We start from the raw sequence: 66,279 nt of genomic DNA, 5'->3' as shown, positions 1-66,279 counted from the left end.
AAAACAGCACAACAAATCATACCAAGGCCATCAAGGAACACGCTGTCGGAGCTTATGCTTTCTTTTTGCCTTGCGTGGTGCTCTCTGCGGCAACGAATGCCTTCTTCAGCTCCTTGGCAGCCTCCCACAGCACCCATAACGGGACGTACACCCACAGCGTGTTGAAGAAGACCAGATAAAGCCACAAGTACACGGGGTGACCCGTCTCGAGCTGCGTGCTGCCCGTCAGCCATTCGGGCGCAAAAGTCATCCATCCGCCATACAATTCCGCCGTCGCAAGAGCGGGCGCAACCAGCCACAGCTTGGACTTGGCGGCACCGCGAGCCTGCGCGCTTGCCTTGGAATTCGACGCCTGGTACAGGAGATAGCAGATATAAACCGCCGTCGGCCCACCCAAAAAGACGGTCAGCAGCTCGAGGGAAATGACGGTGGCATCGGCAACAGCCCAGCGGTGATCGGCCTTTGCGTATTCCTGCCAGAGGCGCGCACTGGGCCCGGTGCCGTACGCGGCTCCGTAGAGCCGGTCTTTGTAGCCCAGAAAGTAAGGCTCCCGGAGGACGCCGCTGGGGACGGTGGTGTAGCTAAAGAAACATTGGTAGAGGTAGGAGCCTTCGATGAACAGGTGGGTGAGAGCATCGTACGCGTGCCAGAAGAACAGCACGCGGTTGCGCTTCTGGTTGGCGGGTATCAGGAAGACGGCGAGCCCAAAGGCGATGGGCATAAAAGACAAGGCAAAGCCAATGGACAGGACGGTAGGTGCGTCCAGTGTAAAGGGTGCGATTTCCGCCATCCTTGCGGCGGTCAGCTCAACGCGATGGCGGGTGTGTTTTGAGACGTTACGGGTATCGCGATTCGATTTGGTGTTGCCAAGGCAATAGAACAATCCACAGGGGTGGTAGTCTTCGTTAAGATACCTCTTGTGAGAATTTGGAAATGATGTCAATTGGAGGGGAACAACAGGCGGCTGTTGTGATGAATGCAGCCTTGCTTGATCATCAGGAGTCAGGAGTTGATCTCCTACGGGGTAGCCGTGATCGCGGTGGCTCCAGTTAGCGCGTTCCATCATGTCGCGCATGGAGAATCGTGAGTGGCCAATAGAATATGGAGTACTGTTTCGACCAATGAGACTGTTCCTATTTGATGCCAAGGCGCGGATCGATAACTTTCCATTGTTCCAGCTTAGTCATCTATGCACGGCCTTGCAATTATGCTCAAGCACCCGTGGATAGGAAGACCGCTATAAGATTGAGTTTATTGAGAAGGGCCTACATATGGCCAAATCCGATATTATTGCTATTAGATGTAGCAGACATGATGATAAAATCAACCTTCGATAGAGTATATCCTTTCTCTGAAGTACAGCTGGGCGTTTCAGGCAAAAAGAAAAAAACGTCCTAAGTCTCAACACAAAGCCCAACTTGTGCCTGTCTAGTCTGAAAATTCAGGTCGAGTCGATGATGACGACGAGGACACCGAGCCAAATTTGAAACAAATCCATACTAAAAAAAACAAGCACCTCTTATGATTCTCATGCAAGCAGTCCAGTTGGAAATATATCAAGGATCGGGAGTCCGATTATGATCTACTTACATCTCGCAGTTGACATGACGATGCCCGCCGCGTAATTTGTCACACAGACAGACTGACAGATAGACTATATTTACAAATAATCAAAACTCCAGGCGCAAGTTCCTGCAAGATCTAGCATATCAATTAGGTAGGGTTTTCGTTGTATGTCCATATAGGGGCCTTTCGAACAGGCTCCCGGGTGCCGGGCCTCTTACTGTGAAAAAAGGGATTGGATAAGAAATGTATCGAGTGCTGCAATCTTTCGCACACATTCTTGCCTTATCTTCCGAGATGCAGCAGGATCGCGACGTGTCCGTGTCTCCTCAGATTATGACAAAGTCGGGTTTGCTTCACCAGATCTTACAAGGATGCAGTGGACAGGTTTTGACTGCTGCCTGCTGGAATGTGTAAACAAGCGGCCCACACTGTCCGTTGCTTCTACATAGATATGCTGCATTGTATGCCGTATGATAGTAAACTGGGATAACCATAAATCTCAGGTATTAAGGGAAATCAAATTTAAAATTATTAAAAATATGTCCTAGCAAGTTGCTGCTGATAATTGATTGATCCTCTTATCAGAAGAACATCGAGGGGTAGATTATGTACAGTATGACAGTACAGCACATGGTATCTCATTCGCATCAAATGTAATTAGTCGTATCTCATGTCGTCGTAAAGATCATGCATGGGATATTAAATCCCATGATAGGATGGAGAAACTTTTGGTGTATGTGTCGATCACAAATCGCAGGGTAGAAATCGGTTGAAGGATATGCGCAACTCCCCCAGACAGAAATCAGTTAGCCGGCCAGTTAAGCGGCTACTTGCGAGACGAAGATGGGAGCACTGAGTTGTTGACTCGGGGTAGAGGATCCTAGAAGCGAATAGACTCGTTGACGCGGGGCGTGCGTTTGAAGTGACAGTCTCGGCGGTGTCGCAGAACGACCGCAGGCAGCTGTGTAGTCCCGCAATTCTTCAACCACCATGCGTATGCATGGCCTCTGGGGTGGAAGGAGTGGACAGCAGATGTAAGTCGACGCGAATGATCATCCATTTTTCACCCCTCCTTGCCGTCATGATGCAGGAGCCTGTCGATTCCCTCCCGGACAGTATTCCGGACACTAAAGCCGCCAAACAGCCAGTCATTGGAGTGCCGGCCATAGTGGTTCAGCGTCCCGCTGTATCGCTTGTAGTCACTGCTGCTTTTGCGAGACGAGCCCGAGAATCGTTTCCCGGCCGACGACCGCGATGCGCTGGCAGGTGAGCTTGAGTCGTGGCGAGACATTGCTGTAGGCGAAGCACACCGTGGAGGGGTTGCAATATGTGACGGCGGACTGGCAGAGCGTTCCAGAGGGTCGCTGAATGTGCGCGTGTTGGATGTGTTTGAGGATCCTGGGGCAGGCGACTTGGATCGCGAACGGAAGAATTTGTGTTTCAAGCTCGAGGCGGCGAGGGTGTGATCGTCGAGAGATCCCAAGGAGAAGAAGCGCGTATGGCGCGACGTGGCGGAGGATTTGGACGAAGCGATGGAGAGCGGCGCCTCTGAGGAGTTGGACTCTGCACGGTTGATCCTTGCTTGGACGGGCTGGTCTGACATGTCCAATCGCAGTCGACCAGCAAATGTCTGATTCAGATAGTTGTAGCTATAGCAGCAAGAATGGAGTCTGAGAGAGAAGGCAGTCGTGAAGGTGGACGACGAAGCCGATGTCAACTTGAGATGCTGGTCGATGCCAGGGTCGCATCGCTGGAGGGGTGTCAGGTTAATTTATCTCTCGCATAGGCGGCACCTCCATCGGCCAGAATAGTGACGGAAACCTGTCTCGACATGATTGCCCTTTGCCTAACTTGGCACTGTCCCTACTGACGTATCACTGGCCAGGATAGTCGCGACGTGGGTATGGCGACTGGCCAGCGTCAAGTGCGTCTGGACAGTGACGCATAAACAGCGAAATGGCCAGGACGGGTGGGGAACAGCCAGTCCGGGCAACCGCGGGGCCTGTCTGGGGAACTGACGCTGCTGAGTCGGTGAGAAATGCCCACCCGAGGCATGTCGGGTTAACAAGAAGCAGCCATGGGGGGCCCTACTCCGTACTCGGTACAAGGTGCTGACAAGGCCCGACGACTGCCAGAATTCACCGCTTGCCGGGATGATCGGCCCTGCAGCGCCAAGAACCGATCACTGTCGGACTACGCCCAGGCAGCAGGAATACTCATTTTTCGAATAGAACGTCTTGGATATTATGGGACCATTGCTGCTTCCAAATACGGTACTGGTAACTGTTCTCTGATCGATTGCCAGCAATTGCCCTGTATACGGAGTACGCTGTGGGTCATTCCAATGTCTCACTATTATTCTCTTCAGAACAGTTCGATGTTTCGATGTATCGCCGCTCTCCCTCGACCGCCGGTGAAGCTGCAAACCAGCAGATAATAAAATGCCAACAATCCGATGAGTAATTCGTAGAGCACTCCGCAATGTGTCATTGATGAGTTGTTTCAAGGGAGACCACGACGTATCCCTCAGCTGAAAACTACCTAAACTGTAATCAACGTCGCAGGGCAACTGTGACTGGTCCTTCGCCCCGTGAAGCCATATGATTCGACGCCCAGGCCGAGCTTCTTTCGAGCGTGATTCTAGAAGCTGCCTAGTGTGACTCGATAGGGTCGGCGCGCTCCTCCAATCACGAGCGCCCGTTTGCAGCCCTATCGCACCGTCACAGGGTGCGGGTTCCTGTGCCGTCTGTTCCGTACAAGCACTCCGTGTGGATCGTACCTATTTTAAAGAACTTAGAGCAGCGAAGATGACCTCATAAGCATGGACTCTAATGCTTAGTCGCTGAGTCATGGATCCATTTTCTTCGATTTTGTACTTTGTGCAGCGTACAATACAAGTGTTGGCATATCCGTGCGCCGTACGGATTCATTTCCGATGAATCATCGCCAAGACGCAACGACGGGGATGCGTCATCGTGTGGGTGCTTGAGGCTCTGCGAGCGGGATCGTGGAGGATCCTGTGACCTCACACCTGCCCAGCACATGATTTTGCCACATTTGCAGTCCTTATCGTCGCCGCCAAGGAGCACCTGTTACGCGTTTCATCTGGTTGATTCGATCTGAGTGTCTTGTCCCAAGTCTATATTATGCTTGTGAAGAATTCAATGCTATGGAATATTGAGGCTGGTACGGGATACATGTAATTAAACATTATTGTCCACTATTATTACTGCTGAACTATGAGTTCTATCCAAATGTGATGCCATAGCCAAACTCCAATCCCATGCACTCCCTGCGATTCCAATCACACCTCGTTTTCCCCTTTCCCCATTTTGGTATGAACCTCCAATGCAAAGAACGGAGCAATAAGCAAACATATGCCCACACCCATTAAAAAAATGAAAAGAGATAAGAAGAACAGAAAAATAACGCCGTGTATGCCGGGGAAAAAGCCAATACAAATAATAAAACAAATAGAGAAGAAGACAGAAATTGAAATTGAAAGAAAAAAAAAGAAGAAGAAAGGTAATCCAAAAAAATCCCCTAGTTCCCAAGTTCTGACGATACGTCTCCCCTATTCCTCCGCCAGGGTCCAAAGACCTGGACTCGGCTCCTTCCATACTCGGGGCTGCTCGGAATGACATCGTCGATGGCGTCTTTCCGCCAGAGGCCTCAGGTGTCCTTCGTCGAGCTCTGCATCTCTGCCACACCGCTCTGACATCGTCTCTGCTTCTTTTTCTGATAGATTCGGTGAGCTAAAACACGAAGGGACGATATTATTGCCGTGGACAGACGATGTCCTCGCCTTGTTATGCAGGGGAAGGAGCTGCCGGACTTTTTCCAGCCGCGGCCAGACGATCCGTCGCAACACTGCTTTGGGCAGCTCATCCGCTTCCGTGACGGACGAAATAATCACATCTTTCTCATTATATCCTCTCCGCTTGCGGGCCTCGGAGACTGGCCATAGCCGGGAATGTCGCGTGCGCTTGGAAGGAGCCGAAGGGATGATGCCTGCAGAGACGGCGTCGTCTTCTTCGTAAACATCTTCCGGATAAAAAGGTCCCTCCACCGCACTTTCAAAGGCAAGAGAGCGGTTTCTCGCCCGCGATGCCAATTGAGAAGCTCTTCTGTCGATAGAGGTGTTCCGGTCGAGAGCCTTCGTACTTGGACCGCTGAACGGCCATGAGTAGTGTCGACGGCGTGGAACGAGCGGCATGATGAACCAAAGAGGGAAAGAAACGTCCTCTAATTTAACTCTGATACCAACAGAAGAGAAACGCCTAAGAGATGCAAATTATAAAAATTAAGAGCAAGAAAAAGAAAGAAAAGGAAGTTTCACTCCCTGTTTTCCCCCACAAGATGGACGAAGCCGGAGCATCACCGACATCCATCGGTCCCTGCCAAGCGAGGAGTCCCAGTAACGAGCGTGGGAGTGGACGGATCTAGCATTCAGGGCCCCAGAAGGCGGGTCGAGACTTCTTATTATATGCAGCCCTGTCCTCCATTATCGATCGACTGGGACCGGCCACGTGCTGGGAACACGCGTGAGTGGGAGCGGGGTATTTGCCCTGCACTGCCCGGGTGACCACCTCGTTCAAGGTCACGTTCAGGAATGTAAGACCCATCGATATACCATATCGGGTTCTCCAGGGTAAAAACGTAAATTAGTGACAGGGGGGTGAGAATGGAATTCCCAGAACATATCGGTTGTTAGAACATTCCGTACGTCCGATCTATGCGGATAAGACGCAGCCACAGGGTGGCAAGGGAAAGGTATGCAAAAGGGCGCCTTATATGTCTTCTAGTAATTTCTTTGATAGCATCGTCTTGAATCAAGAAAGGGCATGTGAGTGTGACGCCGATCATAAGACACACCAAACCGGAGCGCTGATGTGAGGCGGCTGTGTTAAAAGAGGAAATAAGGCCGGCTTGGTCGAGTCAGCCCTTGCAGGTTAAACTCAACTTAAAGCTCAGCCGGTAAGACAATATTTCTTCAGGCTTCTAGTGCGTAAAACATTAGAAGGCATTTGTGATCAATCAGCCAGGCAGTTGCCATCTTACTCATTTTCGACCTCGGATGACGAAAGACGAACGATTAGCAGTACGCAGCCTGAGGACGCCGGTTTTATCGATTCTGTGGCGCTCATCGCAGAAACATGACCACAGAATTTTGAAAACTGGCCAGTCTTCCGTTAAAAAAATACCTTTGAATTTGCAAGGAAAATGATCCCATTACTATTAGACGAAAGCACACCTCCCCAGATCATAGGGAGACATTTCCAGAAATAAGAAAACTAGCCAATCAGATTCGCATCTGCAGTCGCGTGGTCTAATGGTTATGATATCTCGTTCACACCCAAGTGAGCCTGATCCGAGATGGTTCCCGGTTCGATCCCGGGCGCGACTATTTTTTGGTTGAAAACTTATTTTAAAATGCTCATAGTTTTTTTTTTCTCAGGGTCGTCACATCTTCAATTCATGTAGATGCTTCCAAGCTTATCTAAACGTGTTAGAACATGCTGCACTATATTGCCTTTCGGAATTCGGGGACTACAGTAGGTTGGGTACAGGACATGTGTATACGTTCTCTAGACTAGATATATGCAATACCATTCTGTTAGCGAAAGATATTAATAAATATATGAATCTGACACTTTTAGTCAAATTCACGGTTGCACATGTAACCTCAATAGAAGCACTGGTAATGTGGTATGCGTTCTCAAAAACCGGGGTATACTCATACACACAGGGCTCAACACTCAGTTCCGAGCATCATATCGTTCTCTCAAGGCTCGCCATCTCCGAATATCCTCCGGACGAATTCCTGGCTGGCTATAATCCAACAACCTTTGGAACAGGGCAATGTCCTCGTTGCCTAGAATCATGTCAGCAATAATCTGGAGATCTATTTCGTCGTGTCTATGCATATGAAAAGGCTCTTCTGTCTCTGTAGAATCTTACTTGGCACCTGATTCTCCGGGGCTGTCTCATTAACGTCAATAACCACATCCTCCGTAATCTGTTGCGCCTCGGTGACGCCATTCTCCAGATCCGAAATGTTAAGAACCACACAGAATCGATACCGTCCAGCTTGGCTGATTCTCAAATCACTGAACGCAACACGTCCCCTCAGTGTATCACCATCTTCGCTGTAGATGCTGTCGACGCGTTGCCCGGACAGGATTCCCCCGGCAGCATCACTCCCATCCTCGTTTTTCAGCAATACATTGAGGCTGAGTCCCAGATTTGGGTTAGGCTCCTGAGGTCCTGTCGGCTCGACCTTGACGACTACTGGCATCGTAAATTTCGCCCCGGGCCGGACCTGACCCGGCGGCTGTTTTTCGAATACAATCGTGAACTGTCCTTGGCTGGACCCGGGGGTAGCCGGTCTCGGTGGTTGTGAGACCATGTCGGAGTCCTCGGATGTACTGAAGTATGCAGTCGACAGTACAGCCTGTAGCAGGATTCGCCAGTTCGTCACGATAAAGCCCTGTATCGTCTTCAAGTCAGTGTATAGTCCACATTCGACAAACTGATGATGTAGCGAGTTCTATGACTGACCTCTTCCAGTTTCTTATTGGAGATTTTTTTTCTTCAGTATCTGTTGTAGGCAAGTAATTTTGATAAGCCAGAACCAGATATGAGAGAGGTAGCCTCTTTCAACAAGAAAGCATGCGAAGTCGCCTGTATTTATAAAATGATTCAAACTACTCCGAGCCAAAAGATTGAATCAATTATGCTATGCCCTTTAATCACTCAACAGTGGCAAGATTGGATAAGAGTAGATATTGGCGGCATGTTCCGTCCAAGGAGGGTGACATCGACCATGTAATCAGAAACACAGGCTCAACCGACTATCAGCAGGTTACAAAATCTCGGCAGCGAGGTAGGTGTAGTATGGTAGTTTAGAAGTAGCCGGAGACGTGGTGATGCACAAGTACCCAACCGGCTTTGCTCCATGTCGTCTATTTTGCCTCCGCTAGGTACAGAGCAGAGGCATGTAGGCACATTACAAAGGGGTGCCAAGTTCACGTTTTCTGTACAGAGACACTGCGTCCACCATGTTTCGGCAAGCTGTCTCCATCGGCAAAAACGATAAAAAAAATCAGAGAGTCTTGTGATAGGAAGATCATCAATCCAGCCTACCAAAAAGGAATGATGTCGAAGAGAGCCAAAATTGGATCCTTCAGATCTTGATCTGGATATCCGATTGCTTGATGTCGATCGTCCCATAGATCTGAGCTAGATTGGGTTTGGGCCAATCGCAGTCGCGGAAATCTGGCATGGCACAGGCCGGCCCCAAACAATGCAGGAACCGAACGAACCCCAACGTGCGGTGTGGCTGGGTTGGCGGGTCCCCGTGCCACAGCTGATGGCAAAGTCGACTTTACCGCCAGTTCGGTACTGTTGATATGCTCCCCCTTGCGTTCCGGAAAGACCTGGCTTTAAGTTCTAAAATCTCACAATGGCACATTACGGCAGAATTGAAGTGCTTGGGTATGTGATATATGTACTGTACATTACGTGATCGTGGCCATTAGTGCTCGATCCAAATATGCAGTACTATCTGGGTCCTAGTTATGTGGCCCACATGATTCTCAAGACAGGCTGTTCTCAATCTATAGGCCAGCCTGCGAATCGGAGCAATTCCGAACACTTCCTTTGTTGTATATATGTGCCGACAGTCAACGGTCTTGCACGGCGCGATTCACAGCCCCAGAGGGATGTCTAATCAGGAATCCTCCATCCCCCTTTCGCAACAGCTCCTTGACCCAGTCAATGCCATCGTCCCACCAGCCATGCCGTTCGGGTTGGATCCGAGTGATGCTGTCGCGGTCCAGACTCCCCGCAGTGATGTCGACGATTGGGAGAACTCCATGAGGTGGAGGGCGGTCGAAGAAGAATGTCAGGTTGGTCCCGCAACGTGCGCAGAAGGTTCGAGTGACGTCTGGGGAAGAATTGAAATGTGCCAGATAGGTGTCACCTCGTGCCACAGGAGCACCGTCACCGCGGACTCCTCCCTTCAGCCGAGGTTGAGAACTGACCGCCGCAAGGGTTGATAGGTGGATGCGGTCTCCTTCTCCTCCACCGGCGGTTTTACCCGGACTTGAATTCTCCCCGTCATCGTCTTTGTGCCCGAGCCCTACCTCACTCGATTCTTCTGATCCTGATCCTGATCCGGTGCGAGGGGTCAGACTCCATTCGACCCAGTCCGCCGGGCAGATCAGCCAGCACTGGATGATCGCCCCACTGATCCGGCGACACGAGTCACAGTGATCCAGATCGACAAGCGGAAACCGTGTAGGCACCGTATTGCCACCGTCGTCGCTGGGCCCGATGGGTGTAGGAAGCGCTTCGGGGACGAGAGGGCGGTCTTCTAGTGCAGGTATCTTGACAACGTGGCGGCTCGCCTTGCAGGAACAACCCCCAGTGAGGGTCACTGGCTCTTGAGGGAGGAACGCCACGGCTATAGGCTAGTCACGTCTCAGAATGTTGGCACAAGATGAAAGAAAGTTCTCTTCTCTGTGAAAAATATATGAGTCTTTAGGAGATGAGCACAGTCCTGGATTGAGACTGCTCCCACATCTATATTCTGGCCAGGCAGCAGTCGGTGTCGTACAACGGAGGACGAGGAGGGGTTTCGCTAGCAAGGTCGAGACGGGGTCTTGGCCTTGAGGTCGCCATATTACCCCACATGTTCACTCAACAAGATGGCCCATCTCATGTCCTTATTCTGAGATGACACATTTCGGAGTCCGTCTGCACGAACAGTTGAAATAGGACGAGCCTTGAAGACGTGATAGCTTCCCCTCTAATTCCACAAATGTATGGATTAATACGATATTTTCCTCTTCCATCGCGATTGATCTGAATGTCGAGAAACCAATCTTCATTATTTACGCATATGCGTAATTATTTCCCTGGGAAGCCACGTACATACGCCTTCGCGTGGCCAAAATTGGCTGAATTCATATTTTGTGACTAACCATGTTTCTTGCTTGATTACTTGGAAGTTCACCCTGCGATGGTTCGTTGATTCTTGTTGTCTCACCAGATGGTTACCTCCCGCGGTAGCGCCTTCCAAAAAGAAGCCATGTTCCTTCCCTTTATACTGTACCATCGTCGAGACTTGCCCACACTAGCCAAAACTAAGATGCAATGCCATCTCAGAGCTATTCTTCTCTATCGCTCGGACATCATCATTATGACAGCTAGTTGATTGGCGTTATATCAACACTTTACGCGTCTCGCGTATGGCGCCGCTCTCTCGCCGACAAGGGAACCCTCCTTTTCCTCCTCCACGACCTCCCAAAGGACCGCCGGGCATTCCTATCGAGGTTACAAAATTGATAAGCCTCAAGGTCTTCCTTCTCTTATTATTAGGAACAGCTGGTATCTTTTGTTTTGCAATCCTCATCTGGAAGACTGGGTCCTTCCTTCGTCGCTTTACGCGAGGCCGGATTTTCCGTGAAGACAAGCTCAGCACCACCCGCTATGTCAAGACCTGGTACGGCTGGATACCGCAGGAGGAACATGAAGCAAGAAAGGAAAGGTTGAGGGCACGCTTGAAGAATCTGCGCCAGTGGACGTCATGGAAATCCTCGCACGATGACTACCGCTGGGTTTGGTGGGACCCATCTCTCGAGTACACTCAGAAGCATGTCAACGACCGAAGATTACTTCGATGGCTTCCACGGTGTCTGAGAAGCTATGAACATCGGACGGCGAACTCGATCTGGAATCCAGGTCCTCCGACTGACCGCGCAGAGATGGAGAGTTGTATAAAACAGAAAAACGATCCTCTTTCTGATGGGAATCAAGAGGATCCCGACACTCTACCACCGGCAGCATGCAAACGAGAAGCAGATCCTTCGGTCACAGGTGGTCTCATTTACGATGGAATATGCGACACTCCTTCGAAATATCTCACTTTTCCATTGCAGCACCCACGGTTGAAAAGAGCACCCCGAGCTGCCTTAGGCCACAGTGAACCAGTCCAACGTCCATGTTTTCCAGCTCCTTTAATAACGTGTCTCGGTTCTGGACGAATGCGTGGAAGGAAATATCAAAGAATTAACGACCTCGAAAGCCGTGACCCGCCTTTGAAAACTGAGTTAGGGTGTGCCTTGAGCAATGACGCTCGAATTATCAGGAAATATAGAGCATGGGCTGCGCGCATGCAGATGGAAGGGTTTAAGAAGACAGCGCCCCGACAAATTGGGTTTATGGGTCGGCCTGGCAGCCCGCTTTCTGAATTCCTCAGCAGTGTATCAGAGCAAGGCGGTTTTCCAGAGCAAATGCGTGGGAGCACAGCCATGTTGGGTTCAACCGAGGAATCGCCTACCCCAAATCATGTTTTCGCTCGCCCGATAAGCAATGACATTCTTCCTCTGGTGTCACCGCCTCAAGCTATCACAGCAACTTCTGCTCCTTCGGTGCCTCGAGAAGCGATGTCATCAGGCCCCTGTGATGGCCCCGAACGGGCTAGACCACAGCAGCAGCAGCAGAGGTCATTCAAGATTTCCAAGCAAAAAAGAGCAGCCAGGCGAGCACTACCTTTATGGCGCAGGCTGACTGACTCGGAGGTTCGGCTACTTTATAGTTTGGATAGGAAGCTGGAATGGCTGCTGAGCGAGTGCGATCCAGGTCGAAAACCATTTCACTTCGCCATCCTTCCAAACCATTGGCTGAATCCACACACGTGGATTGTTTATGACCCGCCTTCCCGCGTCACAATTGATGTCAGACGTCGATATGGTGATCCTCGATATAATGTACCGTTCCCAGATCCGTATGCTGAACCAAGAAGGGGGAAATATGCTGTGACTTCCCACAAAAGAGCTTATACGCCGCGTATCGACTCTTGGAGGATTGCCGTCAACCGACAACGCAGATCCGCTGGTCTACGAGATTTCCTTAAGACGGTGGAGTTGTTCGACAGTTCGGCTGATGAGCCGCCGGACGGGGCTGTCGATCCAGCCTGTTGGATTCTACGTAAGCCACCGCAAGGGTTTGGCATGTCGACGCGTCAGAGGAACGCTTACTATGAAGGAGGTGCGGGTTGGCAGGAGAAATTAGATGACTGGCAAAAGGTTGGCCGACTGTACCGGATCCGGATGGGTATCCACGAAGGAAAAGTCAATCGAAGAAGAGCCAAAGAGATTGTATGCGGCATCGGGAGGGTGTACCAGGAATCCATCAAGAAGAGAGGTGGCAGCTTAGCCTCGAGTCCGGGAAGGCAGGCTCACAACGTTGAGAAGCAACGGAAACAGGCACGATCTGGAAATGGGGCGTTGCAATAGGCAAAACGAGATAAGCAAGGAATGGGAAGAGCGCCATCGGAGGTTGCGGAGATGGGAAAGGGGGCCCTGTATAGGAGTCTATTTGCTTTCCGAGGACAAAGCATCTCAAGAGGTTGGATATGTTTTAGATCAAGTTCTGATCATTATCCCGACGTGAGGTGTTATTTTTACAACAGGAACTATTGCACGCTCCTTTTCTTTTTTAGATAGTGCTTGGAACAGAATTGGGAATTGACGGAGAAGCAGATAGCGCAACACTCGTGAAACTCGATGCCTCTTTGTGAACATAATAAGAGTCTAGGTTTTCACACGTGCCAATGTAAGAACAAACGCCAAAAAATGTTCATAAAAGCAGCTGCCGAATAACTCCGTTTTGTTCTCCCAAACAAAATCCACTGCCCATCGAGCGTCTGACATCTCTGCCTTGGGCAATATGCCATCGACGAAATGAGATTCTGATGTACAATATGGTACAGCAAGAGGAAAAGATGTCTTCGAAAAAAAGACTTTTAGAAACCAGGTGGGTTCAACCGCTGGCTGACTCGGGTCCATTTCGGGAGCTCTATTCACAGAGGACATTGCGTCAGCTTTCAATGCAACTAACTAGACTCACATCGGGGCGAGCCGTTGGAGGGGCACTCACTATGGATTCCCTTGCGATAGTTCCGTTCCTTCCGGTCGTAGATGGTGTACTTGTCTCGGGGCAGCATCTCCTGCTCCCGGGGCATCTCCGCGTACCACCGCTCGATGGTCTTGATCTGTGGCATGCCATTGTTCCTGAGGGCCGCGCTCACTGTGTCAATGACCTGGTCGACGTGGCGGAGGCGCTTCCGTTGCCGTGCCTTCTGAGTGCGCGACAGACGCCAGGGGATTTTCCTGTTAAATGCATATGATTAGCTTCAGCAGATCAGAAGGGTAGGATGGAATTGGATGAGAGTCCCCAAGAAAAATGGAATTTTTCTGACGTGAACGGGAAGGAGAAATAGAATCGGTACGGGACCATACCAGAGGAGACCCCCGAGAAGGGGTGACGTAGGCTTGAACATGATGTCAGGACAAACTTGAAAAGGAAGCACAGAATTGGAGCTCTGCTGTTATGCACGTCCTTTCGCTGACAAGCTATCCCGGAGTCGAATCTGGCCGGAGTTGCGGAATAATCTCTTTGCCAGGGCGGAAAGGACACGTGATGGTCCGTGCGCAGGCCTCCGCGGTGTTTCTCGTGGAGGCACAGGTCGCAGCCTCTGGCAGTGAGTGGGCCGAGAAGCATTAAAGCTCAGCTCCAATAATGCAGTTCCTGACACTTTTCTGGATCCCCGGGCTGATCGCTCTGTTCCCGTCCGTCATTCCCTTTGACGGTTACGACCTGTCTCTTTGCTCCAATTGTGTTATGCTCCCTTTGCCTATGGACTTGCGCTGACGCGCCGCGGTTAACCGCAACCAAATGCCTCTCGGCGCGACAGCGGACCGGCCCTCTGCCTGGTGGAGGGCCGGCTCCTCGGCGACCATGTTCGAAGTCGGGGCCTTGTGCCGTGCTTTTCTGTTTGCTGCCTGTACCGTGGAGGTCAATGGCTTGGAGGGGTTTATAAAACTACTCGATTCCAGGCAAGATCCTTCCAAGAGGACACGGGGGTTGGTCACAGGTATCTTGTTTGTTGTTTCGTGTGGGATGTAGTATTTCGATCAATTCAAGTGCTAACGGTCTTGTTGTTTGTTGTAGTGGCAAACCACATTAGCGTGTACGTCTGTACCGTACGATAATGGATTGTGATAGCGCAACACAGCCTCGGGTTGCGCGATGACATCTACACCATAAGAGCAAAATGGCTGACCCGGGCTTCTTCTTCCTTCCTTGGGTATAACAGGCTGGATGATCCGCTCATGTGGGGAGTGCTGCCTCTCCGATACCACTTTAACCTTCCTTCGTACAATCATCGATGGGCGTTCGGGAGCCATGACATTTGCTTCAAGAATAGGTAGGACACGGGTCCTTTTGTCCGTCGTTTGCCACGACTCAGGATTGACGACCGTGCAGGTTGCTCTCCGCCTTCTTCACGCTGGGCCAGGTCCTTCCCACGCACCGCCTTGCATACTCTCCTCATGGCGGACTCTTCCAGCCCACCATGACTCAGGCAATACGATTGTTATCCAAAGGGCCGTTTCCTGCGGATCCTCATGCGGCAGCCGCTGAGCGGCAACGCTGGAGCTTACAGAACGTCTGCGTTGATCCGTTTTCGGATCTCCCTACTGCATATACCACTACCTGCGATGACTCCTTCCTGGCTCCCTCAGCGTACGCTTGCAACTCATACTCGTGGATACACATCTTTCCGGAGGGAAAGATCCACCAGTCGCCTCAGAAGATTATGCGCTATTTCAAATGGGGAGTCTCCAGGCTCATTCTCGAACCGGAAGAATGTCCTGACGTTGTGCCCATCTGGCTAGAAGGCACGGACGAGGTCATGCACGAAAGCCGTGGGTTCCCACGATTCCTCCCGCGACCTTTCAAAAAGATCAGTGTCACCTTTGGAGAAAAGGCAGACACGGAGGCCGTCTTTGGAGATCTGAGACGGCGCTGGCAGGAATTAAAGGCGAAGGCTGTAGCAGCCAATCCCTCCTTGGCCGACGCTCCGCCTGGGGTGTTGAGTGAGGATCTGATGTATGGGCAGGAAGCAGTTGAACTGCGAAAAGAATGCACGAGGAAAGTCCGAGATTTGGTCCTCGAGGTTAGGCGGTCCAGAGGACTGCCAGATGAAGACCCCAAGGCCAGTCTAGTGGATACCTGGATCCAAGAAGGGCCGAAGAAAGAAGGGCATATGAAAGACGAGTCCTGGGTGCGGGATTCCTAGATTCGTTTTTTATTGTAGACACACAGCCCTTGCCAGGTACACTACTGAGACAATGTGACTGGCCAGTAAACTTCATTTCCTGTGTATATTTGGGTATTATCGTAAATTTGATCTTAAAAAGCGTTATTTGTTGTGAAAGGCATCTATAGAATCCTCCGATACATTGGACATCTGGTGGCGGGGCTCTTGATAAGCTCGCCTTATCCGTCGTTGGCTTCCGCCTGGACACCTTCAAGTTGGCAACACACTGCGTCTCACCTATTTCCAACGCCCTCCCTCAGTTCTCTATGCCCAAAAAGCACAATAAATACCCGTCAGTCAAACCAGTCAATACTGTCCATCCGTCATTAATAAGCTCGTCTAGCGATCGTCATCGCCATGGTGGTTCAGGTTCGCGTTCGGGCTCATCGGCCTCTCAAGAACGCTCAGTCAACGACCTCATCCAACATCTCCGTCGCACTCAGGTGTCCAGATCTGCAAATGGAGAAGGATCCATGAGCTCTTCTAGTGTTTTCGTGCCAAAGACCGTCCATCCATCGATCAGAAATCTGCTTGAGCTTCCAGAGACACTCTCGCCACGGCCCCGCGCCAATGCTCGCTCTGCAATCGGGCGACGATTGCGAAGGACACCGGGCCCGCTTCCCCCATCGAGCTGGCTCGCAGGCAGTTCTTCCGATTCAGAGAGGAAAGCTGAACAAGAAGGAATTGCTGTAGACAGCGGGCGAGTGCTGTATCGTCTGGAGCGTCTCCCGGGTGTCACGTTCCCATCGAAGCGCAGCCTCCAACATACTGTCTTGATGTCCATGGCACGAAATTGGACTTGGCACCTGGACTATGATGGGACATTCCTGGCGGAACTTCCAAATCGTATGAAGATGCTTCTATTGAGTTATATTGCGGTGTACTCGAGAGATCTTCCCTTGAGGACGCGCATGCAGGGGCTTCATCCTCTTTTCACAAAGCTAACTGAGAGTGAGGATCTGGCTACAGAGCCAGAGATCACGCGACTGGATCTGAGTGGAGCGATAGGGCAGTGGATTAGTTTAAAGCAGTTGAATAATGAACTGGTTATCTCCCGTCAACACGAGGCGCCGAGAACACGCAAACTCGAGGAAGTCGTCCCGTCGTCCTGGGACGCCGAATCTGACTCTGAATCTTCTACTACACCGTCACTCCTATTAAAGTCTCCCACCCAGACCTTACGTTTCGAGAACCTGAGGTTCTTGTCCCTGGCGCATCCTGATCCGGCCAGCGCCAGTTGGAGTTCCCTCCTTAACCTTCTCTCCCACATTTCCACCCTCACGCACCTTTCTCTGGCCCATTGGCCCGTTCCAACGCTTGCCCCGAAATCGATCACCGCTCGAACACGCTTGTCCCTTGTTTCTGCTTCTGGGGTCCTGCGAAAGCTGTCGAGAGCGACCTACTGCTTGAAATGGCTGGACTTGGAAGGGTGCGGAGAATGGTTCGATGCCTTGTGTTGGGACGGGATCGGTGAAGACGGGGAAGTCTACAACTCTCCTGGGCCTGAATGGACGGGGTCGTGGAGAGATGTTGAGTGGGTTGGACTGGGGCCAGGTTGGCTGCCGGAGAAGTCTTCGTTTGATGACGAGAGCACAGGGTTTCCTGTCTCTTCCCTTGAGAACGGGAACGCCAGACCGCTCGCCGCATCTATCCATGCACCAGCCACTGGTGACAACCGAGCATCCTTCTCCGACCCGGCTCTCGCCCGGGATGTGGAAGCCGAACAGACCAAATACAGACAAGCCAAAGAGATGGAAGCATACGAGAACGTGGTACGGAAGGCCCGAGAGGTCGAGAAACACGTCCACTGCCTCCGCAAAGAAAGCGGCGGGAAATGGGTTCATTTCTCCTTTGGCGGAGACAGCGAGGAGGGGAGGACCCTCCTTGATCGCACGATGAAGCGTATTGATAGAGCGGTAGATACGTAGATATCTTGTATACATCGAAGTAGCGTTCGCTATTGCAGGCTGTCCTGTCCACTTCGGTACTATAAACTCACCATCAGTCCGACTGCGATTACGGTTCTGCTGGAATTTATATAGATAGATAGTCTTGCCCAAAGCAAATGATTCTGTTTCCATATCCCATCTACATTGGTATCAATTCCAAACATTACCTAGATACAGTACATAGACAATAAACGCGTCACTCCTTTAGTATATTTATTTATTTATTTACGGCGGAAAGTCTTCAACGGATCGACTTTCCCGCCAGCCGCCTTTCTTCCCCGACCGCGATTCCTCTCGCGCGCCTTGCGGATCCGGTTCTCGCTCGTCTTGCGAATTCCCACGAATCCGATGTCTTCCTTTGTGAGGCCCTTCTTGCCCTTGGCGGGCAGCAGGTACTCCGGGACGTGTTTGAGGTGCGGCTGGATGCGCGCGGCGCGCAGCTCGCCGTCGTGCCGCAGGTGTCGCAGCTCCTCCGGGTTCTCTTCGAAGTGGCGCCGCAGTTTCTCGCTCTTGACCAGCTCTTGCCGGATTTCTCGTGCACGAGCCTCTTGCACGGCGAGCCGGGTCACGGCGCGCAGGGCGTCCGTCATTCGGTAGCGGAAGGCGTCGACTTGCTTCATCTCGAAGTGGTAGGGTTTGATCTCGTGGCCGAGCTTGGCCTGCCGCTTGACGATCTTGGCCAGGACGGCCTCGTCATGTTTGCAGGTCGGATAGCTGGTCGGTTTGTGTTTGCCGAACTGGTCTGCCGGGACGACGAACGAGAGAGCCATACCGGTCTTCCCAGCTCGGCCAGTTCGGCCGATACGGTGAGTGTATGACTTGGCGGTCGTCGGAAGGTCGAAGTTGAGGACACAGGCAACGTTCTGGAAGTCGATACCCCGGGAGATACCGTAATCCTTCTGCTTTCCGGACAGCTTTTGTTTCTTTCTCGGAAGTTCTACTTGCTCCTCCTCTTCCTCGCTGGACTCGGATTCCTCAGCGTCCTCGCCCTCCTTCGACTCCGCATTTTCATCCGCATTGCCGTTTGCAGACTTTTTGGACTTTTTCGATGAACCATGCTCATTCCCGAGCACTTCCTGGTCGTCTGCAGCAATGATGATGTCGTAGACCCCCTTGTTGAATTCCTGTACAACGTGTATGCGTGAATTGGCCGGCAATTCCGAATTGAGCACACAACTCTTGATCCCGAACTGTTCCAAGAAGAGCTTGACGCGGTAGCATCGGTCGATGTCGCCAACAAAGATGATGCATTTGCCCTTTATGAGCTGTAACTTGAATATGACGTAGGTCAGGAGGAATTTCTCGTCTTCCGCACATCTGTCGCAAACGTCAGTAAACTGCTCTGATATACGGATAGCTCAGGAACCAATTACCTGACCACGAACTGACTGATACCGGAGCCTTTGTCTTCCTTCTCATTTAATTTGAGGATCACCGGACTTCGACAGAACAGTCCTTTCAGTGTGTCGACTTCTGCCGTCAGCGTCGCGCTCATGAGGAATGTCTGAACCCCCCGAGGAAGGGCCTTGGAGAGTGTATGCATGTCATCTTCGTATCCGTAAGAGAGCACCAGATCCGCCTCATCTATCACCAGCTGCGTGAGGTTGCTTAATGACAGGGCCGAGCTGTTGACGTTGGCGAGGACCCGAGCTGGCGTCGAGATGACAATGTCGGGAAAGTCCGCCAGCATCGCCCGTTGGACTGCATCAGACACCTTCTGAGTAAGATTTACGGAGCGCACATCTTTCCCGCAGAAAGAGGAGAACGAAACGACAACCTGTTGCACCTGCTCTGCGAGTTCTCTCGTCGGCACAAGGATGAGGGCAGTGGTAGCTTTCAAGGAATTGTCGGCCTAAGAATGCCAATCGGTCAGGCCCAGTCCGACTAAAGTTAGGAACGAATGTAGCTCCTTACAGCTTTCCTCTGGAGAATAGATTGCAGAATCGGGAGAACGTATGCTGCTGTTTTTCCAGAACCCGTTTTCGCACGAGCTGAGCATTTCGTTAGCAGCGATATAAAGGCAAAACTATTTTCTCCGAAACAGAAATAAGGTACCTAGAATATCCTTGCCCTCAAGGGCCAACGGAATGGCCTGGGCCTGGACGGGAGTCGGTTTCGAGAAATTCTCTTTCACCAATGCTTGGCGGAGCCGCGGGTCAAGATTCAGACTCTCGAAGCTGACTTCTTTCGTGTTTGCAGCGTCGGCGGCTTCCGTGGAAGGCACATCGTTTTCATCCAGCTTGCGCTTCATCGCGGCAGTCCCTTTGATTTGGGTGGGAACAGTAAGTCCCTCTCTTGATAGCTCGGATTTGGTGGTGTCCGCGATAAAGAGTTCAAAAGTTTTGGTGATAGCAAAATCATTCGGCCCGCCATATTCTCCGGCCTCACCGCCCTACAGCCTTCTTGCTCCACCGTACTATCCTTCATATTCGTGCTAGTCTACATCTCAGGGCTACATGCAGGTATTCTGGCTGCTAGTCTGTAATTCGCAGTCCTAGGTGCTTAAAGGCACTTAATCCTAAATAGAATATTTATTGTCTGCCTAAGAATACAATCATTTGAAGCGTTTGGAATAAGAAAGTTTGATGAGAATAGCTTGTCCTAACTAATGACAGGAAACTACTGCGAAAAGAAAGAAAAAAAAAAGGAAAGAAAGAAAGAAGTAAAATCACATTGGCTTTAAAATGGGCAAACATTCATCCTCTGGATGTGTGGTTCTGTCGATATATTCGTCCATCTCGTCAAGTTCTTCCATAAGGTGCGAACAACCGTCATGAAGAGAAGAAGAGATGGGGGAAAAATGAAAAGAAAAAGAAAAGAGAAGAAGAAGAAGATCGCAATTTGGACAAGGTCTTAAAACCATGACGTATTGATCAAGTTTGAGAATCACATTGAGTGCCCGGCGCGCGGATGGATATATAAACGTATATAGTCGGCAGAAAAAAATCGTCCTCGCCAGTGGACGTACGTATTGCGGAATTTGCGGTGAAGTCAAAACAGTGAAGTCAAACAGTTTGCCTAACCAAGCGGGGGGTCAACAACTGTCATGTCGTCGCTTCTCGCGGATATATTCACTTCGTTGATGGAAAGGGCAACGTTAATCGTGGCTGATCACATCACGGGAATATTCCTTGAGTTTTGGCAACGACTCCCTGGCAATTTTACCTATGGGCAACACTTTCTCATTATGTTCCACGGTATAAATCTTGTTAAAGTTGATGCGCGACATCTGATCTAGCTTCAGATCCGGTGAGCTGACCTTCACTGCTAACGGCTCTTTGGTCATTCGTGGCTCCTTGGGGTGGGTGTATGGCTTGGAGTCTGCGTTGTAGACGACTGCATGACTCGAGGGATCAACGCTCTTCTTTGCTACGCCGTTTCCACTATAAGTCCAGATAGCTCTGGGAGAATCGGTGTCAGCGATGAGGTGACCAAAGGCTTCTGGCCCACTTACATGCACAAGGAATGTCTACGGAAGTTCTTCACAACGACCATGGGACGGATGCTGCTATAGATCTTTTCCCCATATCTACCACTCGTGAAGGTGTCGGAGTCCCGATGATCAACCTGGGCGCCCGCATTCTGGTGATGAAGCACCGCGAAGACCTATAGTGTAAAGTCAGCTATACCCCAACTTACTACTCAGAACCGCTTCATACTTTGCCAAACTCGAAGTAACTTTCTTTTTTGACTTGAAATCCTTCTCTGCGTCAGACGTGAAAACTTGACAGTTCTGGGCTAACTCACCTGGGTCTAGAGACGTTTCCATTCCGGTTTCATGGACTTTCGCGAGATCATATCGACGATGCAATTGTCTCTCCGCCCGCGTAGGATCGTCAGAAGGAAGTGTCAGATGGTCAAGGTCACGGGCTAGGCTGTCTGCCTCCTCAGCGGTGTTGGGAGATGGCGGATTGGCGAATTGCGCACAGTTTCCATAATTATCCTGACGTACTTGGCGTCTCGCAATTGTGCCGTACGAAGCTCGGGGAAGAAGGCGCCTGTTTGCATGACCATATTCTAAGGGATCACCTCGGGGATATTGAGACTGTGGTGCATCGAGTGTATAGTGATGCTGAGGCGGACTCGCACCGGTAGGGCTATAGAATTGCGGGCTGTTGGCAGATTATCATGTCACTTTAGCTGTCGTTCGGGAATGAATTATGTCCACCTCAAGCTACGCTGGGACGTCAAGAAAGGATGTCACTTACTGATTCGCATGCGGGAATGACTGCTGGTCTGGTAGATACTGAGACGTATTGGCAGCGTACTGGCCCGTGGGATCTCCGAAAGTTTCCAAGCCATGATGATGATAATGAGGATGAGGATGCTGCCTGGAATGGTAGCTTAGATCTTGAGCATCTGGAATTCTTTGATAACTCCGTGGATCTCGAGCGTCTGGAGGTTTTCGATAACCCCATGGATCCCTTAATGGGGGGCTTGGCGCAGGCGAATCCTCTTGCACTGTTCGAGGTGCAGCTCTATAAGCGTAAAGTCAGCATCAACACAGCCCTCGTTCACTATAGTAGCCCTACTGCTGATCACTCTCTTCATACGGGTCGTTGTGCGTTGGGGGGTAAGTCCAGCCTATTTGTAGGTAAGAACTACGAACACATGCACTTGAATTTTTTTTGGTGGACGACGGGGTGTATACGAACCCTCCTGATTAGAATATGGATAACCAGCTGGCTGCGACTGTTGATCCATGTTCACCACCCAACAGTCACATTATTCAATGTCCAGATCCAAAGAGAATTGTAGAAGACAGATAGTCAGAGAGGTCTGGCAAACCCATACGCGGGATTCGATCGGCAATGAAGTATGCGCAGACCAGCATGGTAGCCACATGGTCAGACGATAACAAATGCAACAAATTTATCCTCACAATCATGGCCATGTAGGATGCGGCTCTTTCCTCATGGCGACCAGAGAGTTCCAACGACTGCTACTGACCAGCAGAGACCCAGATGGCTCCCAACCATGGTGTGCTGCATGCGGAGGGAGCGTAGCACTTGTTCGGGAGCACAGCAGTCAGAATTAAAACACCCCGGCAGACGGTGTGCGCAATGAGATCATACCATTTGGAAGGCAGCCGCTAACTGCTGGAATCTCGGACCGACTGCAGTTGTGCACTCCGTTGGGCTAGGTGTGCTGTCTATGGCATGCATTAGCTGCCACTAGGGCATGCAGCGACTGGGCTTGGGCAGGATTGGGGGTGGGATGCGTTTGCTTCGAGCTCTCGTGGAATGGCGTCTTCAGGCTGCACCACGACCAGAAGGAAGAAGACAGGAGAATGAAGGAGGAGGAAGGCTGGTCAGGATGGCAGCTGATCTGTCGCGTGGAACCACCCAGAAACCCACGCTTCAAATGATTGTATGCTTAGGGAGACCCGTGCAGGGGGCGGGCAGCCAGGTAGGAACCCGTCAGTTCCCTGTCCTACCTTCTTGCCCTTCTTGAGACACAGCCCGCGGCAATATTCGGCGATCTTCATAACAGCTCTCAGCCGCATCTCTCCGTCGGCAGATGGACGGGCGACAACGCGATTCTCATCTCGAAACCATGGAGGCTTTGCCAGCTCATCGCGAAAACAGCTCCAGCTTGGGGCAGGTATGCCCTGAACGATTTGCCTCTATGGAGCATGGGGCTGATCATTCTCCTGCGCTGGAGAAGGAGGCCTGCTTCCCAAATTCAACCATATCGGAAACCGAGTGCGCGACAAGGGTGGATGAGCACGATCTCACTGGGTTTTATGAGGAACTTGGCAAGAATTCATGCCTCTTCCCAGACACATCGTATAGTTCAGAAAATGATCCGAACGTAATATTTGCTCCGCAGATCGGGAATGCAGAGCCAGACAAAAAGGAATCATCGACGTCCAGAAACCTACAGGACCAACTCAATGACCTCCACGTTGCTGTCGGAAAAGTGATAGAGAAACAGAATGCGGTGACCGCAAAAAGGGCACAAGCCAGCGAACTACGTGTTGGCCTGCGACATAAGCGGGATGAAGAAGGGCATCTACGGGCAGAATTGTTGAAAAGTCTCAATCTCGCTATCACACTGGGGCAACCAGGGAATGCAGATTCAATGCTTAGTACAGCGGAACGATTTCAGACTTCCTCGGACGCCTATCTAGTTCTCGAAAATGAATATCACCAATTCGAAGATCAGCTGGAACAAGATAAATATGTCTTGGAAAAGATGGAGCAGAGACTTTCGTCATTGTTGGATAAATTTGGCTCCCTCACAGGGTCGAGGATAGGTGACCAGGGAGGGCTTCAAAGCTTTGGTGTCGATGACAATGATAACGATTCCTCCTCGACATCTAGCAGCGAGCACGATAAATACCCCCCGCTTCTTTTGAATATCTGTCTCGGGTTGGAGATGCTCGCATTCTTCGTGAACGCCTTGCGGACCTAGAATGCGAACAGGTGGATTTATCCGACATGAAGGAGTCATTTTCGCGACTAGGCCGTGCGCTCGATGAGGAGTCACAAGCATTCCTATCATCTTATGAGGATGTGAAATCGGAGCTGCAGAAGGAATTATATGACACCGAACAGGATGTTGCGCGCTTGAAAGCGGAGTGTGAAGCCGAGGGTTTGCTTCCTCGTCCCCCCCAAGAGAGCACGACCACGCGGTTCTATCAAACTCTGAAAGAGGAGCTGCCGAAGAAACATGGTTCACTTTGGTCCCCAGGGCTCGAGGATACAGGTCCATTCTTTGAGCAAGACATGTCGCAAAGATCGAACATGCCCGTATTTATCAATAAGTGGATTCTCCATCAACTCCGACATTCTTCCATAGAGATTTCTCGATTAAAGTCAATTTTACAGCTGGAATGGAACCTAGGCTGGGAAACATCCATCAGAAGTTGGGTGCTGAAGTTGTGGTTCAAGGATGATACGGCAGCGACCTCACCACCACAGACACCTTCAGTTACTGGGACATCTTGGATGAAAGATACCCGCCAACTACAATAAAAAGACAATAATGGTGTTTCAAACTTTGTACCCATGCCTTCAGCGGCCGAGGTTTAGGGAAAAGTCTTAACACGTGGGAGAGATCCTGTATTAGACTACATTCCACATGCATGGATCGCTATCGAGATTGAAGAACGGATTTGTTTTCCTCTATTGGCTAATTGCTATATCTTTTTGGCTCCCGATCTTACATCCGTCGATGCACATCACGGAAATGTCCCATCAGCTAGGGTTATCGGGCATCACCGCATGTTTCTGAATCCTCTTCCTAATAAGACAGGCGGTTCGGGTATCCATTACATTAGTCGAATGCATTTTAAAACACCATTATCTCCAATCGGTAATATCCTGGAAGGAGGACATCGTGTTTGAGTACGTGCCGTTGTACCAGATTCGTTGATTGGGATGCTAGTGGTTGCCTTACTGCAACAACTTCGTTAAGGAATCCAATACAGTATCAAGTTTTATTCATTAATGAGGCCAACACGACAATTGGAAGCAGCGGTAGAAAATTACATTAACCTTAATCCATCCAACAAAGCTAGCAGAGGATTGCTGACACCACGCTAGGTAGTCTGCAGGAATGCAACAACAAATGGGAGACGGCACAGATCAGAGGTCTCCGCGTAAGTCCGATCGGCGACCGGAAACGTGGGAATGCAGAAGGAGCACTTGGATGTGGATGAGGCTCTTCAGAGAACAGTTCCCTGCTCTGAGCAGAGGGATTGGATGAGAAGCCCCGGATACTGTGTTATCAGTTCCTACCGATTGGTGTGTTTCCTTCCTAACCTGCCCCTCCCTTTCCGCGATGCTGCTTTTGCAGTGAGTCATCGAGCCTTGGTGATGGAGATGAGTCAAGTACTCCATCAGAAAATCAACATGCCACGTGAAATGACTTGGAACAACCACCTAACTCTTTACCTCGCACTCTGTGTCTTCGAAGGGGCCTTTGCAAGACATGACCTACTGCATCTCCATGAAAACTGGCACTGGACTCAGCAGCAGAGATCAACTATCAGCATACTGAACATGCCTCAACGTAACTGTCAGCGTTGTCAATCATGTCCACGATGGGAAAGAAACGCCGTTCAGCAGAGTAGTTACGTCGATGAGGCTGAGAGCGACAGCGAAAACAACAATTATCAGACATCAACACAGGATATTCACATCCTCAGCTGGAATGCAACATATCCATTGCAGACCTAATCTTTCCTTGGCATCTGCATACACGTGTTGTGCATCATTATCACTTGTTCATGCATTATTATTAATTAATTGCTTACAGGCCAATCCGGCTCTATGACCAGCCTACGGGATCTGGCAACGTCACCAATTGATTGCACTCCCAGCGCGCCTTATTATATCATTGTGTAACCAAGCTCGACGAATGGCAGCAGAAATTATGCCGACACTTGCAGCCATTAGCCTGGCTGCGTCTGTGAAGAGAATCGTGGCGCCTTGCTTTTGAGTCCTGACCTCGTGACGTCCCCAAGCGGCTCTTTTTCTATCGACGTCATCAATTAATATGACGTTATTTGTTGGACTTCGACGCCACAGTCCAGAATCGTGGAACGTCGGACGAAAGATCCCTTCTTCATTCAGCAATTGACCATAGCGAGTCGACATCTTGGCGTAGCCCTATTCGTCGTTGCTTTATCGCGTCTCCAATACGATAACAATATGTAATGTTCAATTTCAAGTTGTACATATACATATTACAAGGCGTTGATCCAGAGTACATCAATATATGTACTGCATATCATAGTCTACAAATAGCAGTGAAATATGGAGTAGCAGTTGATACTGAGTCACTGACAGTATTGATATTGACAAGAGTGGGACTGTCATCCTGGTGGAGAATGCTGTGGCGCCACGGCCCCACCGTGCCGCTCGCTCCCGCCCGCGTCCCGCGTCCCGCTCTCCCCAACAGACCTTACCTACCTACCTAAGTAGGTATCAATGCGATGGAAGATCTGAAAGTTATCTTCGTGGATTACCACGCGAGGCCTGCTGCCAGTCACACAGTTTCCCTTTAAATCAACTTACCCTGTTACCAGCTATTGGTGCTCTTATTCACGTGCTATCCCCTTCCCCCTGTCAAGTTTACGCGATGGAGGGCTCAACGGATGATCCAGGTACCGACTGTGTCCTGGCATGGTGTTCTGGGACTTTAGTAGTTAGTCCGCTTCTATCTCTAGTTATTGGATAGTTGCTAAATATTAAATATAGTCTAAATTGCCTTCTCTATTACTATCTTGTCATACTCTACGACATCCTCCTGTCGGCCTGTAGGAGCTGTAGACTTTGTCTACCCCTTCGCACCGACCTACGCTCGTCACAGTAGTGGCTTATAGATTTAGGTATTTATTGAACTTTAGGTTGAGCTATCATAATAATGGTCTCCCCCATTAACTATCTATTTCAGCCTTAATAATAAGAGCTTATATAGCAAGACTTAAGCTAGTGATCGAAAGATAAAAAGCACTTTTACATGGACAAATACTTAAGCATATTTTTGACCAGGCTTATAGAACCCACGAGCCCGAATACAACATCCGCATTCCATAGTGCAGTGTCCCTTTCTGCCCTTGTACCGCGTAGTTTTGAGATATTGCTGACAGCATCCACAGTCCCGCTCACAGCATCCTCCATTAGCTTTGCAGAGAAGTTTAGCCTTCTCTCCGTATAAGACTGCATCATTTATACTTGCTTCCCAGGTCCGAATCCAAGGCCCTTTAGGCTTATTTAGTTCTGCTGTATATATAGCCCGTTTATGAAGCCAGAGTTGCTCATCAAAGGTCTCCAGCTCTTTCTTCCATTTTTCTAGAGTCTTTGCCTTGTCTTCTGTCAAACTTTCTATCTGACTCTGTTTTTCATATGCTGCCACTTCTTCCTTTAAATATATTTCCCGTTGCAAAAGTGAAAACTCTTTGCGTCTTTCAGCGTTCTGTTTTCTGATCCAGTCTCCTTGGGCTCTTTTGCGTTTGGCTGAAACAAAATGTGACTCAAAGTCCCGGAGTGAGGTCGCCCAGTCATATCGATTTCGCTGCTCAAGTGCGTGTTCGATTCTTTCAAAAAACTTCATGGTAGCAAATTAGTCGGCTTTAGGAGAAGTCAGGCACGGTCGAGAATGTAGGACAACAGCTAAAAGAAGAGAGTGGCGCGTGTATTGTTAGTCATGAGTCTAATCGAATATGGAAAAGAAAGAAAATTGTGGTATACTTCAATGATGTTCTGGAAGTCTTGAATCCTTCGGATTGCGTGGTAAAGTGTTGAGACGCTTCATTTTTTTCCCCCATTCTTATACCACTACTAATCCAGGCAGAAGTCGTCAATGACGCAATGCTTTCCATTCCAGGGAAAGAAGATTTAGAGACTTGTTCTGAAGGATCAACTTCAACTACATAATAAGAAAAATAAAGAAGGAGAGGGAGGGAGACTTAACTATTAGCGTAATTTTACAGAAGGAGCATTCACATCCTTGTTGATGTTCAGTGAAAGCTGCCACACAATTTTAGTGCTTCCTCTCACTACAACAGGGAAGCAGGTGAATAAAGGAAAGACCGACCTAAGTGCTCCTTCCATAGAAATCTAGCAACCTTTACCTATATATATCAACGTTCTCCATCTTGATCCTCCTTTCTCCTCCTTTCTCTCAGTCAGACATCATCAGAACCCCATCTTCTCTTCTTAAAAATAAAAATCAAAACTTCATACCTGTGCATTCCGCTTTTTTTTCAGTATAAAAGAAATTCTCTTCAAAATTGTCCTCAAGTGAGGCTTCGGCCTCAGTTCAAGACGGTTGTGCTTCTGCGTCTATCCCTGTACAGCAATTCCCATTACTGCGACATGCTTGCTGCTTGTTGCAGGTTCTGCTTCCGCTACTTCTGGGTTCGACCCCGTGAGAAGTACCCCAGAAAATATCGCAAACGGTATGATACCATGTGTCATCTCTGGTCATCTAGTGCTGATAATGCTTTTAGATACTGTATGGTGACCTCAAACTCGGAGAGGTCCGGAGGGCCTCCGGGCATGACAATCTGTCAAGCGGCACCAAAAGCCGCGTCAGCAGCCGGGAAGAGGCTGCAAGTTCAGAGGACAGTAGCAGGAGAGCAGCAGAGGGTACTGGAGGCGAGCTGGGGGCATTAGATTTTAGGATCCTGACTAAAACACTTCTCTATAGTGCTATAGATGGCATAATGAGGCGCGTGGCCGACAGAATCGTGCCGGGGGGTGGGAGGAGGTGGAATTTGCTTTACTTATGTATGCATGCATATATAGAGAGAAACCTCCTGACTCGCAGATCAATACTACGGAGTATACTACTACGGTACTACCTGTATAACAAAGCAGATCAAGTAGGCAGACTATAAAAATAAAAATACAAGTACTGATATATGCTACAGAAGTAGAAGGTAGAGCTTACTAGATACTAATTTGTTATGAGACTGGGGCGCAAAAAAAAGGAGAAGAATTGAACATCTCCATTTCAATTAGAGTATCCGTTTCCATTCCATTCCATTCATTTCATTTCATCCATTTCATCCATATCCATTCATTCATGTGTAATTCATTCCATGCCTTCATCCATACCGTATCGTATCGTTCCAAACTGTACTGTACGTACTGAAATACATAATGGCCTCATTTACAAACATGACAATACAAAAGTAAATCAAATCGTCCCATAGTCAGGTTTTCACTCGCTATCGCTCAAGCTGTCCCTCCGTCTGCTGCGTCCCCCTTCTCGTCGGTAGCCCTTGCTCAGCTCCGGGATGGGATGGTGGTAAGTCCTCGTTCCCGTGCCGTAATCCGTCTCAACCGTCGAGTATTGATACTCCGAGTTGGACCCCCGTGATGAAAAGTCTAGTGGCTCCGTGTATCCTCCCGGCATCGAAGAGCGATGACCATGCCTTCGATGACTGCTGTGGCGCGAACGGGACGCTCGGCTGCGTTGATGACGGCGTTGACTTCGCCGAGAGGACGGATCGCGCAAGTGGTGCTCCTCGGTCGCCTGGCTCAGGATGTCTTCGCTGCCTGCTGTAAAAGAGAACCCAGAGACACTGCGCTGATTCCTATGCCCCTCGTCGACCTCACTTGGAGTGACCTCACTCGTGTTGACCTCACTTGTGTTGTACGTTGAAGTCGGAGCGTTGCTGGTCGTGTATTCGCTTCCATAATACGTGCCGGTGCCGTCGGGTTCCCGATTGATCCCTCCCACGCGCGCTGGTTTCTCGTGGCGATACGCTCGTACGTCCTCATCGACCTCGCCTTCCCACTTCTCCTCCCTGCGCCTGCGGAGAATCTTCTGCTTGGCCGTCTCCTTGAATTTCTTCTTGCGTTTTGGTTTTTCCTCCGTCACAGTCGTCGCCGTCTCGTCCACCGTCTCGGTCATGTCGGTCACAGTATAGCCATCGTCGCTATACCCTCGGTGAACAATACTCCCGCCGCCCAGTTTTGTGCTCTTTGTGGCATTGCTGAGTGTCCTCCCGTCAGGGCCCTTCCGGCGTAGCACCGTCGACTTGTACTCCTCCCAGTCGCCTTTGCGCCACACGAACCCACCGTTCTTTGCCCAGAAAAAGAACCAGATGGCAGCCAGCACAAAAGACGCTCCGATAATCGCAAACAAGGCCATGAGACCCGCCATGTTAATGTCGTTCGGGGGAATCGAACCTTTTCCAGGATGGGGAGTCGTAGTAGGGGTAATCGATCGAGCGGTCATGGCTCTGAAAACATCCATCGGCGAAAATACAGAGCGTCCGTTCAGCTCAGGGATCTCTGTGGAGGGGGCATTGTTGGATGATTCCGTATCGAGCGCGAGAGAAGGCACGTCCAGTCCTGGAACATCCTCAGATAGGGTTACTGGAGGCATGGTGGGCAACAGGAATGGTCAAGAGCACGTGGCTCAAGACAGCCCTGAGGAATGCATCAAATCAGTATAGAAGGCCTTGACATCTGACAGATCGGTGAAGAATGAACTCACCTTGGGAACTGACGGTCTGTTCGACGCAATACTCAGGAATGTGGAGATTCGATCGGATCGGCGAAGGTTCAAGTGAAGTTGAACGAACTACGATTACCCACTCGTCAGCAGGGTCGACTGTCTAGTACAGAGTACACCTTGATGGGTAGGAGGTGGGAATAGAGGTTGAGAGAACAGAGAGGACTCAACTCAGGTAGCAAGCAACGGGTGAGGGCCGTCACCAGCGTCCCAACCCATGGCAGCGACTAAGAGAAATTGCGGTGGTTGACCGAATGGATTAATTGGAGAGGCTGGGCGTGTGACGTCTTTGTTTTGGGCAGCGCGTTGTCACGGGCAACCTGCTTATGTCAGCGCCTGTTGCTCCCTGTGGGGCGCCATCACGTGTCAAGCTAATTAGCGGGATCTTCGATCCATGGATCTCGCTCGGGAGTTTAGATAGGAGATAACGAATACAACGATATCAGATAAAGCCGTGTGACTTCCCAAGGCTATACCTTGAATCCTAGCGACCAAAATTCTGAGTTTGATAAAGACTGGAATACGGAACAAGCAAAAATTCATTTCAAAAAATCTAAGGCTGGCGTCCATCACTGATGGGCCACTGCTTGGCCTATCTTCGCAGAACGAGCTATATCCAAAAATGAGGCATTAAAGGAAAAACATCACAAAAATACCTTCCTCACATCTCAAAATACATATTGAAAACAGCAGAGACGTATGGTATACACTTGACGAGGCACCTTCATGAGTCACAGGTACCTGCAGGCTTGACGCAGAAATCATCAACTGGTGGCAACACTGCCAACCACAGAGATTCATAACCACGACGAGGAAGGCATGAAGAAAGAAGTGCAAAACATGGGCGGGCAAAAAACAGAAAACGAAACAGAACAGTCAACAAGGGGGTATAACTCTCGTATAACTCTCATTTCCTCCAAAGTGCAGTTCCCAAGACAACAAGGCGCATTGGGGCAAGAAGACTATGCAATGCAAGGACCATGAGGGATCAACAAGATTGAACGTCGTCAGAGGGTCATACAAGGAAGGGGCATCCACACATTAAGCAGGAAAAGAAACTGAAACATGCTCGGACAAGTCGTTGCAATGGTCATTACATCATACAGTCGTGCCACCGTAATCGATGCGACAGAAAGGGTCGCAAGGGCCAGGGCCCATGAAATAAAAGACGAGAACAGGAAAAAAAAAAGCCACCGTTCAACGAAAACAACTTTTTTTTTCGAGGGTGTCCAACTTTTCCAACTGGAACGAGCCAGTTTCATCTCAAATGCGTTCCTTTTTTTTCTTGTCAAAGAGCCAGACCCACAAACAGAAATGACGAACTTTTTATCCATTGCCTTTCCGTTTCCTAGCGCAAAAGAGTAGCGGAATTTTTTTTTCCGAGTCTTATCTTTCCGTGATCAAAATTCAAGGAAGTTTCACTCAAACCATAGTCCCCAACGTTGGACGGACAATGTAGCATCTATATATAGCATCTGGCATGTCCGTCAATCATAGCCTCGGCCGCTAAAAGTGGAGCGGCTCGAACGCCTACTGGCACGATCAGAGCGGCGTTCGTCTCGAGTGCGGCGGACATCTTCATGTTCCCTCCTTCCACTGACACTAGAATAGTCGGATTGCGCGGGCATGAGATACTTTCGAGGTCGCCGCGCCCCCTCAATATTCAGTTGCATCGCACCTTCCTCCCCGGTTCGCAGGTGGATTTTCTTGCCTCCGATCGCCTCTTGGGTGAAGCTCATCGTGAGCCCATTCATGGTCATGGTGATACCGCCGTCATCGTCATACTTCGAGCCCACTCCACTGCCATCGCGAGTGCGGGCATCGCTGCCCCGGCTGCTGTTCGAGCGGCTTTTCTGACTGCCACTGTCACTCTCCGGACGTTGAGACATCTTGGCCTTGAACAACGCATCGGCGGTGAGAGGGACCGTCTTGCTGCCAGACCGGGCAGCCTGGTACTCCTCTGCGTTTCGATGCTTCTGTTCCAGGTCATTCTTCAGGTCACTCCGTTCGTGATCGGTATCAGCCTCATCGTCATCATCATCATCGTCGTCATCGTCGTCATAGTCGTCGTAATACGACACGCGACGGCGACGAGAGTCTTCGATGGCAATTCGGGCTGGTCGTTCCGATTCATGGTAGGCAGACATCCTCCGGCTCTTCTTCAGACTCTGGCTGCGTTCGGGGACCAGGGTCTCTCGAGAATCCGGGAACTTTCGGATAACCCGATCCGGGAGTGCGGCTTCCAAGTCGGACATGTCAAAAGAAGACTGAGAGGGACGACGACCACCACCAGTAGTCGATGGAGCCTTGCGAGGCTGGATGATTTGGAGCGGGGGCTTCGACTTCGGCTTCGGAACGGGGGGTGGTGGCGGCGGCGGCATGCGATAGTAGTCCTCGTCCAGCTCAAGAGACTGGGAAGGAGGCCGAGATCGGTGCTCCCTGGAGGACCTTCGCTCCAGGGGGGCCCCTCCATCATAAACTGAAGATGGAGGGGTATATTCGACGACCGGCGGCCCGTAGACCGAACCCCTGCGGCTCCGTTCTTTGTGTCGCGACTTGGATGACGCCCGGGGCCGCTCATAGATGGGCTGGGGTCCCGGCCCTGGGTCGTGGTAGTACTGGGGGTGCTGAGGAGGATATGGTGGCTGGGGGTAAGAAGGTAGATTGGCGAACGCGGAGGCGGACGGCGGAGGACCGTGTTCATAAGGGCTCATTGGCATCGAGTTGTACATCGCATCTGGCAAAGGTCCATGGAAACTGAGAGGTCGGCCATTATCATGGTAGGAACGACTCATGCGGCGTTGTGCATGAGCTCCTTGAGAAACGTGGACATCCTGTCCATAGGGATACGGGTACCGAGCCGACTTGGGAGAGGACGGGATGTCATGGACGGGAGGAGGAGGAGGAGGAGGAGGTTGGGGATAGTAGTACGGGGGGTAGTCCATCGGCCGTGGCTCCATCGAGGTTGATGGATGATAGAGGCCCTGATCGCATTCCCAGCATCCCGACGGATGTCGAATGCTGGCGCTATCGCGCCTTCGGGCCTTGGACGAGGACCTGGGAGAGGAAGCCATGCGGCTGGAATTGCGCATGGCGTCGAACTGCATCGCGTCGGCGGACGTGCGCTTGTCGGCCCGTTCTTTCCCTTTGTCCTTCCGGCTCTCTCGATGCTTTTCGGTGCTGGCCGCCCTCGGGGTCGTATCCAATTTCAAGGCAGCCGGACTGCGTCGTCCACTCGGAGGAGACTGGTAGCCGCTGTTGACGGTGGCAGCGGTACGGCTCGAGTATCCCGAATCGCTGGCAAGATCCAAAGCCAGCTCCGCCGGTCTCAGCTCCGACTTTGAGCGTTTTGCGGCGACGTTGGCAACTTGGCGAGTTTCCGGGAGGGCAACATTGGCGTCCTCATCGTACTCTTCGACGAAGGCGGCGTGCGGCACCTGCGGAGCTCTGGGGGGCATTGTGCTGATCACGCAGCGGTTTTAACGTCGCGGGAGCCCGACTTGAGCGAGCAGGCAGCCAAGGACAGAGCACGATCGAGTGCGGTCTGCGGTGACCCGTCGAACAAAGACGGCTAGTTCACGGGCTGCTGGCCTGCAGTCCGTACCCAATCCTGTCGTAGTCGAGGTTCTCGTCTGGATACTTCTTAGCTCTGGACCTGTTGATCGCGGAAGAGGCCGCCAGGCAACGATGTCAACGACCGGCAGTGATTTCGAATTGGTAGCTGAAATCCACCGCAGCCGGCAACGGGTCCATTCGAGAGGCTGGCGCTGCTGACAGGACGACGGAAGGGGGGATAGGAAGACGCAGCGAGCGAGACGCGCGCCGCAATCAGCCGTGAGTCAGGAGCAGGAGGGCTTTCTGGCAGCCTGTGAATGGGCGGCGAGAGAGGAAAAACGCAGAGCGGTCTTGCAGAGTGCAGCAGGCAGGCGGCGGTTGGATGATCTGGCGGACTGACGGGCTGCAAGGTGGGGTCGGTGTGGAGATGGCCAGACGAGTGGAAGGCGAGGGCACGACAGGTCACAGCAGCAGCAATAGATTAAACTGGGACGCCCGCAGAACCAGACGCGCTGAGGCGGATGCAGGTGCGTTGAGCAGAGAGCGAAAGGGAACGAGGCCAGCGCACGCAGGCGGAAGGGAGACAAGAGAGAAATAAGAGCGTGACAGGCAGCGGGCGACACTATAAGACGGGAGCGACGCAGCTGCGCGCACGAGTTCTGCGAAAAGCCCGGGCAAATCGTGTGCACGACGCAAGAAGGGGGGGAGCAATCGGCGCGCGCAATGGAAGGGACTCGAATGAAACGATCTAGCTCAGGGGTGGTTGCTGGATGATTTTATTAGCCGGGGCGCAGGCGAAACAACGCGGGCGAGTGGAGAGCGACGCGAGGGTGCGCAGTGGGGGACAAGACTAGCCCGGCCTGCAGGATGGACGAGCACAGGATGCACGACAAGAAATGCCTCCGTTCTCTGGAAAAATTTGACAGAAAAAAAAATTTCGTCGCGTCCCACTTGTTAGATCGCGTGGATGACTCTGCCCCTCCGCCTCTAGGGGACTACTGATCGCGTCGAGCTCGTGCACGGCGTGAGATGAGCGGCGGAGTTGGGCTGCATTGTCACTAAGAATATAAGAGGCGTTGGGGCTATGGCGATGGGGTATTTTCGGAACGGCGAGAGTCGGAGGGGACTGGCAGATGGGTTCTTATGCTTGTGAGCCACCGATCTGGAGGTGTATACACCGGTAACGCCTATACAGAATCAGCCTGTTTAATACGGCCGTCTTGCTTTCCTTTGTTCATCCCGTGTCTCCTTCTGATGATTTTCTCAGGCACCCATCGTCATCCTGCAGGCGTCGCCGTGTTTTCCGACGCGACGAGAAATCCCTCCGACCCAGCGCGCGACAGAGGCTGTACAGTTCCTGCGATGGGCGGGCCGTCCGGTCGTGGTTGGCTGCCCAAGAGCCGATTGCAGCCCAATGGTGTGGCCTTTCTGCTACGCGTCCCCCCTGTTCCCTGCATGGCTGCATGCCATGGAGAATCGTCGAGCGTAGCAAGAATGAATGAAACAGATAAGCCCGTTCCATGAGGTCTCCGGTGGCAACAGTCTGCTGTGACTGTGTGATCTCATCAGTCTCTCGGCTCCGTTAGCGGCCTTATCGGTTATCGAAGCTATCGATCGAGGGGCTTCCGTCCCGCCATAACCCCGGACTTTGCCATTATTATCCCTCAACAACCGGCTATTCAGTAGGAGAGGAATTTTTTTTAAAAAAAAGAAAGAAAGAAACAGTAACGGTTGCTGATTGTTACAGTCTGAGAAATTTCCCGGGATCTTCTACCACACTCTCAGAACTTGCTTGGTGGTTCTCCGTCGTGATCGTCTGGTCCGCTTTAGATCCGTGGTTCGTTCCCCCGCCTCCGAAATTAATTTATTTTAATTTCGTTGCGCTACTCGGGCACCGACGCACTGGGAACCATTACGTCGTTTCGGTTGTTTTTTTTTTCAGGTGACTTGTTCCTGGCAAGCAGCAGAATGCAACTCCAGAAGGATTCATCGCCAATGGCAGCCCCTCCACTTTTTTTTCTCATGACTCACCTGATTATTTATTTCTAGATTTGGTATCTGTTTCGAAAGAAGAGACTGGACAGACTAAATTAGCTGTGGTGCCCCTCACTGGGATCGCAACCGTTTAGATCGGCACCATGCGTTGCGTTATCTTCCCGTGACTCGAAAGAAAAGTCCAGTTTCCCCAAGTTTTCTGACTCATATTGTGGAACTGTCTGAAAAAGACACACACTTCCTCCGTGTGTAGTTAATTAATTTAATATATTACTATATTTATGAAAGCCAATCGTTTTAATGGTACTATATCCGCACTGTTCTTACAATTTGATGTCGTAAAGAGAGCAGAAAATAGTCCATCCAACCGTTTTCTCTTTCTAGTACTGCGTCCAACATGCAATGTTGTTATTATTCAGCTAGAAGAAGACCTATGAGGCTCAATTCTTACTGTTTGGTCTGACGACTTGTCACAGGGCTCTACAAAAAAATGAGGGAGAGAGCAACTAGAAAAAATATCGAGTCGTGTTGAGTGTATGGTCAGTTCTTCCTCCTTTGTTGCAGGATTGCCTGGTCCTTGCACGACGAAACAAACTCTGCATCATCGCCCGGACCAGGGTCAGATTTGCCCTCCTCTTCTGCCACAGCTGTCGGTCTTTTACTTTCCTGCTCCCTCTCCTTGTTGTCTGGAGATTCCCAGGCCATCAGTTGCGAAAGGATTTAGCCCTGCAGATCACATGAATGATAAGCTGGAGGTCGAATATGGCATGACAACAACGTTAATGAGGTTGGCCCTCGCTTAGGGACTGCTCCCTGATCTGTTGCTCTCATATTGCCGCCTGATTATCAAGAGCAATGAAATTGCTGCCCAGCTGATGGCCCAGCAGGTGGAATGTCATTTTGCCACAACTCAACCCACACATTGTACAGTACGTGCCTAGCCTGATCTACCATGTGAACAGAAATTTTCACCCATGAAACTATAATGCTAATCTAGAGATTTCTACAGAAGAGAAAGCAAGCGAGTGGGGAGGAAAACGACATTGTTACGCCATATGGAAAGCTTACTCCGCGGTATAAACCGGGGTTGGTGCCTATAATCGCGACAATTTATCCAGCGGACCCTTGTCTTTGTAGCCTTCAACGCACTCGACGTCCTCCATTCCCTTCCAAGCCTGTTGTTCCGGAAACTCTCCGGAGTCCACGGGACAGGACAGGCGAGAGGGATGGAGGAATCGATTGTTGCCAGATGGCCAGATATATTGCTTGACTGTCAGATTGCTTCATCTGCCTGAAGACCATATTATCGTCTGTCTCTATAGCTTGAGACGAAAGGCAGATGGAGTCCGCAGGCTACACATCCGTCCATTTCCCGGCAGCAACAAACTCGTCCATGCTGCTAGGCAGCCAAGTAGAGGGTATCCTTCTCCTGATAGGCTTTCGTTTCCTCGCTTAGTTTTCCGCAGGAAGATTTTTCTTCCAAACTGCATCGACTGTCTCATGAATAGCGTTCGCTGATGCCATCTCCAGACTTTCATGACAATCCTCTCCCAGTTACCCAAGAATTTGCCTGTCACTGAAGACGACTCGAAGTCGCAATTGGATTGTCGTCGTTGCCGTTCAGGCTATCTTCCCCCTCCGTGGTGGTTCCTCCCACGATGATGGCGAGTGGCGTCACGGGACACACTGAGGCCCGCCGCCCTTCACCGCTCCTCGCATGGATAGCAATCTTGCAAGCGCATGGAACGCCTGCATTCCTCACAGCGTATCTGTTTAGCTCGAGGCATTGCAGACTGGGTCAATGCCACGCCACACAAATGCTGGTCCTATTGGACCCTGGAGAAAGTCAGAGAAAGCTTGCCATTCTTCGAACATGACATGCATACAGACACTCCCGGCAGCTATCCCCGCTTCAGGATCGGATCAAGACCAGAGCATACACCACGAACCAGGAGTTCGCAATGTATGCTGTACCAGCGTATGTGAGTATCATCACCGTGGAGTGTCGAAGCAGGGTTGCTAAACAGAGGGAATCAAAGGCTTGTAGGCGTGGCACCTTTGGATAGATCGGAATATATCGCGCAGAGTCCGGGGGAGCATGAGTACGTCGGTCCAACTCCGAAACACGTGTGGAGAAGCGAGACGGTTTCTGCCTCCAGGTCAGGATCTCGTGCCTGTCATGCGGTCCTGCTGCAGCATGGGATCTGGTATCTAACTTGCATTTGGCATATTTCCTCCGAGCTCTTTTCCTTTCCTCCGAGTTATTTCTGTGGCACCTGCTGGTGCGTTGGCATCAGTTTTAATGTGCTGGAATGCTGATGATGCCGGTTGTAAGTCTGGTGACCTCCTATATCCTCACAAAACTTTTTATAGGAATGTGCCCTATACTGCGTCGAGACATCTATCTAGATGAGAATGGTGTTCTAAACGTAGACCACCAACTCCACATTCACAAGCAGTCGTCTGTGCAGTCCAGATAACAAGACTGGGCCACGTGCCATCAAAGTGAGGCGGACAGACAGACTACTTGAGCTTGCAGCTTGCCGCTTGATTAGAATTCTTATTCCCCGCTGCATGCAGCTTTGATACCAGACCAATGCAGAGCCGATACGAAGGACAGCACACTATAGACTGGCTACAGTGAGTTACACACATCCTTCAGCACAGTTGAGATGGTTTGATTTGATCGCATTTGCTGTGTGACCACCTTGTTATTGGCATTTAATATATTGTTTCTAAGCTGTCACTCCAACCAGGACCCCATCCATGTTGTACTAATTATGTGGGGAAACAAAGCATAGGATGGGACGGACAAGAACCATGGACATGGCATGGTTGAAAAGCTAAAACTGACCTGAGAGATTTTGGACCGATGACTTGCAGATAAACCAACAATGTCAGTTACTAAGTACGCAATAGCACAGATTCTGATTGGCTGCACACGAGCGCTCCAGACGATGGAAACCGACTTTCAAAAAGGCGGTCAGGATAATAATAATGATCGATCGATCGTCGATAAATATCGATAACTTTGTTTGGCGCCAATCCCTATTCCTCATCGGGTCATGCATGCAGATGCCACGATATCTGTGGATAACATCAGACGCAAGGGGGAATGAGGGTGGACTCTTACCTACCTACTACCTACCTACATACCTACCAACATGGGACATTGTCATTTAGTAACTAACTTCATCAACATTGTATATACAGTCCATGTATGTACGTATGTGCTGTACCATTGGAACAGGTATTGGTATTAGCCATCTATCACGGAGAGTTTTTGCGCTCCCAGTCAGTCATTAATGATAACGGTGGTCCATATTCATTGTATAAATACATATATACCTCATACAAGAACTTCTGCAAAGAGAGTATTTATTTATTTATTATTTACATTATTTTGTCTTTCCATTTCCCTTTTTTTAGGTCTGCCATGGTGTCTGCTTTTTTTTTTGTTCTAGTAAATGATGACACGTCGACTACATAATTAGTTAGGATCGGAAAGCGATTTCTCATGTCATATATATTCGTAGCGCAGATCATAGTCCGCTTCTGTTTCGTTTTTTTTAAAATCTCTCTATATCATCGTTATATATATATATATATATTTTTCATCATCAAGATTAATGACTTCTAGTCAATCCCCATTGACCTCCGGAACAAATCAGCCACTTCTTGGTGCCCATTTTCCTTTGCCAAGTCGAATGCTGTCCTGTTCTGGCAATCCTTCTGGAATTTGTCTGCCCTATGTCGAAGGAGCAGACGTACTACTCTCATATGCCCCGCCATCGCTGCGCAATGGAGTGGTGTGGTTCCATTCTCGGTTTTTGCATTGACATCGGCGCCTTCCATAAGCAGACCCAGGAGCGTGTCTTCGTTACCATGTCGTGCAGCAAAACGTAGGGCCGTCTCTCCATTGTCTAGTTTTGCGTCAATGTTGGCTCCCCTGGCCAATAAGAACATCGTGACTTCATAATCCATAGGGGCAACACAGAGCAATGCCTTGTCGGCATCGAAACCAGGTGAATGGATATCGAACCCATGATCGAGGAGAAACTGAATTTTACCAGATTCCTTTGTAACGTCAGTGGTTTTCCATAGGACATGACTCGGGGAGCTTCCAAATGGCATTTCAGTTTTCAAGTTTCCCTGCTTTGGCATTCTGGATGGCAACGCTTCCCCGTTTACAGGTGATTTGCTCAATGCATCGGTATTACCGTTACTGTAAAAGTCGGGAAGATCCTTAAGCCAGGGATCTGTTAAAGCATCGGCTGCTGACGGTCGTTGAGGCGGGCATGCAGCCAGCAGCTGCTTAATGAAGGATATTCCGGCAGCGCTCACATTCTGGGATCTAAGGTCGTCCTCTGGAAATGGTTTTTTTTTTTCCAAGACAGTAGTTCCATAGTCGCCTCTGTCGGGGAAAAGGCAAACATTTGGTGAGAAGACAATACAGCACACAACCAAGTGACCAGATGTCTACAGCACTGGTATATACCGAAGTTTCGACATCCAACAAGTCCAGTATTTCCGGGGCCGTGTAACCGTCGGTTCCAACTCGAGTCTTGGGTGGTGGTTCATTGCCGTAAACCTGTTTGCTGACGCCAAAATCCCCAATCTTGATCCAAATGGGTGACTTTTGGACGACGAAGATATTCTGCGGCTTCAGATCGCGGTGAAGGATACCAATGGTATGAATCTGCACGAGGCCCTCCAGAAGCTGTTGACAGACGAGCTGGACCTCCGACTCGGGAATGGGGTCTCTATAGCAGGTTGCATGTCCCCCAGCGGAAGATATTCCATGGCCAGATAGATCGCATTTTCAGATTCGTTTTCAAACCAGCCAATCAGGTGGACGAAGAGAGCGTCGTCCTGGTGAAAAAAATCACCGTTAGCCCCGCAATATGGCAAGGTTCCTCTGAAATCGAGGGAACAGTATTAGAGCCAGGTGCTGTACTGTACTTTCGACAGCCGTGCCATTGCCACTAATTCTCTCATGTAATTCGACAGATCGCCTCCCTGGGGTTTGGCCATTCTTTTGACGGCTCGGACCTTTCCTACATCGTTGCGCTCAAGGAATACTTCCCCGCTGGTGCCGGCCCCGATCCGTTTATCCCTGGTCCATTCCTCAACCACTCGCTGTCGCCGCACTCCGCGGGCTGGGTCTGATACGTACGAAACCTGCCGGGTGCATCGGTCTGTGACGATCTCGACTTCCAGCTTGAAGTGGTCAGCAAAGAGATCCATAACGCGGTCAGAGCCTGCTGGCACGAGCAGTGGTGGTGATACGAACAAGCGCGGCAGCAGCAATTGGCGGATGACCCCGCAGCGTTTCGCCCCCAGACGGGTTAATCTCTGCCCACAGCAGTGGAGGGGTCTTGCGAAACCCTGTCTTGTCCTGCCTGTTGAGAACTGGGGTGCAGTCGAAACTTCGACAGTAGCGTCTTGAGAAGGATGGAGGCTGCTGGATTGGGTCTCGCGGTCGTCGGAACCGTGGACCTCTGCTTGGAAGTAAGTAAGGGGAAACAGCGATGGGCTGCGCGCTAACGCGACGACTTCTGCAAACAGATACGGAAAGCTCTTAGTGACCAAGTATCGCGACTACAAGCATGCCGAACGGGACATTGGGCGGAGGATGTACCTGGAAGATGTATACATTATGCAACATGACATTTATAGCTTTGGGGTCTGTCTTCTGGAGCTGGGGCTCTGGAGCTCTTTTATGTGTCCTGACGGCGAGTCCCTGAAGCCAGGACCAGAACTGGATATTATTGCCGACGCGATAGCCTCAGAAGACCGGGTCAAGGCTGCATTTGACATCAAGAGAACCCTGGTCTCCATTGCCAACGAAAAGCTACCTAGTCGCATGGGGCAAAAATATGCCAATCTGGTTACATCTTGCTTGACGTGTCTTGACCCGGAGGAAACCAATTCCTTTGGTAAAGGGAGAGACCTGGAGGATGAAGACGGCATCGTTGTTGGAGTCCAGTATATAGAGAAGGTAATAATTTTCCGAAATTCCTGACGCGTCGGCACTCAGCACTAACATTATGTAGATATTGTTGCAGATTGAAGAAATATCGATATAATTTTCCTGTATGGACTTCGAGATGTTGTTGATGATTTATATATATACCCCGACTCGACCCCTTGTACAGTACGTAAGGAGGAAACTCAACTGGAGTTGAAAACGAAAACGAAAACGAAAACGAAAACGAAGAAGAAGAGATACAATCGATTGCGATGATCACACGTGGGAAGACATAGTCTTACAGCCCTGTGTATATCATATGCCTTATACGATTGATTGACTCATCGACATGCTGGAGCTGTATCCAGTTTCCTTGTCTCTTCTATCTACATATTTGTCCGTCTGTCTGTTTTCTGCTTGTCTATCTCGCCAGCCGTGTCATGATTCACATGCTATTACCAAACAAAGACAGATGGGTAATGCCTGCTGCCTGCTGTCTGCTCTAGAAATCCCACTGCCGCATCCAAATCTTGATCCAATCCGGCGATACGGCCTGCAGCTTCGACGCTTCGGGGCTGTCTCTCGTCAGGCGAGTCACTTCATATTCCAGCCTCATCTCGTCGCGAGTCTCCCCCCTTTCCATCAGCTTGAAGAACTCCAGTAGCTTGACGCCTGGGTTCTCGGCTACCACGTAGCCGTGATTGTCGCCCGCGCTTCGCTCGAGTGCCTCCGTCCAGTCTTTCAGCGGGACGGTGCGTATCTTGCTTGGTCCGCCGAGCTGCTCTTGCACCGTGGGCAGAAGCGTCGACCACTCTGTTACTTTCGGGTTGACGAGGTTGTATACTGCCGGAGCAGCAGTAGCAGCTTCTGTATCTTTCTTCTCGATCAGGACTTCGAGCAGCTGCACGATAATCACCGCCAGCACGTCGACCGGGATCCAGCTGATCGTGCCCATGGTCCCCAGCGACGTCGGCAACTGTCCCAGATACTTGGAACTAGCGACCAAGCTGGGGAACCACTCCCGGACATTCCAACTGCCGGCAGCAGACAGCACCGGGCCGGCGATCTGGCCGACTCGGAGCACCGCAGTGGGGATGCCCGACGCTTTCGTAAACGCCTCCAGCAACCTCTCCCCGACGTACTTCGACTCCCCGTACCCCATCATCTCCGGCGCTTCGAGGTCGTCGATGATTTCCTCAGGAACGAGCTTGTCAGGATGCGCGGTTATCCAGTTGAGACACGATGAGATGCTCGACACGAACATGATGGGCGTCTGGTACTTGCATTTCCCGCTGAAGTCGATCAGATGCCGCACGCCGGCGATGTTGCTCTTCTCGAACGTCTCGATCGTGTGGTTGAAGTCGACTTTCCAGGCGTTGTGGATCAGCGCGCCCGCTGAGGAGACGAGGCGCGTGTATGTCTCGCTGTCCAGACCCAGGTCTGGCTTGGAGAGATCGGCTGTCAGAAACTCGACTCGCTGATCGTCCCATGATGTGTCTAGGCCCCTCTGTTTAAAGCTTGCTTTCTGGCGCGTCTCTGCGTCGGATGATCGGTTGAGACAGATGACTTTGGACACTTTCGGCGAGGAGAGGAGCGTGGCGAGCAAGTAGCTTCCAAGAGATCCCGTCGAGCCGGTAAGGATCACGACTGGATTGCCGCTTTCTTTCTCTTTGGACTGGATCGCTTGGTCACTCAGGCCAGCAAGGTACCGGTCCAGAATTTCCTGTAGACGAGCACGTCGACCGCCCGTTCCATTGATGGCCGTGCCGTTGGTCTGGTGTCCATTGACGACGACGTCAAGCGAGTGGGCAAGCTTGTTAATAGTCGGGGAAGAATAGAAGAGCTGCGGGGTAATTCTTTCGTAGTCCACCTCGACTTCTCGTGCCCGCAGTGCAGCTCTGAGCTTCTGCACCGCAATCGCAACCTGAAGCGAGTCCATGCCCAGTTCAAAGACGTCCTCGTCGTCGGCAAGCTCCCCCCTGTCGAGCACCTGGAGATAGAGCTTCCTGACCAGCTCGCGAATCGAAGCAATATCCTTCGGATCAGCCACCTCTAGCCCTTCCACCAGCAGGCCTTGCTCTGCCGCGGAATACAGCTCTTCAACCTGTTTCGCAAACTTGCGGACGCTGGCCTGTCGCTGGATGGTCCCCTTGGACGCTCTGCTGAACGCCTCCGTCGGCGACAAGATGTAGACGAGAGCTTTGGAGATGCGCGAAAAACGCGGCGCCTGCATGTTGGCCTTGTTGATGACCGGCCAGAGCGAGTCCAGCATTTGCTGCCGCTCCTCCGGCGTCGTGGCAGCATAGCCTTCCTTCAGTTCAACCAGAAGACACGGCAGGAATCGGTACTCTCCTACAATGACCGCTCCTTTCACAGCCGGATGGCTGCTAATAATTCCCTCGAGAGGGACAGGGTTGATCTTCTCGCCGTTCGATAGAACGATGAGGTCGTCACGTCGCCCCTCGTATCGCAGCCAGCCAGTCTGTCCCGGGACCACGGTGTAGAGATCCCTCGTCCTGTACTCGTCCAGATCTGGGAATGTGTACACCGTGCCATGGAAATGGTTCGTGGCGGGGTTTTTGGGGATAACCATCTCGTAGTGTCCTGGTGAGACCTCGTCGAAGCGGTACCCAACATGGGGGTTGAACTGGATGTAGGCCCATTGGCTGCTGTCGCCCGCGAGAGTGTGGAAAAACCCGTACTCTGTCGCGCCGATGAGGCTCCAGAGGTGTTTGAGCCGGGGGGCAAGGATTTTGCCCGCATGTTCGGGGAGAGGTCCGCCGACGTAGCAGACATGCTCCAGCTTGGACAGCAGATCGATGCTGTCCGGTTTCTTGGCCATGTCGCTCAGCAAGGAGGGCGGCGAGAACAGGGACGTCGCAAGATTTTGCTGCAAGAGAGCGGTGTTGTGCTCTGCCGTAGGTGGCACAGATGGATGAGGGAGGACGGTGACGCCGTCGAAGTAGGGTGAAAGGAGGGAGACAAAGAAACCGGCGGCCTATCGTGATTTATCACGATTAGAAGCAGACTTAGATGACTCCTTTTTTGGCTGGTATTTGCTCACATGAAACGGCGGAAGAAGGAATAGATTGATCTGACGTCGCAGCGCTAGTATGATGCTCGATTCTTTCCCATCGGTCGGGGCCAGTTCATGGCTGGAAAAACTGCGAATCACTGCAGGGGTGTACACGATGGGTTTAGGGTTTCCTAGGCAGTCAGTAAGTATATGTACTGACCACGCTTCGGATTTAACTCACCTGACGACCCAGACGTGTGAAACAGGAGGATTGGGTCATGGAGATGTTTTTCATCAACGGTTCGACAGACGTAATGCGGAGCAGTGACGCTGTCGTCCAAGAGGGTGTCGAGATCTGGAGCGACCCTCTTCGTTAGATCTGGCATCGAATCGAACAGCGGCTGGAGGCTCTTTTCCAGCGCACTGGCGTAGACAACTAGTTTGCAGTCGACGCGCTGGAACAGCTGCTTCTGGGCTTCGACTGTGTTTCTTATCGAAGGGGTCAACATCTGTATCCGTCAGTCATGTGCTTCCATCCAGAACGTCAAGCACGCCACTGCTCGTTTACGCGCAGTGATATAGAAGATGCTGGATTTCACTAACTATTCTGCCTGTCTTCATCGCAGCGACGGTGAACATCAGATATCTCAAGTCACTCGGCCCCAGGTAGGCGAACACCTGCCCTTCCCCCAGCACATCAGCCAGCTCCTGCGTCAGCCACCACGACACGCGATTGATGGCGTTGGCCAGGCAGGAGTAGCTGATCTCGCGGAACCCGTCTTGCGGGTTTGGCGAGCGTGCCATATATGCGTATGGCCGGTCGTATCCTTGTTTGGCTCGGTCGTCGAAGAAATGCGGCCACGGGAGCAGTCCATATTTCCGGTAGAGCTCGATTTGCTGCTGAGTTTCTTGTTCGACGGCCATGGTGAATAACTTTTATATCTGCACGAATGTATTTGGTGATATTATCTCCCTCAGTATGTTCTTGAGTATTCTGGCACGGAGATTGTCGAGTCAGTGGGTGCCGATGGAGGGGTGCAAGAGTTATATATATCCGAGCCAGCTCTTATCGCAAGTCCATTGACAAATACAACGTGTATACTGCACGCCAGACCCAGCCGAGAGTCGACATCTCCAATCACAGCCGGACATGCAGTCCTCGTCTCGAGCCATTTTCGTGGATGGTGTCACAGCAGGGCTGTGAAGTGCTCAGAGTGGGCTGAATACAACATCGCATCCACCCTGGGGGAGGGGCAAGCAACGGTTGTGCAGATCGTCTTCGGATTGGGGAAAGAGAAATCATCCGTTGCCGCTTAGCCGTTGAGGCGTGCCGTTTAGCAAATGGTTAGTGAGCCAACAGTTTCTTGATCAGGAATAACATTATAACGCCATACTAAATTATACTATTATTTTTAGATCACACCTCCACCGTTAAGCAGTCCATACTTGCAAGCTTTCAAGCTTTACCAGAACCACTCTCCAGGACGGAAAAAAAATCCAGCCAGCCGGAAGCAAGTCAGAGAGCATGCCTATTATCGACTCAACAGCTCCAGATGCGACCCATCGCGCGACACTCGCAGCGTCCTCGACTCGTAGTACGCCCGTACGCCAGTGAACGAGTAGATGGCCATCGTCGCCGTCTCCATCGCCAGGGATCAGATACAGCTCCCAGCTGCCAGTTACGGGGTTGAATTTTTGCGTGTGGTTTGGTGAATTGCTTGTGTTTAGGTTCACGGCGTTGAGGGCTGAGTAGATGATCCGCACGAGAAGGAAGGGCAGAGCGAGGGCTACGGCGAGAACCATCTATGTCAACCATTAATAAACATTCGAATTCCTCCTCAGAGGTGCTGACAGGGAAATGGACTAGATACTCACCCTCCTATGCGATCTCGTCAGCTCCGACAGATGAGCCACAAACACAAGACACCCAATCAACAGCCCAACCCAGGAAATGGCAAACAACGCCGTCGCTATCTGAAGCGACTTGGCTCCGTTGTCGACTGCCGTCTGGGCGTCTTTAGTCTGGTCGATGCCCCCGATGACACTCAGGCCAAGTCCGACGATGATCATGAGATGGAGCGGTTTGAGGAAGAAGGATGCGCGGCGCATGAAGGATTGGTCGGGGTCGGTGTTTGCGCGTCTGCCACAGCTTAGCATATCAAGGTCACTCGTTCCTGGTTGGTTGACACACTTCTGCACATTGAGAAAGCTCAATGTGGCATTCAACAGCGGAGAAAGCGCCACGCTGTTGAGAACCGTAGCCGCCGCGAGAAGACTCGTATCTCCCGATTCCTGGATGTGGATTGTCATGCCGGCGCCGCTGAGTTTGACTGCAATAAAAAAATAAACTCAACATGTCAAACGCATTCTGATATACATCAGAATATATATTAGAGGTGAAGGGGTCATACCAGCGCAGAAAAGTGTTAGGTAAATCCACCCCGCCTCTCGTCTGAACCCGTGCTGGAAGTTGTTGAAGATACAGAAGATCGAAACGGGGATGTAGATGACCAGCTCGAGGACGGCGATTTTGCCGTGACTGTCGAGCATGTTGACGGTTTAAATTTTGCAGCAGTTGGCTCAAGGGGTCAGGATGAGTAAGGGCTGATATCTACAAGTGAGAACAATTACAAGGACATCTGTTGGAGGCAGTATATATAGGGAAGAGGAGGTGGTCCTAACATCTTATAGCACTGGCACCTTTTCCATATCGATCTCTTCCATCGAGATGAGGCACTAATTGCTGCTCTCAGCCCTGCTGGGTGTACGTCTTCTGGATCTATGGCAGCTGCATGTCGCCGAATCTACTCAAAACGGAAGTATCCAGCCACGATTGTGGAGATATCATAGCTTCTTTCCAGTCAATAGACCCCTCTATACACGATGATCGACCTGCCTCTGTTGACGTTCAGGGGTATATCGAATGGTTCGTAAAATTATTCGCGGGTTGCAGTTAAGGTTACTTGCTGTATAGACTGCATCCCGCAAGCTGATTGGCTCCGGAGTGCTTGACAGTCGATTTGCGTCCCACACGGACGGCCGCTAAACCCAATCGGGCGCATTTTGCGATACACTTTGGCTCGAGCGTAGTTTAAGCATTTTAATGCTTCCCAGCAGCCTGGGACGAACACCATACTATTGCACAGCCATGTACCTAGGCACGAGGATCATCTTCAATGGCGCAGTTGTTGGGAAAAACCTCGGCATTTTCTCATCTCTTATTCTTGCACGTCGAGAGAACCCTGAAGCGGTATAATCTGTGAGCATGCTTCGTTTTGGATCAGCAGATTCGATCTCTGTCCTTCTCATTCTTTTTCAAATTAATTATCATTGTACCTTTCAACATATATAGTTCTGTCAAGTTCTCTTAACAAGATTGTTTTCTGTCGCCCTATGACTTTTTTTTTTCCAAACAGGCCTTCCAGCCCTACATCTTGTCCAGAATCCAGAATGCATCCAACGATGATCCTTCTTTATTTGTCGATCCTCTGCGCCTTAGTCTCTGGTGCAAGTGTCAATTCTTCCGTCATTACCACCCGGATTCGAAACAGATTCTCCTTGACAGTGCTGTTGAAGGACACGTCCTGGTGAAGAATGCCAACAATGCCCTGCCGCTGAAAAGGCCCAGATTGCTCTCTCTGTTTGGATATGATTGTCTTGCGCCGCGCAAGATGAACGTCCCCAGTCCTGCGACCTTTGGTATCAGTGGCTGGGGCTTCGGATATGAATCGAGCAACGTTACTCAGGCATTTCTCGAATTGCTGAGTGGGACAGGGACGCTACCGCAGTACGCAGCTGGGGGGACGATTATCAGTGGTGGTACGTTCATGACAATCTTACGGAATTTCTGTTGGCAACCAAGCTAATACTTGTAATCATCAGGCGGGAGCGGTGCAAATGCTCCACCTTATATCTCAGCACCGTTCGATGCAATCCTGGAGCAAGCACACAAAGACAACACCGGCCTCTTTTGGGATTTTGATTCCGTTTCTCCCAACGTCGACGCCGAGTCGTCTGCCTGTCTCGTCTTCATCAATGCTTTTTCTGCAGAAGGGTTTGATCGTGTTGGCCTGCACGGTAGGACTCCATAAACGTACGTGGACTTCGTGAACATCTCCTAATGGATCAAGACGACTATTCCGATGCCCTCGTCCTGAACATCGCCTCGAAATGCAACAACACCATCGTCATCATCCACAACGCGGGCATCCGCCTTGTCGACCAGTGGATCGACCATCCGAACGTGACGGCCGTCATGTTCGCCCATCTTCCGGGCCAAGAGAGCGGTCGCGCGCTCGTCCAGCTGCTGTACGGGTACAAGTCTCCCTCTGGAAAACTCCCCTACACGGTGGCGAGAAACGAGTCAGATTACAACGTTCTCTCTCCAGCGTTGCCTGAAGGCCGATACAGCGTTTTCCCGCAGAGTGACTTCACCGAAGGAACGAGCATTGACTATTGCTATTTCGACGTGCGAAAGGCATCGTCCCGCGCTATGAGTTTGGATTCGGCCTGAGCTATACCACGTTCGAATACGACGACCTTCGTTTGTCATTGTACCCAAACGCCTCCACCTCGTACTACCCTCCCAACTCGACCGTCCTGCCCGGCGGACTCGCCTCACTCTGGGACGTGATTCTACGAGCGGAAGCAATGGTTAAGAACACAGGGCAAATGGCAGCTGCAGAGGTCTCCCAGCTGTACGTCGCTTTCCCTGGCGATAGTACTGCTGTTAAACAATTGCGAGGCTTTGCCAAGACGTTCATGAATCCCGGTGAATCGAAACAGATCCGCTTCGCTCTGACGAGAAGAGATCTCTCCAGATGGAGTGCTGTGGATCAGGCCTGGGTCTTGCAGCGTGGGACATACGAGGTGTATGTTGGTGCGAGCAGTAGGGATCTGTCGTTGAGCGGGCGGGTGGTTATTCCTTAACCAGAGACAAGGTCTTGTGAGAGTACTTGTGATCTGGATGTGGAATAAATGTGATGGAATTCATTGAATTTGGCTTGTAAAGCTCATCATTCTGTTCTTGTCCATCTCATGATTTTCGGGGAATAGTTACCCCTTTAGGCTCTATATGATCCTCCGCACGTCATTCGTTTTAGCGGCCCCACCAATGGCGACCCATTTTAGGTGCCATACTAAGTCACATGACTTGGGCTTATGTAATAGTGGTGTAGACCTCCTGCACTCAGAAGGAAGTTCTCACGGCCTGACAGCCTGTAAACCTCTAAGAAAGTCTTATTCTGGGTCTATAGAGTCTAATAGTGGGTAGTTTTCATAAAATACTAATGGAGGCGGCCAGGTAATCAGGCTATTTGCAGCTTAGTAATCAGACCTATACGGAGTACCCATCTATATGGAATGGCCCTAGTGGCACTACCACTCTAGTACTGTCGATCAGGGAAGCAGCATGTTGAACTAGCCAAGATTTGACGAAGGCTATGTCAGTTGAATGTACTCCGTACAATACACGCCGTAGCTGTCCATCGCAACATACCGCTTCGCTCCCCCTTGAGCCGGCTTGAAGATGGTTGGCATCGCCGGTCGGAGCCGACGCTGCAAGACCTGTCGAAGGCGCAAGGTCAAGTGTGGTATGCTCGAAATTTCATTCGTGTATGCCTTTCTATGCATGTACAGGTACTGACCCAATCAGACGAAGGACGCCCCGTTTGTGATCGCTGTAAGAAAGGGCTTTTTCAATGCGAAGGCTACCGTGCTTTTCCGGTGTTTGTGAACAGAACTGCGCAAGAACCTCGTTCTTCAGCGCCAGACCGCCAGCTCAGCACGCCTGCCTTTCTGCTGCGAAATAACCTGAGCCAGGATGAGGAGAATCTATTTACTTCCCACCTGCTGGCGAGTCTCTTCACCGAAGCTGTCGACAGCCATGCCTCCCAGGTTTCTCCCTGGGTGGTCTATGCCATGCAGCACAGCGGTCCCAATTGTGCCGCCTTACAAGCCCTCGCAGCGGCTTACTTTGGAAAAGTGCACCACCATCAAAGCGCCCTGCGGAAGGGAGCTTTGCTATATATCGACGCTCTTCGCGGCCTGCGTCGAGACCTCCATGCACTCCACACCGTAGATGCCACCACGTTGACGAACGCCTTGTTTCTGGCCATTTACGAGTCGGTGACCTTCAACGATCCAGCGGGCTGGGTGACGCATTTTATTGGGATTGGACGGCTGGTATGTTCTTCCCTGGCCTTAGCGACCTGCGGAGACTGATCAATTCCAGATCGAAGCAAGGGGCCCGTATTGCCACCAGACAGGCTTGGAGAAGGAGATTTTCCTGGTGACCAGGAGCATCATTGTATGAATTTTGGTGAAGAGAACGTATTTTCTGCTGGTAGCTGACTGACTAAATGTGCAGGCTATCGGCCACGTCGTGGAAAGGAAGCGTTGCTTTCTGGAACAGGACGTGTGGAAAACCACCCCGTGGGCGCTGAGCCCAGCGTCAAAGTCTGTTATGGACTATTTGCTCGATATTCTGTGCGATATCCCCGGCATTCTGGAAGATGCAGACTTACTACAACAGAATTTTGGCTCCGCATCTGAACTACGAGGGATAGTCTGCCAGAGACTGGGTTCGTGTGTTCAAGACCTTTACAGCTGGCGCTGGCAGTGGGAGCGTCAATTTTCGAAATCTCACTTTCTTGTTGAGATGGAGCAGCTGCAGGATATTGGGCTTGAGCAAATGCAGCGCTGTCCTTTTTCGACCGCCATCTTCTTCAACGAATAACAGCCGGGTTAACGAGATCTGTGTCTACGATGCCCTCCTGCTCATTCTCTTTCGGCTGGGCAATTCCCTTTCTCTGCCACTTGTGCCTCTGCAGCAAGATTTTCGTCTCCAGAACCATTCGACCAGCCTGCTTCTACCAGGACAGGGAACCGTCAAGGACATTGCCCACGAAATCTGTAGAATGGTCCCCTACGCTCTGCTGAGTTACCGAGGCAATGCTGGCGCGTTTATGCTGATGTTCTCCCTACAAGTCGCCTATCGGAGCGTGGAAGAGAACTCTGAAGAGGCGCAGTGGCTTGACTGGGTCATCTCACACATCGCCGAAGTGCGCGGGTTCGGGGCTGTGAAATACGAGCCACAGACCCTGAGACTCATGCGATCACTCTCAGCAGCTTCACGACAGGGCCACTTTGAAGCCAACGGTGTGGCTTGTCGCTGATCTCAGATATAAACGGAAACTGGAGTGCGCTATTGGATCAACCTGACAGAAGCTAACAGGAAATCCCATCCACCGTGGACGTGGACTGGGTGGCCTCTCATTGAAGTTGCAACTCAAACCGCAAGGCCGATTCGGCTTTGGCTGACAGTTATATGCCGGTCCAAAACCCGCCTAGAGGGGAAAGATCTTGCGCTGCAAGCATGCGATCTTGCCACGATCTTGGACTGCTCTCAGCCATAGCCCAATGCTTTCTTGGGCAGTGGTTTCGAGCATAGGGCTGACGAAGTGATAGCGGGAACCATCTTTTCCTTCTTGAGTGGGTCAAGCCAGACCATCGTGCTGTGAACTGCTAGCCATGGCTGTGGCCACTCGTACGGAGCGGCCATCGCAAAACGCGCCAAAAAAACAGTTAGCGTGCGGCCTTCAGCAGTCGACAGTCCTGTCCTAAATAGGAAATTCATAGCGCCCTCCAGTCCTGGCCATGGCAAGAACACTGTACAATAGAAGAACTGGCGTGACGTGTTTTTCAGAATATTTAAAAGCATGGCTTGTCGCACAGATTGCTGCTCTCTGGACTGCATACACACTACGCGTATGGACTACTACATGGTCGATTTCTTCTCATTCGTTTACTCGATGCGTTGATTCAATCGTTTATTACCCCTGCTTCTTCGTCTTCACCATTCGAACTACAGAGAGAAAGATATGGATACCAGATATCCCTACCGTCAAGCGCCTCCGCAGCAATTAGTACCCGGACATGCAGTCCCAGCATCGGGGGGTTGTCCAGGTCCAGTTGACCGCGGTGAAGAGCAGCAGCTAGGGCAGCATCACACTGACTCGCTGCGTGGTGGCACATATCATGCCAATTCTTCTGCTCGACATGAACAGAATTGGAGTGCACATCATCCAGGCGCGTTTACAGAACGGCCACAGAGTTCTGTCGAACACTCCCCACAGAGCTTATCCGCAAACAAAAGACGGATATTCCCCATCCGCTGCAGAGCAAAGAAGAAAGTCGGACGTTAACCCTGCCACGTATCCTGGTACGGTAGAGGACAATGCCTTTTCAAGGATACCTCTTCAACGACCGATTGCCATCCCCCAGCTAGGCAAAGGCCGAGGCGTGCCCTTCCAACGCCTATACGCGCCGATCCTCGCGCAGCACGGAATATCAGAGCGCGGATTCATCGACTTCATCGACACCCTGAACGTGGTATCCTCAGCATCGCCGGCACTGAAAGTCCTCGATCTTGCAGGCGGCTTCATCGGCATGGTCCCTCACCACTGGGCCCAGATCGCAGCAACCAGCATGCAGGCCGTCGCCAAGGGCGGCATTGCGCTCGTCAGCAAGAGCCGGACAGAGACGTTCTTGTCAGAGAGCAACAGGAGCTTCTTTGCCCCGCGGAACCTGCGCGTGCAGCTCGTCTCGACGGAGGAGTTGCTGACGGCAGTCCGATTTCCGAAGGATAGGAACATCATTGCATCGCCTTTACAGGAAAACGTCCCACTCGAGCAGCAACCAAGTTTTCACACCCGTCTCCTTCTCGGTCTGAGGGATTGCGTGAGCGACACGGTAGCCACAAGCTTACCTCCGCGAACAGAGCGAAACCTCCTCGACAAGTTGAGCGCCGACCAGGTATCTCGCGACATTCGGAAGGTAGAAAAGAAGGCCCTCAAGGAAAGCCGGAAGGAGGAGAAGAAGAAGCAGAATAAGAAGCAGAACACAGAGCAGAAACTGGCAGAGAAGCTGCAGTGGATTTTGGTTGATGGTCTTTCCACGTAAAGCAGTAATGTCTGTTAAGTATATGTATGTATGTATGTATGTCATATGTCCCGTATATTAATACAAGCGATATCTTTAATAATAATTAGATAAGTTATTTTTTTTCTTATTCTGAAATTATAATTGCAACATACCCTTACTTAACAGTGATGGCCTTTCTCTAGATAGAGATTTTTCCTTTTAAAAAAAAATAAAGGTGTTTTTTTGTAAATGACATTTTATTTATTGATCCCTACCTAGGCAGTAAAAGTAAGTAACGAACGAAGTAAGCCAAGATTCCTACAGTTAGTTAGATCTTCTTCTAATAGGTATCTTTCTTTTTTGTCTGCTTTGTACTGTACGCTTATGTTGTGTTTCTTCCACGCTAGGATGATTGATTTCACCGGCTTTCTAGAAGGGAGGTATAAAAAACCAGCAAAGTCCGCACCTCGCTCAAATAAAAACAAATCACATCCTAGAGAACAATTGGTTAGATACGTATATATAAATAAGATGACTACGACATACCGATCAACCGGGCTGAGACCAAGCAGCCTCATGCCGTTATACAGGACCTGCCTGGCCGACTCGTACAGCGCCATGCGCGCCTTGGCCACCTCCGGCTCGCTGCCGATGACCTTCAGCACGTCGTAGCCCGAGCTCAGGATGTGCGTCATCCGGAACAGGTACGTCAACACCGTCGTCGGCTCCAGCGTCTTGTACGTGTTCAACACCACATCTGGCCACTGCGCCAGCAGACGCACAAGATCTGTCGCGTGCTCCTCCGTCAAGAGGCTCAGATCGGCACTCTCCAGGTCCTCCCGTTTCAGACCCGACTTGCGCGTCATCGAGCACAGACGGGCGTGTGCGTACTGCAGGTAAGGACCCGTGTCGCCTTCGAACGACGTCATGGCTTCAAGGTTGAAGTCGTAGCCATTCACCCTAGAATTTAATCAGATAAACGTCCCATTCGCGACGGGTGAAAAAAATGAAGAAGTCGGACATACCGCTTTCCAGTCATATCCTGTACCATGACCGCAGTAATACCCAGAATATCGGCCGTCTTGTAAGGGTCTTCGACCTGCTCGTACTTGGCCGTGTTCTTCTTCATGACTTCATGCATCTTGTCACCGACATCTCTCAAGATGTCGTCCAAGAACTTCACAGTCCCTTTCCGCGTGCTCATGCCTCGCACCATGCCAAAGTTGACGTGCTGGCAACGAGCCGCGAGGTCCTTGTAACCCATCAGCTCCGTAACCTTGAAGAGCTGCGCCAAGTGCAGATCCTGCTGCGCCGCGACAACATAGATCATCTTGTCGAAGTGGTATTCCTGGTCACGTTCCAAGATGGCACCGATATCACGGGTGAGGTACAGAGGCGTGCCATCCTTGCGAACAATGATCGCCTTTCCGAGCTTCTTCGCTCCATGCTTGGTGAAATCGACAATCACCGCTCCCTCGGAGCGCTCTGACACGCCGGCCTTCTCCATAGCCTCATACGCCGCCTTCAAGCTCTCAGGCTTGATCTGAGACTCACCGGAGTAGACATCGAAGTCGATGTTGAGACGAGCGTACGTCTGCTTGTACTTTTCAATACTAAGATCACGGAATCGCTTCCAGAGCGCAAGAGCCTCCGGGTCGCCGTCTTCCATGCTCTTGAAGTACCGACGGGCCTTCTCGTCCTCGCTCTCGTCAATGAGCTTCTGTAGCTGATTTTCGAGCTCCGTCACGTCTTCGTTCTTCTCCTTCTTGACCTTGATCTGCTCCCTAAGCTCCTTGATCGGACCCTCCTGGTTGGCGACATCATTGTTGATCTTCACGTAGACGTCGAACAGGTGGTTGATAGGATCCTTGGTGAGTTCGGCTTCGTTGCCATATTTCTTATATCCATTTGCCAGCAGCCCATACTGCTTTCCCCAATCTCCGAGGTAGTTCATCCTGATCACCTCCCATCCGGTAATCGTGTACAAGTTGGCGAGGAAACCTCCGATGATAGTGCTGCGCAGGTGGCCAGCATGGAAGGGCTTCGCAATATTGGGAGACGAGAACTCGATAATGATCCGCTTCTTCCCCTTCGACGGATCAGACGGGTCACGCAGACCCATGTTTCCGTTGGTACCATAGGTCGTCTTCTCCTTCAGAATCCGGCCCAAGACGGTCTGCGTCAGGGGCTGTGGTTTGAAGAAGAACTGCAGGTGGGACCCAGCCGGCGTCGGAGGGTAAATAAGGTCAGACGGGGGGAATTTCTCGGCCAGCTCAGCGCATAGGACTTCCGGCTTCTTATCCTTGATTTGTAGTGCCGGAACCTGGTGACGGGGGCTGTCAGCATTGCGAAAAGTACGTTTCTCCTTGCAGACATGTCATTCATACCGGAAGCACAAGGTCGCCCTTGTCCAAGGTACTCGTCCATGCCAACCTCTGATAGATCTTCAGCGGGTCAATTCCCGTCGCCTGACCTAAGTTCTCGGCGATATGCTCTCGATAAATGTCGACAGGGTTCAAGGACGGGAAGCAGTTAGGGAACTTGGACTGTTCGGTGGTAGAATGAAGGGACAGACTCTCGATCGCCGGAACAGCGGTCGACGCCTGGCCCTCTGCAGGGCCCTGCGAACCGGAGCTCATGATTGTGCGACGGTCCCGGTTGAAATCGCGGGGCTGCGCGCGTAGGATGGTGTCGAGACGAAAACCACGGCGTTGAAAGGAGGAAGTCCGTGATCGCTGAATGCAGGAGAACTGCGCAGAAAGGGAATTGACTGTAGGGCTGGCAAACTGCCAGTGCTGCAAGAAGGCGTCTGAAAGTCGCCAGGCCCCGCTCAGCAGATGGCGGCCCATAAGCGGAGAGGGATCGAGTCAGAGGCGAACTTTTTTTTTTCCTTAATTCGATCAACCAGTCATCCATACTGCCCAAGGCGGTGAAGAAGGAGGGGTGGAAGACCTGCCACGTGAGAAGCCCTAGCCCTGATGTCTGCTCACGTGACACATACTATGAGGGCAGCAGATTCATGAAATACGCCCACTCCTGATTAGTGGGAGATAAAAAATGGACAAAATTGCAGATTGGTAAGGGATATGCATTGTGACCCGGTTAGGACAGAATATGACAGAGAATATGGTACGAAACCCGCTGGGAAGTAGATCCACGGATAAACTATATATTCTGCCAAATGCATACGCGTACACTACATAATATGGCGAAAGGTTATGAGGAATAGAATGGGAACCTACTCGAAAATAGGTAATAATAAAGCCATATAGTATAGCAGTACACAGACCAGGATATATTTTCTCAAGCGTGTTTAAGTTACCGCTTCGTGACGTCAGTCAGGTACCGCAGCTCTATCTACTAGAACATAATTTCTACGCTGTCGATAGCTGGTCTCCAGAATATGTCCCTCTGCGTATTTCTATTTTGTATTTTTGCCAGCGTCCACGGCTCTATCGTGCGACTCCGCGATCATGGGTAAAAAGCGCCAGTCCGAGATCAGTCGGTCGATCTATCGAGCGCTTCTGCGCGACCCGCACCATGTCCACAAGAAGACCGTCCTCGCCTTTATCCTGGCCTTCTTCACGATCTGGCGCATCAGATTGGTTCGGCTGTCCGCTGAGCTGTTTCGACAGCTCCGGACGGAGGTGTGGAACATCGACGAGGAGGAATACAAGCGCTCGTTCCACTGCGAGAAAGGCCAAGGGAGGGTAGAACCCATGGGGGATCTGGGCTATTCTGGCTCTGTGGGTGATGCGTGCTATCTATCTTCTGTTTTACTTGAAAAAAAAAAGAACAAACTTGAAAGTGGTTAATATATGTGTTCTGTAACAGACGTTCTTCAGGACAGCCAACTCGAAATTCCTCATCAAGAGCCTTCCTCGACACTTTGAGCACTCCTTCTTCGAGGAGGAACTCCTACAGCCGTATTCCGACTACATGAGCAGCCATCCGGACTCGCTTCTCGTGCGCATCACCGATTTCCTGGTTGCGCCATACTGTACGCTCGGTGCCATGTTGAAGTTCGTTCCGACGCATCATGTCATTATGGAAAACGTCCTCTGCGACAGACAGGCCGAGCGCGAGGGGGACAAATGGGAAACGTACGACCTAAAGCCGATCGACTATTTCTATCCTAAGCGGGACCTTCTCCCCGAATCGCTGAGGAGTGAGAGCGTGATGCGGAAGCCATTCGACGTCTTTAACGACAAGATCCGAATCACGCGGGAGCAGTACAGTGACTTAAGACAGATGATTGAGGAAGACACAGGCTTCCTACAATCGGCAAACACGGTCGATTACTCGCTTTTCTTGGTGCGTTTCCCAGCGCACCTGCAGCCTGGCAATACCAATGTGCGCACAAGTCAATGGCGCGCAGGCGTCCCCTCGACTGATGGAAAATGGAAGTATCGCACCGTGCTGCTTGATTTCTTCTGGGCAAAGCACACGTTGCATGCTCAGGCTTTGACCACTATCGTGCAGACGTTCAATGTCGTTGGGCGTAAGGGTCCGATGACCATCACCACCACGGCCGAAGAGTACCGCCGGAAGTTTCTTCAAATGATAGACGGGTTGGTGGAGTTACAAACAACAACATAGAGTACAATTTACGACAGTATATTACTAATATCTATAAATTAATTTGTTTGGCGATGTTGATGTAACTTTTCTATTGTCCTTCAAGTGACATAACCCCTAGATCCGTCATGGATCAACACAAAGTCTACCGAAAAAAGACACCCGGCAATCTCGCTGGAATCAATCATCCCATAACGTTGAATTTAGATACAACGCGAGAACCCTATATCCACACAGAAATTGAACGTATCGTAGAGTCAACTTCACAACAGCGTTGACAAATAGGCGGCAACAACCATCTTGCTGAACCGCAGGATAGAAGATAACACCGCGGAAATTGGAACAACCCAGTCTCGACGCGTTACCTCTCTTGGGAACGCATTGATTCCCAAGTTTAGAAGGCGAAGACCTGATCTTCGAGTTTGCTGACTGGCCTTGCCTTGGCGTATCCCAACGATTCGGTAGCCTTCTTCATAGCGCTCACCATCGGAGGCGGACCACAGAGCAGAATCTTGACATCGGGGGCGGGCGCAGGGAGATGTTCCTGAAAGATGATACTGGTTAGACTCGACTTACTTACACACAGAGGAATCTCAAGACCTCGCGCGGACATGGAACGACTTACCTTGATCATGTCCGCAGTCACGAAACCCACACCGCCCTGCCAGCCCTCGGGCGGGTTGTTCAGCACGTAGTAGACATTGAAGCCGTCGTCTTCCTTCGCAAGCTGGTCCAGCTCGTCCTTGAGCAGGATATCTTCCGGGTTGACGTTGGCAAAGATCAGATCCACCTTGGTGGTGTCGTTGCCGCCGTTCCTCGGTCTGCCGCGAATAATGGCCTTGATAATCTGCAACATGGGCGTAATACCGGTTCCACCCGCGATCATACCAATGTGGCGGGCCATGTTGGGTGTGTAGACCATTGCTCCCTTGGGGCCCTTCACCTTCATTGTCTGCCCGATCTTCAGGTTGTCAAGGTACTTGGAGATGTTGCCCTGCGGATACGTCTTGACGAGCAGATCGAAGTAGCCTTTCTCGTTGTCAGACGTGATCGGAGTGTAGGACCGAACCACCTCCTTCGGCTGACCAGGGATCGTAGCAGCAAGAGAGATGTGTTGCCCAACGGGCAGGCCAAGGATGTCGGTGGGACGAGGCAGGGCGAAGCGGTAGATGGCGACATTGTGGGACACCATAGTCTTTTCCTTGAGGACAAACTCCTGGAACTCATTGGGATTCAACACCTTGCGCGGACCTAACGAAAGCAATGGAGCAGTCAGCGCAGTTCTTTCGACTTCGCACAGAGGCTAAGTTGGGGAATTCACGTACGATTGCTGAAGACCTTCCAGGCAGAAAGGACCGCTGCCACTGCGACAGCATAGGGAACCCATTCCAGCTTGACAATGGAGGTGCCTGCGATGAGCAGGACCGAAGGAATAATGATCCCGTTGATGTTTTCTCGAGAGAAGAGCCCGCTGCGGAGACACGACAGTCAGCATCCATTGAGTGCAGTGGACGAGCTCAGATTTCGACTTGTGACAGACCTCATCTTGGCTAGCTTACGTCCGTAACGGAGGCGAGGACGGGAGACAAAGAGGGAAAAGAGAAGTGATTGCGGACGTCGTGTGTGTAGGTAAGGGGAGGGAGTTATCTCGGCCTCCGGGGTGCAAGCAAAGCCCAAGCGTCGGATACCTCCCTCCGACGCTAAACGCTCCCACCAGGCGGTAAATCTGCAACTAAGTCTCCAGACTCCAGAACTGCGAGCGTTGGGAAGCGAGATCCATTCCCGGAAAAGCTACCCGAAGGTGCGATTCCCGACTCCTTCGACTCCCCGCAGACAGCAGAGACAGAGGGGCCCCGAAGTAACAAACAATAGACTCTTACCTAAGTATCTCTTGGCCAGTGATACAGGTTTCCCGTTCTGGGTTTTATCTACCTGGCCTATTACTCCGTATCAGATCCGGTGATCCCTTGACAGCGCTAACTAGGTCCAATCCAGCTTCCATATCTTGCTCAGATAATACTGCTTTTGTTATTCTATAGAGTGACGTGACAGGCAATTGTTGGAATGGGTTCTCCCTCCGCTCACGAACCCCCACCTTTCAATCTGACCGAAGTGGACCGCCAGGTGCTGTCCCAGACCGACGAGGAGTTCGTCTACCATGACTGGGAAAATCTGAAAGATATTATCGGTAAGAGAGATAACGATTTTTGTTTACTGGAAGAGATTGCTTTTTATAAAACATCTAGTCATTGCCTGCCCCTCATTCCATTCTCTCCTCTTTTGTGTTTCTCCCCGCAATCAGATCTCCCCACCTCTCATGGCCTTCATCTTTGTTTCTTCTGTCGCCTTCCGACTTCTTTAGCTATGCCATACCGAATATAAAACTGACTAGTCTCCCCCACATCAGCTCGGAACGATCTGGGGGCTCTGAAACGGAAGCCTTCCGATCTGGTCCGATACATCGCCTGGTCGAACAAAATCAAAGCGGAGTATGGCAGCATCACCAACTACATCTGCCAGGAGCGTCTGCGGTGGCATCAACCTAGTTCCGCAGCGGGGAGTACCCCGGTAATTCCGTTCAAGAACCCAACCCCCTTTGCCGATCCGGCAGACTTCAAGATCCTCCGCAACGACTGGCCCTATGGCGTTACGCCAGACGTCACCCACCTCGTCGTCTGGTCCAAGACGCCCATCGCCGTGAAGCCTGAAAATGGCGATGTCACGGACGAGTCTCGCGCGTTGATCGAGGACTTTGTCACCCGGACCTTCGTCGCCCGTCTGGAGCGCGACCCGCATTTCTCAGACAAGGCCAGAAACCATGTTCTATGGTTCAAGAACTGGGCTGCTTTGCAGAGTGTTCGCAGTTTGGAGCACATACATGTCTTGGTGAGGGATGTGCCGGAAGACATCATCACTGAGTGGACCGGAGAGCCAGGAATCGTCCGGTGACAGTTGACAATCGCACAAATCATCACGTATGTAATGATATAGACACAATAGGTATAAATATATTATGGTAGACTTTGAATACAAATAAGAAGTGAAAGTCGAAGAGATTTCACTATTGCACCCATATACATACATTCATCCATCCCATCAAATCAAGCGAAGGCGAGTAAACTCAGAATAGTGCATAACTTCCAGGAGGGTAAAAACGAAAAAGGAGAATAAAAACTACAACAGGCGAATTAGCAGCAAGAAAAAGGAAAAAATGGAATAAAAATAAAAATAAAACGATCAGCAACAAGCACAGCGCCCCCCTTTCGCACAACGGAAGAAAACAATAAGCCCTAGCCCGTTCGTCATACCTTCATACCGTACACATAGCCCCTTAAACAGCAAAGAATGAGAAATCACAGATATCCGAAAGACGATGACAACAGCCACCCTCTAAGTCTTCTGCTCCTCGACGAACTTCAGGGCTTCCTCTTTCGACACAACATCGATCGAACTGGCCTTGTTCCGGAAGCTAACGCCGTAGCATTTCTCCGCCACGTGAAGCATCTCAGGACGGAATGTGGTGCAGATGAATTGTCCGTTGGTAGATTCTGAGATGGACTTCAGCATCTGGGCCACCGCTGTGCGGTATTGCGCGTCCAGATTGGCGTCGATTTCGTCGAAAAGATAGAATGGTGCCGGGTCACAAGCCTGGATAGCGAAGACCAAGGCAAGAGCACACAGACCTAGATGGATAGATTTGTTAGTCAAAAGCAAAGATCTAACAGTTCGAGCACGGAGGGGAATTGCATACTCTTTTGCCCACCACTGAGCTGCTGAATCCGCTGCTGCTCGTCGTGCTTGCTGTTGAAACTGACACTGATGCCCACGCCAACGTAGTTTTCAACACTATCACGGCGATCTTCGTCTTCAGACTCAATCTCGTTGTCCTGTCGAAGTGCCCGATCCGTCTTCCGCTGGATGATCAGACGGCCCCGGCCGGTGGGAACGAGCTTTTCAAATATATTGGCGAATTCACGGGAGACCTGTTTGAATGTTCGCTCAATCGCTTCGTCCTTTCTCTGATCCAGCACCGTAATCAACTCATCAATCGACTTCTGAGATGCATCCAGCTCTTCTCTTCTCTTAGTCAACGCCTCACGTTGCTTGGTGAAATTGTTGTACTGTTCAAAGGCCTTTTTGTTGACGTGAGAGTACTTTTTCAAGGACTCGTTAACCTTATGTAGCTTCTTCACCAGAGTGTTGGAATCCACGTCCTTATATTTGGTAAATGCCTCGTCTGGCAAAACGCCCAAATCACGGATATTGGCGCTGCACTCTGCCGCCTGCTTGGTCAGTGCAGCCTTCTTCTGCATGCTCTTCTCCATCCTCCTCTGATGCTTCTCGATGGACTTGGCAAGGGCCTCCAGTTCGTTCCGTATCTCGGCTTTGCGGCGTTCCAACTGAGAGATCTGCCCATTACTCTGCTCAATCGAGGCATCCACCTGTTGGAGACGCTGATTGATCTTCTCCAAGGCACTGCTGAGCTTCTTCATCTCTCGTTGGCTCTCTTTGAGGTTACCCTGGATGGCATCTTCTCTTAAGTCAAGCTCTTGGCTGCTAAGCTGGTCGAGACGCGGATACAAATTCTCTCGCAGTTCAACTTCCAAGACCGACTTTCGAGCCTCAAGCTCACTGCGTCGGCTAGAGAGCTCTGAATATTGACGTCGAAGATTCTGTACCGTAGAGCCGAGAGTCTCCAACTGTGCCTCTTCTTCGGCCGTCAGCGCCTTTTGGAACGGAGACGACATCTCTGCCTCCAGAGCATTAACCTGACTCTCTAATGCGGACAGATTTGCATCAAGATTTCGGAGAGCTCGTTGTTTGGCATCGAGGTTGTCGTTTCTGTTCTGAAGTAAATCGCGTTTGCTCCTAAGCTCTTGTCGCATTGGCCCACTGCTGCCCTGGACTTGCTGTCTCCGCTGCTCGAGCTTCTGTAATTCACCAACAGCTTGGGTGATAATCTGATCCAGCCTCTCTAATTCCTTGCGAATCTCATTTGCACGATTCTTCTTGGCTTCATATTCGTCGCGCCATTTTGCGAGATTCTTCACAGCCTCAAGACGCGACTGCCTAGAATCGTGGAAACCACCAGTCAAGGCACCCCGCTTATCAGAGCGATCACCCTCCGGAGTGATGGCGTTCACACCATGGCTTCTGGCATACTGTGACGCGACTTGCAGATTCGGGCAGATGATTGTCTTTCCAAACACGTGCATGAATGCCTTCTCATAGGCAGGGTCAAACTGTAACTTCTCAATCATGGGAATAGCATCGCTAGCCTTAGGCAGGTTTACAGTACGAGGCTTTAGTCGGTTGAGAGGCATAAATGTGACCCTGCCAGCTTTCTCCTTTTGCAGGACCTCAAGAACTTTGGTCGCGGTGTCATCGGTATCAACAACGTAATGGAAAAGGCTTTGGCCAGCGGTAACCTCAACAGCCGTGCGGTATCGGTCATTCACTTCAAGCAATTCGGCCAAGGTCCCATAGACACCTTCGAGGTTGTATTGGCGCTTGATCCTGCGAACAGCAGCAATTCCACGACTCGTGTTATTATCCATCATTTGTGATAGATTCCGTTCGGCTCGCTCGACTTCATGAGAGGCATTTGCCAGCACCGAGTCGAGTTTCGCTTCCTCTCTCCATAGTTCCCTAATATCCAGTAAGTAAAACGCACAACGAATGTTAACTGAAAGTGTGACTCACTTTCTCTGGTCCATAAGGCGGTCTCTCTCATCCTTGGCAGCCTGTACCTCTTGCTCGATAGATTGCATCGCATCGCCCCTGCCATCAATCTGTTTGCGGAGAGATTCGATTTCAGGCTCCAAAAGAGCAATGCTGTTCTCAAGCTCTTTGATATCCTCGCTGGTCTGCGCCCTGACAGCCTTGACAGACGTAATGGAATTCCTAGTCTCCTGAATTTCCTTCTGGAGCCATTTATCTCGCTCGGACTTGTTTCTGAAACGGGAATTCCTTCCTTGTTTGGCATACAGCCGCTGGCGTACAGTCTCTGCTTCGTCCAGCTGAACTTTGACCTTATCCTCCTGTTCCTTGGCGGCGTTGAACCGAGGAATCAGCTCTTGAAGCTCACTTTCACGTTTCTGGATGGCTTCTTTGACAGATTTGAGATCCGTATCGTGGCGTGCCTTCGACTGCTGCGCGGCAGACTGGCCATCTGCCAGGGCCTTCGCCTGCAATTCCACCTGAGCCAAAGCTCGGGAGGTCTCGCGGCGCTCGTCTTCTAGCTGTGCTTTGTCCACTTTAAGGAACTCGATCTGCTGCTTGCATTCGGCAATTTCCGCGTCAATCTGAGCCATTTCTTTCTCCCCCTGAATAAAATGCTCTCGATTCGTATCTGTGTCCTCGACACCTGTCTGCCTCTGTCCTTCAAGGGCTTCAAGGGCATTTGCAATTTCTGCCTGCTCGCGCGAGTAGATTGTGTACTCGAGACATCTCCTCTCTCGGTCTTGCTCCTGGTAGTTCCGGAGTTCGTCCTTTTCCTCCTCGAGCTCCCGAAGCCGCTCGTTGATGTAATCTAGGAGCTCATCGATTTTGGCTCTCTTGTTGTTGGTTTCGTTCATAATCTTCAGAGACTCCGCGCGGCGTGCCTCATAAACCTGAGTTCCAGCTACTTCCTTCAGCAGCATCAAGCGCTCCGAATCTTTCATATTGGTCAGAGTAGTCACACGGCCCTGAGGCACGATGTAATACGGGTTCGATCGCGAGAAGCCGGCGGACTCTAGCAGGTTCATGACATCGGCCTTGGTCGCATTCTTGTGGTCCAAGGTGTATTCATCCTTCTTGAGTCCTATGGTTCTGCGGAGAACCACCTCTGGCTTTCCCGTGGGGAATCGTTCATCGGAGTTATCGAAGATGATCTCGACGTATGCGGACATTACGGCAGAACCGGAGCCCTCCTGCTCAGTGTCAGTTCTGCCGTCGCTCACAACAAATGGCTTCAGCAACGTACGTGCAGAAGAGCCTGACGCTCTTCCCTTCCCATCTGAGTATAGGCATCGCTGAGAACAAACCGAATGGCAGCGAAGAAGTTACTCTTCCCTGAACCGTTGCGACCGACGATGACATTGTGCTTCGGCGAAAAAGGTTCGATGACCGTCTGGTCCTTGTAGCTGCCATTCAAGAAACACGGTCAGCATCACACATCGCAGCTTGTGCTTAGCAGGAGACTCTACAGTAACGCACCTCTTAAAGCCTTGGATGATGATCTGCTTGATATACATCTTGACAGAGACACGCGCAGCGCGACGGAGGGTCCTTTAGGGCGATTCCAGCATCACTGGATGGCGATCAGACCCAGATCAATTGCAGCACTCCAGGCAGGCTGTCTGAGATCGATTGCGACACTGGAGCACCTGAGAAGAAGACCGGTTGATGCTTTCTTTGCGACCGATTGCTGCTGGTTCGCTGAACGCGTGGACGGGCGTGCTGGTGCTTGCAGTCTCGCTCACGCGTTTTCCGGCCACACCGCCTAGCCGAAAAGGCCAAACCCGTCGCCGCTTTTGCTGCGGGCGCTAGCAGTGCGGGGCTTGCAAGCGGGCACACATGGCCCTCGACGTCA

General features: G+C 50.9%; 26 protein-coding genes across 26 annotated transcripts; 10 read left to right on the top strand and 16 right to left on the bottom strand.

The window, feature by feature from the left end:
* Positions 1-52: 52 nt before the first annotated feature.
* Positions 53-1,313, bottom strand: T310_3305 (EBP domain protein; the record flags this gene model as incomplete). The annotated part of the gene is made up of 2 exons (XM_013473844.1): positions 53-1,133; positions 1,270-1,313. 2 exons carry the CDS (start codon positions 1,311-1,313, stop codon positions 53-55), a joined length of 1,125 nt encoding a protein of 374 aa, XP_013329298.1.
* Positions 1,314-3,643: 2,330 nt separating this feature from the next.
* Positions 3,644-4,029, top strand: T310_3304 (uncharacterized protein; the record flags this gene model as incomplete). Its single annotated transcript, XM_013473843.1, has 2 exons — positions 3,644-3,890; positions 3,935-4,029. The coding sequence occupies 2 exons, from the start codon at positions 3,644-3,646 to the stop codon at positions 4,027-4,029; spliced, it is 342 nt and encodes a 113-aa protein (XP_013329297.1).
* Positions 4,030-5,140: 1,111 nt separating this feature from the next.
* T310_3303 (uncharacterized protein) lies at positions 5,141-5,782 on the bottom strand (the record flags this gene model as incomplete). The annotated part of the gene is made up of 1 exon (XM_013473842.1): positions 5,141-5,782. One exon carries the CDS (start codon positions 5,780-5,782, stop codon positions 5,141-5,143), a length of 642 nt encoding a protein of 213 aa, XP_013329296.1.
* A 1,543-nt stretch (positions 5,783-7,325) lies between these two features.
* On the bottom strand, positions 7,326-7,975 carry T310_3302 (uncharacterized protein; the record flags this gene model as incomplete). Its single annotated transcript, XM_013473841.1, has 2 exons — positions 7,326-7,441; positions 7,528-7,975. The coding sequence occupies 2 exons, from the start codon at positions 7,973-7,975 to the stop codon at positions 7,326-7,328; spliced, it is 564 nt and encodes a 187-aa protein (XP_013329295.1).
* Positions 7,976-9,251: 1,276 nt separating this feature from the next.
* Positions 9,252-10,556, bottom strand: T310_3301 (uncharacterized protein; the record flags this gene model as incomplete). The annotated part of the gene is made up of 2 exons (XM_013473840.1): positions 9,252-10,040; positions 10,554-10,556. The coding sequence occupies 2 exons, from the start codon at positions 10,554-10,556 to the stop codon at positions 9,252-9,254; spliced, it is 792 nt and encodes a 263-aa protein (XP_013329294.1).
* A 780-nt stretch (positions 10,557-11,336) lies between these two features.
* T310_3300 (Uncharacterized protein) lies at positions 11,337-12,869 on the top strand (the record flags this gene model as incomplete). Its single annotated transcript, XM_013473839.1, has 1 exon — positions 11,337-12,869. The coding sequence occupies one exon, from the start codon at positions 11,337-11,339 to the stop codon at positions 12,867-12,869; it is 1,533 nt and encodes a 510-aa protein (XP_013329293.1).
* Positions 12,870-13,468: 599 nt separating this feature from the next.
* On the bottom strand, positions 13,469-13,915 carry T310_3299 (54S ribosomal protein L31, mitochondrial; the record flags this gene model as incomplete). Its single annotated transcript, XM_013473838.1, has 2 exons — positions 13,469-13,745; positions 13,875-13,915. 2 exons carry the CDS (start codon positions 13,913-13,915, stop codon positions 13,469-13,471), a joined length of 318 nt encoding a protein of 105 aa, XP_013329292.1.
* A 1,074-nt stretch (positions 13,916-14,989) lies between these two features.
* On the top strand, positions 14,990-17,664 carry T310_3298 (Tafazzin; the record flags this gene model as incomplete). Its single annotated transcript, XM_013473837.1, has 2 exons — positions 14,990-15,700; positions 15,865-17,664. 2 exons carry the CDS (start codon positions 14,990-14,992, stop codon positions 17,662-17,664), a joined length of 2,511 nt encoding a protein of 836 aa, XP_013329291.1.
* Positions 17,665-17,906: 242 nt separating this feature from the next.
* On the bottom strand, positions 17,907-19,936 carry T310_3297 (RNA helicase; the record flags this gene model as incomplete). Its single annotated transcript, XM_013473836.1, has 4 exons — positions 17,907-19,002; positions 19,059-19,537; positions 19,600-19,676; positions 19,741-19,936. 4 exons carry the CDS (start codon positions 19,934-19,936, stop codon positions 17,907-17,909), a joined length of 1,848 nt encoding a protein of 615 aa, XP_013329290.1.
* Positions 19,937-20,782: 846 nt separating this feature from the next.
* Positions 20,783-22,389, bottom strand: T310_3296 (uncharacterized protein; the record flags this gene model as incomplete). The annotated part of the gene is made up of 6 exons (XM_013473835.1): positions 20,783-21,068; positions 21,140-21,291; positions 21,335-21,797; positions 21,894-22,163; positions 22,218-22,269; positions 22,341-22,389. The coding sequence occupies 6 exons, from the start codon at positions 22,387-22,389 to the stop codon at positions 20,783-20,785; spliced, it is 1,272 nt and encodes a 423-aa protein (XP_013329289.1).
* Positions 22,390-23,241: 852 nt separating this feature from the next.
* On the top strand, positions 23,242-24,665 carry T310_3295 (uncharacterized protein; the record flags this gene model as incomplete). The annotated part of the gene is made up of 2 exons (XM_013473834.1): positions 23,242-24,081; positions 24,114-24,665. The coding sequence occupies 2 exons, from the start codon at positions 23,242-23,244 to the stop codon at positions 24,663-24,665; spliced, it is 1,392 nt and encodes a 463-aa protein (XP_013329288.1).
* Positions 24,666-27,039: 2,374 nt separating this feature from the next.
* T310_3294 (uncharacterized protein) lies at positions 27,040-27,750 on the bottom strand (the record flags this gene model as incomplete). The annotated part of the gene is made up of 2 exons (XM_013473833.1): positions 27,040-27,077; positions 27,306-27,750. The coding sequence occupies 2 exons, from the start codon at positions 27,748-27,750 to the stop codon at positions 27,040-27,042; spliced, it is 483 nt and encodes a 160-aa protein (XP_013329287.1).
* A 764-nt stretch (positions 27,751-28,514) lies between these two features.
* On the top strand, positions 28,515-29,010 carry T310_3293 (uncharacterized protein; the record flags this gene model as incomplete). Its single annotated transcript, XM_013473832.1, has 3 exons — positions 28,515-28,597; positions 28,649-28,787; positions 28,849-29,010. 3 exons carry the CDS (start codon positions 28,515-28,517, stop codon positions 29,008-29,010), a joined length of 384 nt encoding a protein of 127 aa, XP_013329286.1.
* Positions 29,011-29,364: 354 nt separating this feature from the next.
* T310_3292 (uncharacterized protein) lies at positions 29,365-30,537 on the bottom strand (the record flags this gene model as incomplete). Its single annotated transcript, XM_013473831.1, has 1 exon — positions 29,365-30,537. One exon carries the CDS (start codon positions 30,535-30,537, stop codon positions 29,365-29,367), a length of 1,173 nt encoding a protein of 390 aa, XP_013329285.1.
* A 1,616-nt stretch (positions 30,538-32,153) lies between these two features.
* T310_3291 (uncharacterized protein) lies at positions 32,154-34,124 on the bottom strand (the record flags this gene model as incomplete). The annotated part of the gene is made up of 1 exon (XM_013473830.1): positions 32,154-34,124. The coding sequence occupies one exon, from the start codon at positions 34,122-34,124 to the stop codon at positions 32,154-32,156; it is 1,971 nt and encodes a 656-aa protein (XP_013329284.1).
* A 5,612-nt stretch (positions 34,125-39,736) lies between these two features.
* Positions 39,737-41,874, bottom strand: T310_3290 (uncharacterized protein; the record flags this gene model as incomplete). Its single annotated transcript, XM_013473829.1, has 5 exons — positions 39,737-39,796; positions 39,988-40,563; positions 40,715-40,979; positions 41,393-41,794; positions 41,858-41,874. 5 exons carry the CDS (start codon positions 41,872-41,874, stop codon positions 39,737-39,739), a joined length of 1,320 nt encoding a protein of 439 aa, XP_013329283.1.
* An 815-nt stretch (positions 41,875-42,689) lies between these two features.
* T310_3289 (NRPS-like enzyme) lies at positions 42,690-46,127 on the bottom strand (the record flags this gene model as incomplete). The annotated part of the gene is made up of 4 exons (XM_013473828.1): positions 42,690-45,185; positions 45,252-45,394; positions 45,445-45,712; positions 45,807-46,127. 4 exons carry the CDS (start codon positions 46,125-46,127, stop codon positions 42,690-42,692), a joined length of 3,228 nt encoding a protein of 1,075 aa, XP_013329282.1.
* A 507-nt stretch (positions 46,128-46,634) lies between these two features.
* On the bottom strand, positions 46,635-47,753 carry T310_3288 (uncharacterized protein; the record flags this gene model as incomplete). The annotated part of the gene is made up of 3 exons (XM_013473827.1): positions 46,635-47,006; positions 47,079-47,533; positions 47,615-47,753. 3 exons carry the CDS (start codon positions 47,751-47,753, stop codon positions 46,635-46,637), a joined length of 966 nt encoding a protein of 321 aa, XP_013329281.1.
* Positions 47,754-48,351: 598 nt separating this feature from the next.
* Positions 48,352-50,132, top strand: T310_3287 (beta-glucosidase / metallopeptidase; the record flags this gene model as incomplete). The annotated part of the gene is made up of 5 exons (XM_013473826.1): positions 48,352-48,453; positions 48,620-49,022; positions 49,086-49,280; positions 49,334-49,627; positions 49,681-50,132. The coding sequence occupies 5 exons, from the start codon at positions 48,352-48,354 to the stop codon at positions 50,130-50,132; spliced, it is 1,446 nt and encodes a 481-aa protein (XP_013329280.1).
* A 598-nt stretch (positions 50,133-50,730) lies between these two features.
* T310_3286 (uncharacterized protein) lies at positions 50,731-52,378 on the top strand (the record flags this gene model as incomplete). Its single annotated transcript, XM_013473825.1, has 5 exons — positions 50,731-50,794; positions 50,857-51,386; positions 51,436-51,510; positions 51,571-51,788; positions 51,943-52,378. The coding sequence occupies 5 exons, from the start codon at positions 50,731-50,733 to the stop codon at positions 52,376-52,378; spliced, it is 1,323 nt and encodes a 440-aa protein (XP_013329279.1).
* Positions 52,379-53,261: 883 nt separating this feature from the next.
* T310_3285 (uncharacterized protein) lies at positions 53,262-54,164 on the top strand (the record flags this gene model as incomplete). Its single annotated transcript, XM_013473824.1, has 1 exon — positions 53,262-54,164. One exon carries the CDS (start codon positions 53,262-53,264, stop codon positions 54,162-54,164), a length of 903 nt encoding a protein of 300 aa, XP_013329278.1.
* Positions 54,165-54,396: 232 nt separating this feature from the next.
* On the bottom strand, positions 54,397-56,764 carry T310_3284 (Arginine--tRNA ligase; the record flags this gene model as incomplete). Its single annotated transcript, XM_013473823.1, has 4 exons — positions 54,397-54,400; positions 54,672-55,085; positions 55,151-56,448; positions 56,513-56,764. The coding sequence occupies 4 exons, from the start codon at positions 56,762-56,764 to the stop codon at positions 54,397-54,399; spliced, it is 1,968 nt and encodes a 655-aa protein (XP_013329277.1).
* An 834-nt stretch (positions 56,765-57,598) lies between these two features.
* On the top strand, positions 57,599-58,724 carry T310_3283 (uncharacterized protein; the record flags this gene model as incomplete). The annotated part of the gene is made up of 2 exons (XM_013473822.1): positions 57,599-57,871; positions 57,960-58,724. The coding sequence occupies 2 exons, from the start codon at positions 57,599-57,601 to the stop codon at positions 58,722-58,724; spliced, it is 1,038 nt and encodes a 345-aa protein (XP_013329276.1).
* Positions 58,725-59,097: 373 nt separating this feature from the next.
* Positions 59,098-60,248, bottom strand: T310_3282 (Cytochrome-b5 reductase; the record flags this gene model as incomplete). The annotated part of the gene is made up of 4 exons (XM_013473821.1): positions 59,098-59,247; positions 59,329-59,954; positions 60,029-60,174; positions 60,244-60,248. 4 exons carry the CDS (start codon positions 60,246-60,248, stop codon positions 59,098-59,100), a joined length of 927 nt encoding a protein of 308 aa, XP_013329275.1.
* Positions 60,249-60,767: 519 nt separating this feature from the next.
* On the top strand, positions 60,768-61,747 carry T310_3281 (uncharacterized protein; the record flags this gene model as incomplete). The annotated part of the gene is made up of 3 exons (XM_013473820.1): positions 60,768-60,891; positions 61,096-61,589; positions 61,724-61,747. The coding sequence occupies 3 exons, from the start codon at positions 60,768-60,770 to the stop codon at positions 61,745-61,747; spliced, it is 642 nt and encodes a 213-aa protein (XP_013329274.1).
* Positions 61,748-62,407: 660 nt separating this feature from the next.
* Positions 62,408-65,941, bottom strand: T310_3280 (Chromosome segregation protein SudA; the record flags this gene model as incomplete). The annotated part of the gene is made up of 4 exons (XM_013473819.1): positions 62,408-64,352; positions 64,407-65,617; positions 65,671-65,830; positions 65,904-65,941. The coding sequence occupies 4 exons, from the start codon at positions 65,939-65,941 to the stop codon at positions 62,408-62,410; spliced, it is 3,354 nt and encodes a 1,117-aa protein (XP_013329273.1).
* Positions 65,942-66,279: the final 338 nt, after the last annotated feature.

Source organism: Rasamsonia emersonii (assembly GCF_000968595.1).
Source record: "Rasamsonia emersonii CBS 393.64 chromosome Unknown ctg1118621760062, whole genome shotgun sequence".
In the NCBI taxonomy this organism is placed as follows: Eukaryota; Fungi; Ascomycota; class Eurotiomycetes; order Eurotiales; family Trichocomaceae; genus Rasamsonia; species Rasamsonia emersonii.
Note: the sequence above shows the minus strand (reverse complement) of the source record. Positions and strands in the feature narration are given on the sequence as shown.